This window comes from Bidens hawaiensis, unplaced genomic scaffold (genome assembly GCF_021521415.1).
Source record: "Bidens hawaiensis isolate Kalapana, Puna unplaced genomic scaffold, B.hawaiensis_p1.1 tig00000697_1, whole genome shotgun sequence".
NCBI lineage: Eukaryota > Viridiplantae > Streptophyta > Magnoliopsida > Asterales > Asteraceae > Bidens > Bidens hawaiensis.
In genome coordinates this window covers 3,135,097-3,207,185 of record NW_027491041.1, presented here as the reverse complement: position 1 = coordinate 3,207,185, position 72,089 = coordinate 3,135,097, and the positions used below count along the sequence as shown (strand labels likewise).

At 39.3% G+C, this 72,089-nt stretch overlaps 1 protein-coding gene across 1 annotated transcript; it reads left to right on the top strand.

The window, feature by feature from the left end:
• The first annotated feature begins 56,295 nt into the window (after window positions 1–56,295).
• On the top strand, window positions 56,296–57,159 carry LOC143531563 (uncharacterized). The gene has a single exon (XM_077026833.1). The coding sequence runs from the start codon at window positions 56,296–56,298 to the stop codon at window positions 57,157–57,159; it is 864 nt and encodes a 287-aa protein (XP_076882948.1).
• Window positions 57,160–72,089: the final 14,930 nt, after the last annotated feature.

Genomic DNA, 72,089 nt, shown 5'->3' with positions numbered 1-72,089 from the left:
CAATGCTGGCTGATTCAAAGCTACCTGTTCAATTCTGGAACGAAGCTGTGAATACTGCTTGCTACACATTGAATCGCGTGCTAACAGTAAAGAAGCTCAAGAAGAATAGTTACGAGCTTCCACATAATTGTAAACCGAACTTAATGTATTTGGAACCATTTGGGTGTCCATGTACTGTGTTGAAGAAAGCCGTTGGAAAGTTCGATGAGAAAGCTTTTGAGGGTTATTTCTTGGGTTATAATTCTCCGAAGAAACGGGTTTTCAATCTTTCTTCTGGTTGCGTAGAGGAATGGTATCACGTTGATTGTCAAAGTTATACTACTCCACCAACTGGTACAGGACCCGATTGGATGTTCGACTATGATCGATTATTTAATTCATTTACATCAACAGTTACTGATAAACCTGAAGATCTTGTTAGATCGTATTTGGAGGATCAATGTCTTCCAAATCCAAGGTTTTCCTCGGTTGATGCAAGTGACTCTCCTAATGTATCTGAAATGTTAAACGATGCTTATGAATTTTCCGATAATGCTGATTTTGTTGATTCATCGTCTGTACTGGTAGATGACGCTCAAGAACCTACCGAGCCTATTCTAATCAGTGATGATTCATCATCTGTCTCTTTAGACACCGCGGAGGAGAATTTTACTAATTTGGGTAATAATGTATCTGTTCCTGTGAATCCTATTTTACGGATTCATTCGCAACATCCACAGGATCAGATAATTGGTGATGTGAACGACGGGGTTCATACAAGGCACCAATTGGCTAACATATGTGATGATCAATCTGATCATAATGTATCTCCTACTAAGGATTCGATTGTTTGTGCTTATGCGGATTTGCACTCTTCGGGTATCCTTAGTATCGCACAATACACCTGCTTTTTATCACAGATAGAACCAACAAGTGTCGCAATGACACTCAAGGAACCATCATGGGTTGAAGCTATGCAGGAGGAGCTGCAACAGTTTGTTAGACTGGGTGTATGGGACTTAATCGACAAACCCGATCGCGTTAAAAAGGCGATTCCTACAAAATGGATTTTTAAGTGCAAGAAGGACGATCGTGGGGTTATCGTGCGAAATAAGGCGCGTTTGGTCGTTCTTGGTTACAATCAACAGGAAGGCATAGATTATACACAAGTGTATGCTCCGGTGGCACGACTGGAGGCTATACGAATATTTCTTGCCTATGCAGCTTACAAAAATTTCAAAATTTATCAAATGGATGTAAAATTGGCATTTTTGAACGGAGCAATTCATGAAGACGTGTACGTGAAACAGCCTCCTGGCTTTGAGGGTCCAAACTTTCCTGAGCGTGTTTACCGTTTAAACAAAGCTCTGTATGGTTTGCATCAGGCCCCGAGAGCCTGGTACAGCACGTTGGCTGACCATCTGATTGAAAGTGGATTCACGAGGGGAACTGTGGATTGTACGTTATTTTACAAGAATATGGGTGATGATCTGCTCCTCGTCCAAATTTACGTGGACGGTATTATTTTTGGTTCGACAAACGATAGTTTATGCAAAGACTTCGAGAAAACAATGCAGACAAAATTCGAGATGAGTTCGATGGTAGAAATGAGTTTCTTTCTGGGTTTGCAAGTTCACCAGTCTAACGCCGGGATCTTTATCCATCAGACAAAATATGTGAACGATGTCTTGACATGATTCAAGATATCCGATGGCAAAATTCCCTCTACTCCTCTTCCCGTGGGTCACAATTTATCACCGGATGAATTGGAGGATACTGTTGATCCGACCCTATATCTAGCTATGATTGTATCACTCATGTATTTGACTGCTTCTCGACCGGACATTATGTTTGTTGTCTGTTTGTGTGCTAGGTATCAATCGAGTCCCCGAGTGACTCACCTGGAAGCAGTAAGGCGTATCTTACATTATCTGCGGGTAACTCCAGACATCGGGTTATGGTATCCTAAAGACGACAACTTTGATCTCACCGCCTTTACTGACTCGGACTGTGGAGGTTGCAAGATCAATTTCAAATCGACAACGGCGAGATGTCAATTCTTAGGAAACCGGCTTGTTTCCTGGCAGTGTAAGAAGCAGACAACGGTCTCAACTTCAACAGCCGAAGCGGAGTATGTGGCGGCCTCGAGTTGCTGTTCACAGGTTCTCTGGATCCAACAACATTTGCGGGATTACGGTTTGAAGTTTCTTACTACTCCTATTTTTATTGATAATTCTGCTGCAATTTCTATCACCAAAAATCCGGTTCAACATTCAAAAACAAAACATATTGAAATCTGTTATCACTTTATTCGTGATTGTTATGAAAAGAAATTAATATCAATTGATAAAATTCATACGGATTTTCAAAAGGCTGACCTTTATACTAAAGCTTTTGACAAAACGCGTTTTCAATACTTGCTTGGTATAAACGGTTTAAAATCTTTCACAGAAATTCAAAAGCTTGGTTAGATCATTTTTTTTGTTTGTTTTGTTTGTTATTTCATTTTTTACTGTTTTTAGGGGGAGAAAATAGAAAAATACAAAAATAGTGTGGTTTCGTTTGTACAGAAAAATTCTATAAAATTCAAAAACATTCAAATATTGAAAAATCCAAAAACATTGAAAAATGCTCCTCAAAAAATGAGTTTTGAAGCAAAAAGGGAAAATGATAGTACATTGACTTAGCGGACCTAACACATGAATAAAGTAGACTAAAAAGTACCGTAATATCAATTGTATGATGTGTATGATAGGCTTAACAGATCGTATAAGTGCTGAAAAGATATAAACCTAAATGCTTGTCAAATCTAGTGGTGTTACATCTTGATGCATAGTTAATATCTGTATTAAGTATCAAAAAGTTTTAAAGATTGCTGTGTGTGCATGCGTTCATTTTTTGAAGAAAATTCTGCTTTGTTTTATTTTTAATTTTGCAAAGAAATTCAACTTCATTTTTTCTTTATTTTTATTCAAATCTTGGATCTTCTCCTGCGCGATTAGATTATCCGACCTGAGGGTTAAGATTTGGATATTCTGCTTTATTTTAATGGTGTTTCGTATAAAATCTTGGACTTTCTCCGCGCGATAATACGGGATTATCCGAATTGAGAGTTAAGATTTTATGCAACTTCTGCTTATTTTATCTTTTTATTTTTGTTAAAATGGAACCTTATCTGCGTGTAGTAATACCGATCTTAAGGGAAAATTTTAACTTTCTGCTTTATTTTCTTTTTATTATTTTTGTATGAGTCACAGCTAATCAATTCAAAGAAGAAAAACGTACATGTGAAATTCACTGTATAAGAGATATGAAACTGTGTCTGACAGGTGGGTTCCACATAAGATTTGTGCTTAATTGAACCTTAAAATGTATCGTAAAGTTACGGACGGATCTGTCTAAAGTTTAAAGTGGACAATTATATCTGCAATCATCTTTGGGTTATGTGCATAATAATGTCAAAAATAAAGTGTAGTCTAGGACGTTATTAGTCAATATGATTCCCTGCTCAACTCACAAACTATGTACTGCTTTTCATTTACTGCTATTTGAAAATTTTCTAAATATACAAAAAGATTTTATATTCTTTTTATATTTTTTTTTCTTCTTCTTTAGTTTTGATTTTCCAAGCTAGCGAATTAATCATTGAGAAAAGGAAAAAGAGTTACACCCCGGAACAAAATTTTAAGTTAAATCGTGCTTAACGTATTTTCAATTGGTAATAATTGATGTTTTAATGAAAAAATCCGTTTATGTTAAGTATTACCGATCCACGGTGATCGGGTATTTTAATGTATGCAATTAAAACCTAACTTGGATTTAATTGATTATTTAATTCATTGATTAAAACCCTAATTGGTTTTAATGATTATTTAATTCCTTAAAATGAGAATTTTGTCTCATTCGCTAAGGAACATGGTGATTCATTAAAAAGTTTAACGAATGTAATGCCATTCGTTATTTAAACATAACAAATGAGTTTCTCATTCGCTATAAAGACATTAGCTTCCATTGTGCATAACGAATGGAAGACATTCGTTTAAACACTTAACGAATAAGAATGGTTAATGTATTATTCGTTAAAGATTAACGAATGACTTAGTTATTCGTTAACAATTTAACGAATTAGAGAAGATTCGTTAAAAATTTTTAACGAATGAGATTCAAAAGTTAACGAATGAGGCCATTCGTTAGTTCAAACTTTGAACGAATGACCTTGATTCGCGTGAAATTATTGGATATAATCCCAAGGTTAGACGAATGACGGTTCATTCGCCTATTTCCTATTTCATCATCTTCTCTAAACGAAACTCTGCCAAAATTTCACCAGAATTCTTTGCTTGCACATTAGCCTTATTGATTGATATCTTTGGCTTCAGCAGGTAATGGCGATCCTAACCATATTATTTTCACGAAGATTCATCGGTGGTTTAAGGGTCAAACTGATTCATTAAATAATTGAATAAAGAAATCGATGATATTCATATATGAGATTACTTTTGCATTGATAATTGATGGATGATTACATGCATTTAGTTTTCTAACACAAACTCAATGGTTAATCGTATAGATTGTTTGAAATTTCAACAGGTTCTAACATGAACACGACGATTTTGACTAATATTAGTCAAAATTGTTTGTATTTTGACTCTCAGATTAGTCAAACAGACACTCTAAACTGATTCGTTAGTTTTATAACGAATGAAGCATGATTCGTTATCTTTATAACGAATGTAGCTTGATTCGTTAAGACAGTTAACGAATGACTGTATGATTCGTTAAAGTAACGAATGGATTGTTTAAAGTCATAACGAATGGTTAAGAGTGATTCGTTATATTTGATTCGTTACTTGTAAGGAATAGGTTAACGATTACGGATAATTCGTTAAAGATAACGAATAAACCTTTTCATGTTTAACGAATGTCCCATTCGTTTACAGTTTTTAACGAATGTGATTGTCATTTGTTAAACAGTTTGTTTATTTTGGAATATTTTATTTATATATTGTTTTCTACAGATATGGCACTGTCTTGGAATAAGAGCCATAACATATGTGCATTTGTAGAGCCGAACTTTGAAAATACTCCTATCTTTGGGGGTACGATTCGTTTTCTCATCCGCTCGAGAATCTACAAGGCCATCTCTACCCGGACAGTTGTATATCAAACGATTATTAGGGAATTCTGGAATACTGCCAGCTTTAATGAAGTAGAAAATCATATTGAAGCAGTTGTTCAGAATAAGCGGGTTGTGATAGATGTTGGAGTTATTCGAGACTCACTGGATTTTCATGATACTATTGATGATAGGTGTGAGTTTGATCTAGTGTTGATAAGAGGATTATTCGGCCGAGTAAAGTATAATGGAGATTTAGGTAAATCAATGTACAACAAAGAGAACTTGTGTGAACAATACAAGTATCTGCTTCATGTTCTTATACATTGCCTGGGTGGTCGGAAAGGAGGTTTCGACGAGTGTAGGGTGATGTTACAATCTGCTTTCGTGGCCCTAGTGCTGAATAAACCATTCAATTTCTCTGAATTGGTTTACTATCATCTGAAGGAGAATATCACCAGCAGTCACAAATTCTTAATGTATCCTCGTTTTCTGCAAATGATGATCAACGACTTGGTGCCAGACTTGAAGAAAGATCAAGCTGATGTTATGAAGCTTGAACATATGAATGAAGAAACTATGAGACGGTTGAGATCTTATAGAGGTCAGAGTTTGGAAGATCGACCAAGGTATAAACGTTTGATTGGTCATTTAGCAGATGTGGATTATATCACGCCATCTAATGATCGTTGGATTCATGACGATTCCGATTCGGAACGTGAAGATGGTGATGGTGAATACGGTGGAGATGATGGTGGTGATGGTGGTCCAGGATCACAAGCCGAGTTATCTCATGAACAAAAGCGTGAGCGTAAAGGTAAAGAACCGATGACGGACAAAGGGGAGAAAATCAAGAAACAACGAGTTAGAAGGGGTTCGGGTATTGAGATACCAAGCCAGCCTTTTGTACCTTCTACTGCTGTTTCTACTACTATTATTGCTTCTACTGCTTCTTCAGTTCAAGTTCCACAGATTCCACGATCTCCTACTCCTATTGTTATACCAGATTTTCCTCGTTCTCCAACACCTGTGCAAATGCCTACGTCTCCAATGCCTCCAACTCTTACTACTATGAGGCCTGATATTCAGTTTGGAGATATATTACATAACGTATTGGCACAGATGCCTACACCGCAGCCAACTACACCTGTTACTCCTGTTACACCTATACAGTTGCCGAGGCCTGAGCATTCCTTTATGACATTCAGTCGTCCTTAGGGTCCTATGCAACCAATACATCCTAATTTTTATCTTATGGCTCCTCACGCTCAATGGTTTCATATGATGAATCTGTTGCATTTACAACACACAAATGCAAGCAGATCGAGCTACAAATGACCTAGCGCAACGAAACTTACTGAGACATCTTCTTACAGCTCAGCGTGATAATAAAGAACTTCGAGCCCTTGTTACTGCTCATGGGGAGAGGTTAGACAAACAAGAGGAGATTATTCATCAACTGACATGCAAAGAAGATGAATTAAAGAAGTTGAAAAATAATGAAGATGACCAGGGTGGTGCAGGGGGTGGGGTAGATCAGCAACCAGGCGGAAGTTCTACACCGTCGTTGGGTAATAAGACTGATGCTGGTGTTGGTGGTGGATGGGATTGTTTACAATATGGTGAATGCTGATGAGATCGAAGAAGGTGAATTTGTTGATCATTCGTTAACAAAAGAACAAATTGCCTTACTTCTAGATCTAAATGATGATGAGATTGAGGAATTGGGTTAAAATGTGGATGTGGAGATGGAAGATAGTACTGATACAGGTATTCCTCATGGGAATGTACCTGATTTTGAAGAAGTGGAAGTGGAAGATGTTACTGCTGAAGAATATCCAGAGTTTTACACAGATAATAACAATGACTCGGGGTATTCCGTTCTTTACAACTGAGCATTTCAATGCAGCAGAGCATCGATTACAGGAAGAAAAAGTTAAGTTAAAAGCTGCTGAATCGAGCTATGTGTCCACTACAGAGAAGAAGAGGAAATGTGCTTTTGATGGTATGTTTGAGCATAACGTTGAAAAAATGAATAAGATGATCGAGACTTTCAGATATTATGACCGAGAAGATGTGAAAGTTGAGAAAGCTCGAGAATCTGCATACCAGATGAAGAAGTATAAGCCTGCTAAAGACGTTAAAGGTGATATGGTGGCATGGCTGTACGATTCAGATCTTAAGGTATATATCGTTAAGTGGGAGCATGGTATTTATTATTTCAAACGCCCACACAATATTTTATCTATGCCTCGATGGGATGTACAAACCTTAGCTAATCGTCCGTTTGTTAATCGTGGAGACGATAAATGAGCTAGCTGGTTCTACAGGCAATTATTGCATGAAACCCGCTTTGGTTTCAAATTCTTCCAGCCTCAGGTGCCGAAACACAAATATATTGACGAGATAGATGCACGCACAGGATGGAGGAAGTTAATTTTAATAGTGAAACCGCCGAAGACGATGAAGAGGGTTCCGATGAAGATATTCCCTCAGAGTCTTTTCACCTGATTTATTTATTGGTATTATGATAATCGTACAGGTGAAGCGGTTATTGTTTATGGCCAGGGGTAACACACAAAGACGTTACGTGTAATTGATCCAATGTGGCTGGTCAATCTATCTGAGTCTGACTACAACGCGTTATTTACAAGTCAGATCAGATTCGCTAATGTAAAGGATTATGATCTTGCTATGCAGTTTTAGAGAGTGGTTCGTGTCTGCTACGCTTACAAGATTCATAGCTGCGTTGATTGGAAGACAAATATGTTTCAACGCTAAAGTATGATAAAGAGCTAGAGACGAGGGGGAGTTTGTTGATACACGTTTTGTACATCTCAGTCTTTATCAGGGCATTAATGTAATTAGTTTAAAGTATAGGGATCTTAATGTAAATATGGCTAAATGAGCCATTCGCTCTAATGTAATGTTACATTCGTTACCCTGTAACGAATGTAACACATTCGTCTAATTGTAAGCTCATTCGTTAACCAAGATTAACGAATGAGATAACGAATGAGAGCTATTCATTATAGGTTAAAGTATTAACGAATGAGGAGTTTATTCGTATGGTTTAATGTAACGAATGACACATTCTTTAACTGTTAAGTTAACGAATGTGGTGATCCCCTATATATAGTCTGTAAATTATTCATTAATGTAAGTTTTCAGTTAAGTGATCATTCTCTCTCGTTACTCTGTCAAAATTGTCATCTCCATAACGTATTCCAGCTTAATCGTATATCAATCAACATGTGTATCGTTGTTATCAATATCTAGATCCGTATTCCAGGTTCTTTCATAACCCCAAACAACTGAACAAGCTACCAAGTTAACACCAACAGTATAACTAAAATAAGTCAAATAACATAAAGGCAAAAGAACTTAGGGTATGTTTGGTATGAGGTACTAAAATGGATAAGGAGATGGATGGATGATTAAATGGAATAGACCAGAGAATGAAATGAAAAATTACTATTCCACTATCCTGTTTGATCAACCTTTTGGAATGGAAGAATCAAATAGTTTATGCAGTTCGGTTTACACAAAAATACACATGAATGAAACACAAATGACAAAAGTACCATTGCCTCAAAATAATAAAACATAAAAAAATTAAAGAAAATGTTAATGGTGATAGCGATTAGACGGCGGTCGTGGCGGTGAACACGGCCATGGTGATGGTGGTGGCTGTTGCGGCGGTGATGGTGGCGATAGCGATGGTGGCAGCAGAGGCAGTGACTTGGTGGTGACGGCGACGATGGTGATGGTGGTCAAGTGGTGGCGGTGGGAGTGGCGGCAACGGCTGTTAGGTGGCTAGATAATCACTTGAAACGATAGTAATGTGAATCAATCATATTGTTATTTGTTAAACATTAAAATAAGTAACGTATATATCTTAAATAACGTTTTCTTATATAAAATAAGAGATAATTATGAATTTCAAATATTTGCAAGAAAAAAATAAAAAGTAAATATAAAATTTAGGAATAGTAAATATTATTATAATTTTTTTAAAAAATTTTGAGGATTAATATGGGATTGACAAATAGCGCACGAGCTTAGACAACGACAAACTGTGAAATAAAAAAAATTCATATTTCATCATCTATAAATATTTCTTTATATACAACAATTAATGTTTTATTCGTCATGTTACAATATCTATATAAGATCAGTAGTCTCTGCTTTTAACTCTAAATAGTGCAATATGCATCTAACCATGCGCAATAATCGTTTGTCAAAAAACAAATCAACCTTCGATAGTGACTGTCTTTGGGTTTTATTTCATAAAGATCAAGTTCTTCATTATATGCCAAGCCAACGATTAATACAATGAGATACAAATCGTGAATTAATAACTTGTCACACCCCGGCTTAGGGCCTAGGAGTGTGACACCCAGTTGGTATACATTTTGTAAATATATCAGAGTTGCGTGTTTATTTTAGCGGAAGACTTTATATTAATTTACATTGAAAATTTACTCAGAAATTAAAAACCCAAGCATTCGGTTACAAAATACTGTTTTTATATTACAATGATTATATTCAAAATTGGGTCATCTTGTATCGCATTCACCTATCTCCATGACTCTAATCCTTTTCTAAAGCTACCTGCACTTAATTACCTGCAATGTTTGGGAAAATACGTCAGCAATGAGCTGGTGAAATGTTGACTGAATCTTAAAAGAATTTATAAACACAAATATTGTTTTCTGCTTCACGATCTCAACAGGAATGCTAGTCATTCCCGGGATTTGTACCACTTCCCTACATACACAATTCAAGAGCTCCCCAAGTTACATAGCTCATGTTTGGAGACAGTATTCCCTGAGCTATGCGACCCTAATTGGAGATCCGGTTATGACTGACTTGGTTTAGTATGCCTGTTTAGTCAGTTATGTTTGGATCCAGACACGTGTAATCGGTCTGAGTTTCTTTTTATTTTCTGTTTTGTATTATAATGATTTTAGAGATCTGTAATCTCAGGTAAATATTTATCAGACTCTTTGTGATAAACAACCTGTCTACTACGAGAGTAAAAATGTCTGTCTGTAAAAGGTTTAACGTATTCACTTGTGATTGTTAGTTGGGTGATGTTTGACAACCTTTCATGTCTGTCTGATGTTAACCTATAGTAAAATTGGTTTGTATAAATACTTTGATTGTGTTTCTTGATTAAGCTGCATACCTTAAGTCTGGTTTAACCTTGATAGAGTTATAGTTGTGTATAGACAGAGGCCTCAATCCTCTTTAACACAGAGGCCTCAATCCTCTTTCCATTCACATCGTTCGAATATGTAGCTGAGGCCCAAAAGTCAGTAATATGATTCCTATAGATGGTTGGGTTCTCAGTCAAAGCTATCCTCAAGTTGGAATTAGTTAGGAAATTTAGCATAACCTCGAGTTCCTTGTTGTCATCATCAACCTCCAATTTGGCACACATGTTATGTCTCTTTTCGAATTTCAACGCCATCAGTCCTGTTCCGTAGTAATATGCGTACCTGCACAAACAAGTAAACGATTAGTAAGATAATCAAATAGAAACCCTAGTTTCGAAATTCGGTGAGACGATAATCGAGTATCGATATCTTACCAAAGACAAAACAGAGCTAATGGCTATTTTCAAAGTATAATCGAGCAGTAATCGAGTATTCGAGTAAGAAGGGTATGGACGAGCAAGAGGGTTTTTGCAATTAGGTTAAGAGTGGGAAATGAAATGTGTGAAAAATTTTCTAAGTCCCCCTTTTATACCTAACGTTCGGTTGGTACAGTACGATTTTGTCGTGTAGTGCACGACAGTTGTCATTTAATTCAAATTAATTGTACCTCCCTTGTTGGAGCATTCAGCCAAATAGACAGTTGTCTCCCACTGTACTCGAGTACACATTCTAGTTCATGCTCGACGTACAACGAATATTGGTCCAAATGTTCATTTATGGTTTACTCGATGTAAGTATACTAGTGTGACATTTAGGAAAAGTTTATCCTTTTGAGACAGTTCATCACTGTGTTCGAGTACACCCATGCTCTGATACCAATTGTAAGAACCAAACCCCGGTGCGGAAGCGTGAATAGTCGGTATTAACGGTGGAGCTCGGATCTGAGCTAGGATTGAATCATTTTCACTCTTGAAAGGTGTTGGACGGATGAGTGGTATTGGTAGAGAGAGCCTGAATCGATTACAATGAACAATAAACTGGATGAACAAATATATGTAATCGAAACACAAATATAAAGAAGTGGCCGTATGATTTCATTTATCAAAAGATTGTCATACAGAGCACTCATACATACACACATACATACAAGAAAGATCAGCCACCTCCGGGGGAGCTCATCCCGGAGGCGGCGGCTCTCTCCTAGGGATAAAACCCTAGATCTCACCTAATACACAATACACTCATACTAGACAAATTAACAAATACATCTATTTATACTAGTCTAGCATGTCTTGGTCTTCAAGCCATCCACCCTTGGTTGAGACCAAAAATATTAATTTTTCACCCATAATAATAATAATTCGTCGTCAGTCTAAAATATAAGTCCCAACAATCTCCCCCTTAGACCGATGTCATCTAATTTCTTCCATGATCACCTAAAAAACTCGTTGTCTTTCGTTGAAATTCTCCCCCTCACGTTAAGCTTCTCCCGTTGTTCATTTTAGATCATTTCTCCTATATCACATTCGGATACATTTGTATGGGCATATGAACGAGGCTTTGAACTTCAAAGATCAACTTCAAGTAACAAGGTCATCACAAAAAGAAATAAACTCAATGTGATCATCAAATAATCTTCCATTCTTCAAATCTTTTTCTTCCCTTGTAAATCATCTTCAAACCATTCCCTGAATCAAGATAGCATTCAAGTCAACCATAGCCCGTTCTTGATTGTCAAGTGACTGTTTTAATAGGAGGTTAAACTCTACTGATCATCCATTCACCATGTTACTAGTGATGACTCTATTTTCTCAACCATACTAGGAAATCTGAAAACTCACAAACAATGAAACATCTCTAAAGAATCTTGGATTATTGATCTTGATCAACTTTTCCTTAACTTGAGTCTTTTCACTTGATTTGAAGCAAGCAATTTGCAATGAAATTCAAGAAATTTTACTCCCCCAATTTCATTTCAATTGTCTTTGAAAATTTTTGTCTTCAAATCAAGTATGGGTGAAACAACCTTGACCATCCTTATCAAGATTGTTGATTTTGTAATAAACAAAGGTAAACAAAATCTTATGTTGGTTGACACTCATAACTGATTAAATCTGTAATCTTGGACAACACTTGTTCTTGTAAAACTCTTTGATGAAGTTGTGAAAAATTGATAATGCTTTGATTTCCTTTTGCTTGTTGATGATTGGATAAAATTTACCAAAGTAGCCCTGGTATATATCTTCCATAAAGATCAGCTTGGTCAAACGGTCAACGGCACCAAATATTTCAAAAGATTCTTCAAAACGTGTAATTCTTTCACGAGCATGGATTATCGGTTCACAAGCACATATAAGTCCTTTAAATCCCTTCACAAGCATACTCAATTTTTTTTTATTTTTTATTTTTTTTTACTCGAGCATTCTCGAGGGCTTGCTTGAAAACACTTAGTGTTTTTGTCTTTCATCAAGCATGCTCGAGGGCTTGCTCGAAAACACATTTTTTTTTGTCATTTCCTGAGCATGCTCAAGGGCTTGCTCGAAAACACTTGTGTTTTTCTTTTCTTTTCCTGAGTATGCTCAAAAGCAAAAGTGTGCTCGAAGACAAAGTGTGCTCGAAAACACTTATATTTTTCTTTTCTTTTCATGAGCATGCTCAGGAGCAAAAGTGTGCTCGAAGAAGGTTTGCTTGAGTAAAGCAAAGTGTGCTCGAGACCAAAAGATAGATTGTTTAGAGATAAACCAGGATGTGCTTGGGGTTCATGTGCTCGAATCCAAACTTGATGTGCTCGATATAAGATATGCTCGAGATAAGCTATGCTCGAAGCAACACTTAGTCATTTTACATACTCGAGACCATTCTTATCATTCTCGAGACATCCAGACTTCTTTTCTGCATCATCAATCAATGATTTTCCAATACAGAACCTGATTGAATGTTCCCTTTGTATTTTCCATCTGCTGCTACAAACAATGATTAGATTGCTCCTAGTACCTGTTCATTTTCCGCTTAAGTTAGTTAACAGGGATAAACACTTTAAGCGAGATAAAATTACATGGAACGGGCTTTGGAGCAAGAGATGGACTTATTGGCCCATTGGGTTTATAACTAATGAGATTAGTTAAACCTAATTAAGGGTTATATAAATATATAATATTTTATAACATTAATCTTAATCCTAATACAAATCCATACCTCCTTCCTCCTATACCCTAGTTGCCGGTCAACCGCATCATCATCGCCGTGAGAGTGTTCCTCCTGTGGAACGAACTTTTCAGCGCTATCGTGCCTAGATGGAGCTTGCCCACGGCCATTGCTACCATTCAGCGAATCTCATTTTAACAAGTCAAGAAATTTACAGAAAATGATATTATTAAGGATCTACACAGAATGTGAAATATCGTTTAAAGGACAACACTACCAAGTGGAAGCTGAAGGATGCAGAAAAGGCTGTGGAGTCCGAGCAAGTGAGGCAGGCGGCGGCCGCCAAAGATTGGGAAGAGGTGTGCCGCCAGCGAAAGGCTGTTTTAGAAGTTGCCCGCTCCCAGACTCGCGTCCAGGAGGACCAGTTGGCGACCGCCGGTTGGGTTGTAGAAATAATATCCCATATAATCTTTTAGATATCCAACAAAGATACACTTAGTGGATCGACTTTCAAGTTTGTTTTGGGTGTTGTTCTTGACATAAGCCTCACAACCCCATACCTTTAAATATGATAACGACAGAGCCCTTCCATTCCATATTTCAAAAGGTGTTTTGTCCACTTTCTTGGTTGGGGCCATATTTAGAATACAGGCCGTGAAGAGCAAAGCGAAACCCCAAAATGATAGAGGTAATGTACTTCTTGCAATCATAGATCGAACCATATCCAATAGAGTTTGATTCCTCCTTTCGGACACACCATTGTGTTGTGGCGTTCTGGGTGGAGTAAGTTGTGAGATGATCCCACAACTCCTCGAATCCCGGGAACCCCACAGTTGGTAATCATTCAAAACACTCGTAAAAATAATTAAACTTAAAAACAATTCTTTTCATTAAAATAAGCATCACAGAGTATAATTCGGCAGAAAACGTAAATAACAAAATAAGTTCCCAAAACCCAGGAATTTTGCCCAAAACCAACATAATTATCTTTAATAAAAATTTTTAAAAATAAATGTTTAATAATAAAATCTTCAATTCCCGTATGCCCTTCACCGTCCAAGTAGATTCGTACACGTCCAAGCGATAAGGCATCCTTTTCCTAACCTGAAACTCACACTAACATGCACACAAAGTCAGCTTAAGCTGAGTGAGTTCAAGTTTTAAATAAGTAACAAAAGTCTTAATAATCATTCCAACGGTTTTAAAACTGTAAACGGAAATACATCAGTTAGGTCATCACATTTAATAAATAATCATCCTTACGCATAAACATCTCTATACGTACATTCCTATATATATAAATATATATATATAACATTCAATAATAACATTCAGGGTTGAGCAAACGTACAACCCAAACACGTAACATTCAGCGCATGCAAACACAAAGTAGGCATACGCAACATTCAGTAGTCGAGACAACTACAACATTCGCCAAATATTGGCCATTCTATAATATATATATATATATATACATACACACATTCTTTAACATTCCAAGGCCTACCAATACTAGCAAGCCTATGTAAAATCGTTTAAAAACATTTCATCAAGCAAAATCGCTTAGGTGTGCATGCTAGCCCAAAACTTAAAAAGAGTTAAACGAGCATCAAGAACTCACCTGAAACAAGACGCGGATTCACCACGAGCTAGAGAATCCCTAAGAAATCCCAAAACTCAAACACCTGTCGGTTTACATTCAATCAATACTAATGACATCAAGATGACTCGTTTATCCTACGAGACGTTCTAACATGGTTCGAGTTACCTAAACCCACACCTCATCAAACTTAATCACAACAGCCCTTGAGGTCTCACATTCACCAAAACGACCCTTAGGTACTCCCGGGAATAAAGAATTCCCAATTTGCCCCCGGGAGCACTAGGTGACACTAACACGCGCGTTTAGGAGTCGTTTAGGCCGTTATCATCCAACTCAGCCCCGTGTGGACCCATTATGATAAAATCACAGCCAACAAGTCCACACGACGCCACACGAGTCAAATGGGTCGGTAACCCGCAAGTACAATGCACCAACTATTCAATAAACACAATTGTGCGTTGTACCGACCGGTTGGAGTAACCGACAACCAATTCAGCCCCAACCCGCACATCAAACCAAGTGTCCCCGAGCTGAATTGGTCGTTAATCACTTCAACCCTCGCGTTAAACGCGCCAAACTACAATTCTAGACAACCGAACATAACAATCAAACTACGACTAGTTGATCAACTTAACGAACACCTATGAACATGATCTTTAAGTATGATATACGGGACATACCTAGAAAGATTGTGGTGCAAAAACTCACTTCAAACAGCCCCGACAAGAACACAATTGAACATCCACCGGTTAAGCCTAAAACGAACTTATCGATCAATAACGAGTAAAACGTGTAGATTTTAGCATGCGAAGATGCATTTAATTACATAGGATAACCTTTGAAATAAATTATTAAATTTTTACCAGATTTTAATAAATGTCTTAGGTTTATAAAAACATTTTTATTATATTTTTCTTTTGGACACAAAAATTATAAAAATTCCTCCAACACAGCTAGGTACATGCAGCTATTTCAGTGCGCAACAAAATGGTTTATTTTTATGGAATTCATTACCGAACCAAATTAAACGATTCCAATTGGGTTTGGTTCCTAACTCAAAATACTAACTTCCAGAAGTGAAAACAACCAATTTGGACCTGTCGAAAAAAGGTTATGACGTCGGGAAGACAGACCAAAATCCGTCATCCCGCATCAGCTTTGACACTCGATTTTATAAATTCATAAAAACCATTCAAATCTCGTCCAAAAATTACGTATCATACCTTTCTGGAAACTAGATTCAAAGTAGAACATCATGGAATCAAGAATAGATCAAAAACAATGGATCATCATCGCATTACAGACCCTACAATAAACGTATACGAATATGTCAGCAAACTGTTATCATCAAAAACTCAACCTTAACGACCAATAAGCGTGTTAATATGATCAATTAAGGTGTAAAAGACATGGGGAATCATAAAACCGACCTTGAATTGAAGTTTTATGGCATAAAACTGGCTGGAAAGAAGAAAGAACGAAGGGGATGAGGCTGCCAAAGCTCCGAACGGCTGAGTAGAGAGGCTAGGGTTTAGGTTTTATTTTTCTTCTATGATATAATGTAACGCCCGTTAATTTCAGATAAGTGATTTAAAGCATGTAAAGTATGTACATCTCTCAGGATTTATCCGACTTTCCTCGGAGGCTTTCTCGTCATCCCGGTACGTTAAATTCATTAAACCTTTCTTTCATGTTGCTATATCCTTCAAATTGGAGGGGCTAGAATGTAACATTTATATTATCACATAAAAACTAAAACCCTAGCCCTCCTCTTGGCCGATCGGACCATTGCAGCTGCCATAGGGCTCCCATTTTCGTTTTTGGAAGCCAATTCCAAGTGCCAAACTTCAATTCAAGGTTAGGTCTATGTTTCCCTATGTCTTTTACATCTTAATTGATCATATTAACGCGCTTATTGGTCGTTAAGGTTGAGTTTTGATGATAACAGTTTGCTGAATATTCGGGAAGAAGATATTCCTAAGACTGCCTTCCGCACTCGTTATGGACATTACGAATTTCTGGTGATGTCTTTCGGTTTGACCAACGCACCGGCTGCATTCATGGATATTATGAACCGGGTGTGTAGAACGATGCTCGATCGTTCGGTTATTGTGTTCATCGACGACATTCTTGTGTACTCAAAAAGTAAATCCGATCACGCCGGTCATCTCAGGGAAGTGTTGGAGGCCTTGCGGAAGAACAAACTGTATGCGAAATTTTCCAAGTGTTCCTTCTGGTTGCGTGAGGTTCAATTCTTGGGTCATGTTATTAACACGATTGGTGTTCTGGTTGACCCTACAAAGGTGGAAGCTGTGAATGATTGGGAGTCTCCTAAGTCTCCAACCGAAATCCGTAGTTTTCTGGGTTTGGCGAGGTATTACCGCCGCTTTATTCCCGATTTTTCAAAAATTGCTGCTTCACTAACCAAGCTGACTAAGAAAAGTGTTAAGTTCGTTTGGGGTACGGAACAGGAAGAGGCTTTTCTCGAGTTGAAGAACAGGTTGACGCATGCCCCGATCTTAGCTTTACCTGATGGCACCGACGATTTGGTGGTGCATTCTGATGCCTCTTATCAGGGGCTTGGGTGTGTTTTGATGCAGCGAGGTCGAGTCATCGCTTATGCCTCACGACAGTTGAAGCCCCACGAGGCGAATTATCCTACCCACGATTTGGAGCTGGCGGTAGTGGTGTTTGCACTCAAGTTGTGGAGACATTATTTGTACGGTGTTCCTTGCGTTATCTATACCGATCATAAGAGCTTAAAATATTTCTTCGAGCAAAAGGAACTGAATATGCGACAGCGTCGATGGTGGGATTTGATTAAGGACTACGATCTGGAGATCATGTACCATCCGGGTAAGGCTAACGTGGTGGCCGACGCGTTAAGCCGGAAGGAGAGACCAAAACCTATCCGTGTGAAATCCTACCAGCTTATTCTCAAACCCGACATTTTGAAACTAATAGCCAACGTCCAGAATGAAGCGTTACAGGTGGAATGGATTATGTCTGAGCATATTTGGGGTCAGGAAAAGTTGTTGGAAAACGTAGGTGATGGGGTGAAGTATAAGGATGGATGTTTATGGGTACCGAGGTATGGAGATTTCAGAGGTAAAATTTTAGATGAGGCGCACAAGTCGCTCTTTTCCATTCATCCGGGCGCGACCAAGATGTACCAAGACTTGAAAAAGAATTATTGGTGGCCTGCGATGAAGTTTGAGGTGGCTCAATATGTGAGTAAGTGTTTGACGTGTCTACAGGTTAAGGCCGAGCATCAGAAGCCGTTTGGGAAACTTCAGCCATTGGAAATACCTGAGTGGAAATGGGAGCATCTTACTATAGATTTCGTGACTAAACTGCCTCGTACCACTAGGGGTAATTAGGACACCATTTGGGTAACCAGGGATAGACTGACCAAGAGCGCTCACTTCTTGCCGATTCGAGAGACTTTTAATTCTGAGCAGCTAGCTGATGAGTTTATTCGGGAGATCGTCTCTAGGCACGGGGTGCCGGTATCTATTGTTTCGGATAGGGATACGCGTTTCACCTCCAGGTTTTGGAAAAGGTTCACGAGGAGATGGGTACCAAACTCCTCAACAGTACTGCCTATCACCCGCAGACGGATGGTCAGTCCGAGAGGACCATTCAGAATCTCGAGGATATGTTGCGGGCTTGTGTTATCGACTTTGGTGGTAGTTGGGACCGTCACTTACCGTTGGTGGAGTTTTCGTATAATAACAGTTATCGCGCCACGATTGGGATGCCACCGTTGAAGATGTTGTATGGTAGGAGGTGTAGGACTCCAGTCCGCTAGGGTTCCATTGGTTAGAAATAGTTGGGTAGTTTGAAGGTGGTTGAGGCAACGACTGAGAAGCTCGATAAGATTAAGGCTTTTATGAAGGCCACACAGGATCATCAAAAGTCCTACACGGATAAAAGGCGGAGGCCTATTGTTTTTGGGGCTGGTGATAGAGTTATGCTAAAAGTTTCTCCTTGGAAGGGCATCATTCGTTTTCGTAAGAGGGGGAAGCTTTGTCCGAGGTTCATTGGTCCGTTCCGTATATTGTACCGTGTTGGTGAGGTATCGTATAGACTGGAATTGCTCGATGAACTCGCGGGGATTCATGCTACTATCCACGTGTCCCATTTAAGGAAATGTTTAGCAGATGAAGATGCCCATGTGCCACTTGATGACATTGAGCTTGATAGTAAACTGAACTACGTTGAATAACCTATCGCAATTCTTGACCGTCAGGAAAGGCGTTTGAGAAATAAAGTGGTTAGAAAGGTGAAGGTGCAATGGAGGCACCGTAGGGGTTCCGAGGCTACTTGGGAACCCGAATGTGAGATGATGAAACTCTACCCGCAATTGTTCCTGTCGCATCGGGATTCGGGGACGAATCCCATTATAAGGAGGGTGGACTTGTAACGCCCGTTAATTTCAGATAAGTGATTTAAAGCATGTAAAGTATGTACATCTCTCAGGATTTATCCGACTTTCCTCGGAGGCTTTCTCGTCATCCCGGTACGTTAAATTCATTAAACCTTTCTTTCAAGTTGCTATATCCTTCAAATTGGAAGGGCTAGAGTGTAACATTTTATATTATAACATAAAAACTAAAACCCTAGCCCTCCTCTTGGCCGATCGGACCATTGCAGCTGCCATAGGGCTCCCATTTTCATTTTTGGAAGCCAATTCCAAGTGCCAAACATCAATTTAAGGTTAGAACTATGTTTCCCTATATCATTAACATCTTAATTGATCATATTAACGCGCTTATTGGTCGTTAAGGTTTAGTTTTGATGATAACAGTTTGCTGACAGATTCGTATATGTTTATTGTAGGGTCAGTAACGCAATGATATCTATTGTTTTTGATCGATTCTTGATTCCACGATGATCTACTTCAAGTCTAGTTTCCAGAAAGGTATGATACGTAATTTTTGGACGAGATTTGAATGGTTTTTATGAATTTATAAAATCGAGTGTCAAAGCTGATGCGGGATGACGAATTCTGGTCTTCCCGACGTCATAACCTTTTTTCTAAATGTCCAAATTGGTTGGTTCCACTTCTGGAAGTTAGTATTTTGAGTTAAGAACCAAACCCAATTGAAATCATTTAATTTGGTTTGGTAATGAATTTTATAAAAATAAAACCATTTTGTTGCGCACTGAAATAGCTGCACGTGCCTTGCTGTGTTGGAGGAATTTTTATAATTTTTGTGTTCAATAGAAAAATATAATAAAAATATTTTTATAAACCTAAGACATTTATTAAAGTCTGGTAAAAATTTAATAATTTATTTCAAAGGTTATCCTATCTAATTAAATGCATCTTCGCATACTAAAAACTACACGTTTTACTCGTTATTGATCGATAAGTTCGTTTTAGGCTTAACCGGTGGATGTTCAATGGTGTTCTTGTCGGGGCTGTTTTAAGTGAGTTTTTGCACCACAATCTTCCTAGGTATGTCCCGTATATCATACTCAAAGATCATGTTCTTAGGTGTCCGTTAAGTTGATCAACTAGTCGTAGTTTGATTGTTATGTTCGGTTGTCTAGAATTGTTGAGTTTAATGCGTTAATCGGTTGGATGACCAACCGAATCAGTTTGCATGGCCCTAGGGGAGTCCAAGGGCTGTGGAAAAATTATTTTTTTGATGCTCGGGGCTGTTGTGGTTAGTGCTTCGTCAATCGAGTCGGCGGTGCGCGAAATTTCGTTTAAATGTTAAAGTAAGTGTTGTAAAAAGGAACCGTCAACCCTATCAACTCGGGTGACATAATTATGATGAATGAAAAGAGTTACGACGGAATTTGGTCCATTCGGGGCTGATTCGGTTAACAAATGGTTTTAAGGATTATTTCACGTTCATTCAACCCGATTTGACTATCTTTGGGCCTTGGGCCAAGTATTGGGCCGTGGGCCAAGTTGTTGGGCCTTGGGCCAGGTATTGGGCCTCGAGCCAAGTATTGGGCCAGGTATTGGGCCTTGGGCCAAGTATTGGGCCATGTATTGGGCCTTGGGCCAAGTTGTTGGGCCTTGGGCCAAGTTGTTGGGCCTTGGGCCAATTGTTGGGCCTTGGGCCAAGTATTGGGCCTTGGGCCAAGTTGTTGGGCCTTGGGCCAAAGTGTTGGACTTGTACGGCCCATTAGGCTAGAGTGTTCCTACAGTCTAGTTTAGTAACGCGTTATGTATAATTTACAGGCCCTTGCTTGTGATTTTGCCCTTAGGAACTTCCTAGCTCATTGCAAGTATTCGATCGATCTCAGGTGAGTACATGATGTCTCTTTTTACTCTTTTAAGTTTTGGGCTAGCATGCACACCTAAGTGTTTTTCTTACTTGATGAAATGATTTGAATGGTTTTACATAGGCTTGCTAGTATTGGTAGGCCTTGGAATGTTATAGAATGTGTATGTGTATATATATATATATATATATATTTAAAGCGGCCAATATTTGGCGAATGTTGTAGTCTTCTCGACTACTGAATGTTGCGTATGCCTACCTTGTGTTTGTATGCGCTGAATGTTACGTGTGTACGTTTGCTCGAACCTGAATGTTTGTAGTCGTTTCGACTACTGAATGTTGCGTATGCCTACTTTGTGTTTGCATGCGCTGAATGTTATGTGTTTGGGTTGTACGTTTTCTCAGCCCTGAATGTTATTTATTGAATGTTATATATATATATATATATATATATATATGAATGCACGTATAGAGATGCTTATACGTAAGAATGACTATTTATCGAATGTGGTGACCTAACCGATGTATTTCCATTTACCGTTTTAAAACCGTTGGAATGATTATTTAAGAATTTTGTTACTTATTTAAAACTTGAACTCATTCAGCTTAAGCTGACTTTGTGTGCATGTTAGTGTAAGTTTCAGGATTTGGAAGAGGATGCCTTATCGCTTGAACGTGCACAGAGCTACTTGGATGGTGAAGGGCATACTGGAAGGAAGAATTGTTATTAATATTTTATTTCAAGGAAACTTATAAAAGTTATATTTACTTTGGATTTTGGGCAAAATTCCCGGGTTTCGGGAACTTATTTCATTTTTCATGTTTTCCGCAAAATTTATACTCTGATATGTTTGTTTTAATGGAAGAAACGGTTTTTAAGTTTATTAAATTTTACGAGTGTTTGAATGATTACCAACTGTGGGGTTCCCGGGGTTAGGGGCCTTACATATAATAAAAATAGTTACATCCAAGTCCCTCCAATTGAAGTGTAAGGCAAAATGGAAGGAAGGTTAAATGGTTTAACGTACCGAGATGACGCAAAGGCTTCCGAGAAACGTCGGATAAATACCAAGAATTATACATACTCTACAAGCTTTAATTCTTGAAACTGGAATTAACGGGCGTTACACCCATTCCCGTCTCGGCCGTCTTGAGCATTGCGTGTAGCTCACCAATGCTCTTGTCCCACCCATTCATGTTATAATTCATAACAAATGTCTCAAATTTCTTGGTTAACCCATTTAGGATCGAATCCGTGGATAACTTTTTTGAGACGGGACAATTAAGGCGTTCGAGGCGATCAATGTGGCTTTTCATCTTAAGTACATAAGATGAGACCGATTGGATTTGTTCCATACGATATGCATGAAGCGCTCGAACAGTTTCGAAGCGTTCCACCCTAGCTTGTGTAAGGAACATTTCCAAAAGTTGGGTGATCATGTCGTATGCCCCATGAAGTTCAAAATCCTTTTGAATCTCGGGAATCATAGTTCCCAACATGAGGCAAGAAACTTGCACCGAATCCTCATTGTGCTTAACCCAATCGTTATGGTCTTGGACATCGTCAACGCTAGGTTCATCGGGAATAGGCTCCTATAGTACGTAGTATTTCCTTTCTTGCTTGAGAACGATTCTCAAGTTTCGATACCAATCCATAAAGTTGGTAGTTTAGACGATCCTTGTCGAGAATGGATCTTAGTGATAGGTTATTAATGGGTGGGATAATAATGTTAGGCGGATTGTTGATTGCAACCATCTACAAACATAACAAAGCTCAATTTTAGTATTTTCGATATCAATTAATTTTAATCGTTAATACCCTTTATGTCTCCAAGACAATTAATGATTAAAATCTAGAACCCAACGTTACATTCAAATAGTAGTTAGGTTACCTTTATCCTACTATTTAAATTAACAAGGTAGTCAACGTTTGACGATTGCAACCCTTTGCAACTTCTGGTTTTATGGGATCGCTTAAACATCTCATGTTTAGTCAGCACGTTTAATCCCATCAACACCATTGTACACCATGCTTCGGTGACCCTATTCACATGGTTTCCAATTTAAGTCGTCCTACTTATGCACACATGTGAGTTTACACATACAAGCGGTTAGGTGACCTTTATTCCACAAATATGGCAAACCCACCTCAAACTCACAAGTTTCCTCCAACATGGTTAGGTGACCTTTATCCCATATCGAGTTCCCAAGTGATTCGAGTGTTGTATAAAAGGATGGTGTTCGACTTATTTTATAAAAGGGATTGACAGAATTACAAATTTTGTCCTATAAAAAAAGCCAAATTACGGTTCGTGTCCTTTTCTAAGTTTCCTTGCAGGCGGTGTACTTTAAACTTTTTTTTTCTACACGTTATGTCCTTTACGCTAACTGGGTTAGAAAAACTCTGTTAAATGCCCTCACGTGAGGCGCATGTGAGGGCATTTTTGTCTTTTCGTCTACTGGTAGTTATTTATAATTAAAAAATAAATTAATATATTATAACAAAAATAAATAATAGATATTAAATAAATACTCTCTCTCTCTCTCTTCCCGTCTTCTTTCTCTCTCTACACTCTCCCTCCCTCTCACTACACCAACACCACCACTACCTAACCACCAAACCAACCACCGTTCTCAGCCGTGACCACCACAACTACCATCACCAAACCAACTCCCTTTCTTCTTAAGTCACCGCTGCCACTTACCATATTGCCGGAGATCTTGCCCTCTACTGGCTGCCGCACCTCATGCCATGACTCAAATCCACCACCACCGTGACTCCTACTCGATTTCACCGATGAAACCCCCCACGCATCATCGTCAACTTTCATCTTGTGCCCTAAGTCATCGCCGCCCCTACCCCAAATCGATGAGGTAGGGTACAATTAGCACTCCGATTTAAGTGATTTCTGCCCAATCGTCCATTGTATGGCCGGAAGTTGAGCGGAGTTAGTGTGGTGCGGGATGATGACACGGGTGGTAGGAGGTATGGTGAGTAGAGAGACGGTGAAGGTATGGTGATGAGAGAGACATATGATTATTGATTTGTTGGTGGGTTTTTATTTTTGGGGGTGGTGGCCGGTGATTATGATGGGTTGTGGTGGTGGTTCACATATGAAGAAATGAAGAAGATGAACAGGATCTGGGTGTGGTGTGATGCTTCAATATATTAGAATATTGATTTTATATTTATTTTAAGTTTCTATAAACTTACCACACACTTTGATACCTCAACGAAACCCTATCGAAACCCATTCGGAATCCAAACACACCGGAACCCTATCGAAACCCATTCACTGTCTTTCGGTCAAAAGAGAAAGGAAGATGGTAAATCTTGGCTCTTAGATTTAATGGCGGTGGAGGTTTGCTGGATGAAGAAAACCATACGGAGAAGGGAATGGGAGGTAGAAATGGTGGTGTTTTCGGAGATGGCGGTTGGAGATCGGATGGTTGTGGTTTTTTGGTGGTGGTGGTGGTGGTGTTCATGGCTGTTGGTGGTGGATGGAAAGGGAGATTAAAGAAACACAGGGAAAGAGGAAGAAGAAGTTGCAGGGTAGACGAAAAGACAAAAATGCCGTCACATGCGCCTCACGTGAGGGCATTTAACTGAGTTTTTCTAACCCAGTTAGCGTAAAGGACATAACGTGTAGAAAAAAAAAGTTTAAAGTACACCGCCTGCAAGGAAACTTAGAAAAGGACACGAACCGTAATTTGGCTTTTTTTAAAGGACAAAATTTGTAATTCTGTCAAAGGGATTTTAGTTTTCTAAATTCTAGATTGGAAAACCTTTTTATGTACCTTCCATTTGCATGCATTCAAATGTATGGTACTTAGTTGAAAAACCCATTTTCAAAGTTCCTATTAATAAAACCCATTTTATCATGAAATCATTAGACTTTAATAAAACCAATTTTTATTACCTGATGATTTATAAGGAACCAATTTTATGGTAGTTGTTGATTTTAAGTTGTTTGCAAATCACATTGCAATAACACAATAAAAAAGTAAATCAACCACACAAGCATAAAATACACAATCACAAGTTCATAGCCATAGCCTCCTAATGTTGACTACACTTGTTGACCGAAGATAAGTGTGTCAAAAACGTCTCTCCTAAGGGACCCAAAAGGAGATGTGCTTATGTCAGTGAACTCCCACTTGATCCCGCATCCAAATGCTCCAAGTGTTCACCCCCGTGTTGTGGTCTCCATCATTTTATTTGGGCTTCCTTCCTTGCATCTTCTTTTACAAAATATATCCTAATACATTTTTCTAGTAAAAGAAATGCACCTCATCTACTTATTATTACAAACCAATTGAAATGAATAAATAGATTACAACCCCAAATAAATATTACAACCATATCGAATGAACAAACAACCATTTGAATGAACAAACATAACAACACAAACATTCAACCAAACACAAGCCCATGGCTAGGTTATGAACATCCAATACATATCCATATTATGCAATAATACAAGACCCAAAAGGTTCCCCTTGACCCCTAAAACTTTCAGCCCAAACTTGACAAAACCGAAAGTTCCGGGTTTTGTCCAAACAACACAATCAATCATCCAAATGACTTAGTTTTCAAGATTACCACATGCATGTAAAGTATAACCTTGAAAAACCATAGGGTAACCAAAACCCCTAAAATTTTAGGCCATATGGTAAAACCCCACCATAAACCCGAAAATTTTTGGGTCTAATGAAGCATGCATCCGTATAAGCGGCTCTTGATTCCATTGTTGGGTTTTACAAAGATTATCAAAGTCATAAAATCCCAATTTTATGAAAAATGCAGCAGAAATAAGTTTTAAATCTTGTTAATTTGATATGTATAAAACCGATTATACACATGCAAAACCCAAACCCGGATCCAAATACGAAATACATACTATCAAACACATGCATGTCACTATAAGTCCATGCATGTTAAAGCTACCTTTCAAATCCAAGGAAGAGGAAGGAGATGATGATAAGGAAGGCAAGAACTTGAATATGAAGCTCCTCAAGCTAGCATACCACAAGTTTTCCAACAAACACCACTTCTAGCTAGGATTTTCACCCTTGTATCTTCTCCTTGTTTCACTTGCTCTTGGCCGTCCAAAGAGAGGAAGAGGGGAAGAGAGAGTAGAGGATTTTTCCTCTAGTATTGTGTTGTGTTATGTTGAGAGAAGAGAAAGAATGAATGAAATATAGTCTTTCAAAAATTGGCACCACCCATGGAACCAATAGAATCATTTTCATGTCTCCACTAACTAGTTAATAATAATATAATATGAAGAGTAAGAGAGAAAGGGGGGGGGCACCCTCTCACCTTTTCAAATTTTTCTTAAACAAAATATATTATTATTTGTTATGTTATAAACATTTTCTTGCTCAATAAAATGTTGCATAACATAAGACTAGTATACATGCAAATGATCAAGTCTTACACATTGTAATTTAACCAACTTAAATAACATTATGGAAGGCTATCTCTCAAAGTACAAATCATCCATATGATTTATTTATTTCAAAAGTACGTTGTATTTAGAAACCCCTTTCCAAATAACTCAAGTGTTAATATTTATTTGTTATGATCATATTATATATAAACAAATATTGTTGGTGTTTCTCTAGCTAGTTATTGGGTATGACCCGACTTGGATCATGACATACTAGCCACATCAATTATAATATGTGTCTTGGGCATACCGATTCCAACACTATTTCCATTGCATGGCATTCCTTAATTGCAGGGGATAGAACGTGGATAATAGGAATTTTTATATTCTCTGGGAATTTCAAGACTGAAGCTAGGTTTGCTAAGGCATCGGCCCCTGCATTTTCTTATATTGGTACCTGCGTAATGTTAAAATAATCAAAGGATCCTACAAGATCCTTTACTATATCTAAATAATTAATTAATTTCTCACCTTTGACTGCATATGAGCCATTAAAGTGATTAGCAATTAATAATGAATCTACAAAAATTTGAAGATACCTAATTTTCATACCTTTGGCTAATACCTGCGATGAGTGCCTCATATTCAGTCTTGTTGTTAATGGCCTGGAATTCACAAGATATCGAATGGGTTAGTATGTCCCCCTGTGGCGATTTCAATAGTATTCCCAATCCTGTTCCTTTGACATTTGAGGCTCCGTTAGTGAAGAGTGTCCAAGGATTCTTGGTCTCTTCAAGCTGTTGAACTTCAAGATTGGCTTGTTCTTCTATGTCACTATTGAAATCCGCCACAAAGTCTGCTAGTGCCTGTGACTTGATTGCATTCCTAGGCTCATATTGAATATCACACGCACTTAGTTTTACAGCCCATTTGGTCATTCTACCCGACATTTCCGATTTTCTAAGGACATTCTTTATAGGATAATTAGTTTTTACAACAATAGTTGAGTTTCAAAATAATGTCTTAACTTAGTTGAAGCCATGATTAGAGCAAGAATAAGTTTTTCTAAATGAGAGTACCTAGACTCGGCATCGAGGAGACTTTTACTTACATAGTAAATAGGATGTTGGTTAACTTCGTGATCCTTTACCAAGACTGCAATTAAAGTAGTGAGGGAAACGGCTTGATAAAGGATCAATGGTTCTCCATTCAAAGGCTTCATCAAAGCGGGGGTCGAGGATAAGTAGTCCTTTAGAGCAGTGAGGGCAGCCTCATGCTTCCCCGTCCACTCGAATTTCTTGTTTTTCCTCAGGATGTTGTAGAAATCTTTACACTTCTATGAGGATTTTGATATGAACCAGTTTAGAGCTGCCACCCTTTCTGTTAATCTTTGTACCTCTTTGATGTTCGTTGGGGACTTGAGATTCAAGATAGCCTGAATCTGTTCTGGACTTGCCTCTATCCCTCTTTTGGTTACCAGATACCCAAGGAGTTTTCTGGCCTTGACACCAAATACACATTTAGCAGGATTTAGCTTCATGTTGTACTTGTCAAGGATGTCAAATGCTACTTCCAAATCCTTGAGGTGATCTTCCGCCTTCTTTGACTTTACCACCATGTCATCGATGTAGACTTCCATGTATCTCCCAACTGTTCCTTGAACATCATATTGACTAGTCTTTGATATGCAGCACCTGCATTTCTAAGACCAAACGACATAGCAATATAACAATATATGCCCGTAGGGGTTATAAATGTTATGTCCTCTTGATCAGATGGTTCCGTCTGGATTTGTTGAAATCCTGATGAAGCATCCATAAAGGTCAACATTTCATGCCCTGCGGTAGCATCCACCATGGATTCAATGTGGGGAAGAGGGAAAGGATCCTTGAGACATGCCTTATTCAAATCAGTAAAATCGACACATTACCCCCGTTTTTTTTTGAACTACAACCACATTGGCTAACCATTTTGGATATTTTACTTCCCTAATCATACCTGCCTTTAGTAGTTTCTATACCACTCCTTGGATGATCGTGTTTTTTTCCGGAGAAAATTTCCTTCTCTTTTGGTGAATAGGCCTGATAGAAGGATCAATTCCAAGTTATGGGTTATTACATATTTAGAAATACCTGTCATATCCTCGTTCTTCCACGCGAAGGTTGACTTTCTTCGTTGTAAGAAGGATACTAGATCCTTCTCAATCGACTCTTGTATTTCAACACCTATTAGGACTTTGCTGTCAGGATCCTCTAGGTGCAAGACTACTTCCTTAGAGTCTTGTTCCCTAGTCTCCACGACATTTCTTCTCGCTTTCTGTAATTGCTATGCTTCCCTCAGCTTTTTTTGTGGGCTTCATTGAAGAAGTATTGTAATCCTTAGCGTCTTGCTGATCACTTTCGATCGTCGCTATTCCCAATGGGGTAGGCAGCTTTACACATTGGTGGTAAGTAGAGGGGACTGCCTTCATTTCGTGTATCTACGGCCTGCCAAGAATAACATTGCAACAAGACAAGGAATCGATAAAATAAAATTTTTAATAGAATTTACTCCTTCTATATATATGGGTAGTTTGATGCCCCCCAATGTATTCTTCGTTTCCCCACTGAAAGCTACAAAAATTGAGGATCTTGAGACAATTTCCGACTCTGGGATATTCATCCTTCTGAGTACTTCCAATTGGATGATGTTAACTGAACTTCCTCCATCAATGAGTATCCTGTGAACATAATGGTTAGAAATAAATAAAGTAATGACTAAACCGTCATGGTGAGGATCCTGGACATTGACTCGATCATCCTCATCGAAGGAGATAACTCTTTTCTCGACTGTTTTAGAAGTCCTGATCGGCCTTTCACCATTCTCAAGTTTGCATTCTTTGGCATACTTCTTCACAGCTGAATATGAAGTTCCGCATATATCAGATCCTCCGAAGATCATGTTGATAACTAGAGCATCTGGGGGAGGTGGAGCAGCCTTTTCTAGGACTGGTTCAGGATCCTGGGTCCTGGACTTTTTTCTTCCGAACAGCTTTTTAAGGTAACCCTTGCTGAGTAGGTAGCTTATCTGCTTTCTCAAGGCTATGCAATCCTCTGTCATATGGCCGAAGTCTTTGTGAAAGGCACACCATTTCGATTTGTCTTTGGGGGTGGTGCCTTTTCATTTTTCCTTGGCCATCTTGCTTTGTCACCCAAGTTGCTAACAGCAAGCATTACTCCTCCCATATCTACAGAGAAGCAGCAATCGGATATTCTTGGAAAATCTTCATCGTCTTCTTCCTCCTCCACAGCATTGATCTTCTGCCCATTCAGTTTATTGTATGGTTTGGAATTGTTGTTTCTGAAGTAGGATCCCTGCTTCTTGTCTTGAGATTCATTTTTCACCGGAGTGTTCAGTTGATCTTGTATTCTTTGATCCTCCTCCAACCTGATGAATCTTAAAGCTCTGTTTCAAACTTCATCTAAATTCCTGCAAGGGGTCATCACAAGATCTTGATAAAATGGAGTTTTTGTAACCCCATCTTGAATGCCTCAACAGCTGTCAGGACATCCAAATTTGGAATTTCCAAGGCCTCTCTTCCAAACCTAGTAAGAAACTACCTAAGAGGTTCCCCACAAGGTTGGACGAATTTGTACAAATCCCGAGTTAATTTTTCAAAGGATCTACTGCACGAAAACTGACTATTAAACAGATTGACCAAATTAGAAAAAGAAGTAATAGAATAAAGAGGAAGACTTAGCAGCCATTTAAGGGCGGATCTAGTGAGGGTTGAGCCAAAACCCTTACACAGGCAAGCTTCTTTCAATCTTTCTGGGATTGGGTTAATTTCCATTCTCTCACGGTATAAGGCTACATATTCCTCAGGATCCGTGGATCCATCATATAACTTCATACTAGGGGCAGTGAAGCGCTTTGGTATCTCAACATCACAAATTGGTGGAGCGAACCTAGATATGTTATGGCTTCATGCTGGTACTTCGGGAATGGGTTTGATGACTCCTGGTACAATTGATATCATATCCTTGAGCTTTTGTAGCTCACGGTCTATGGTTTGGTTGACCCCGGTATCCTGCATACTACCATGATTAGTGCCAAGAGATAGATTATCATAAATGTTACCACTTGCGTGATCAAAAGATCTTGCTCCATGGCTGCGTCCGGGGTACACTGTTTCAGCATCAAGAGTTGGTCCAGCAGGAGTAGTGGTTTGCATAGGTATGAAGTCGCCTTCATGGACCTCCAGTGGCCTGGATCGTGGTTCCTTCAGAGGTTCCTTCCCATAAGGATAGTAGGATTCTGGATGCTGATGGATGATGGATTCTGTTTGGAAACCCAAGGATCCTGGTTGAAAGACGGAGGATCCTTGAAGTTGGTGGGTGGAGGATCCTTGACGGAATCCTGAGGGTCTGGATTGGAAGGCCGGGGATCCTTGCGAATGGTGATTGATGGATCCTAAGGGTAGACCGAGTGATCCTTGTTGAAAGATAGATGATCCTTGCGAGTACTGTTCAGAGCATCTATTTTGGAAGAGGTCCGAGGATCCTTGCTGACGATAAGTGGATGCTGAACACCTTTGACCCGGGAAATCCGGAGTGCTGAAGTCAAGGGGCATGATAGGACTTGTGTCTTCAGCAGTCTTCTTAGTTATCTTGATTTCCTCGACCTCACGGAGGATCCTCTAGTTGGTCTTGTTATGCTGCTCCATATAGTCCTTCATCTGTGAACATAAAACAAAAACATCATTATTAGCAGTTACCGTTTGGGAGACAATAGTGAATTTTGGTCTAGAGAAAACAGCAGTCTCCTTCTTCTGAGCAACAGTTGTGGGCTTTTGTGGCTTTGTAGAGCTAGGTAGTGGTGGTAAAGCCATTTGAGCCGAGACACTTGAAGCAGCGGTTGTGGGAACAGCTTTTCCTTGAGAGGCCATTGAGTGAGTGATAGTAGGGATTGAATAAAGGTAAGGATTTTTTGTGATTAAAGCACCAAATGCCCCACGGTGGGCGCCAAATTGTTTTGGTCAAAAATCGGTCTAAGGATCAAGTAACCAAATTAGTTTGTGAGGAATGGTGCTAATATGAACAATATGAACGAAAAGGAAAATTCTAGAAAATGAACACGAAGATTTATACGAGGAAAAGCCTTTGGTAACTAGTATCCCGCCGGCATAAAAACCTCGGGTAGTGAAAACTATCACTACCGACTATATTGAACTTGAAAAGATTACAAATGGTGGAATTCTAGCCGATCGTGAGTACAAAGTGTTTGCTATATGTTCTTAGTGCTAAAGTGTTGTGTGTTGATCAGCTATAGTTCGATGTATATATACAAGTAAAAATAACAGCTAGTAACTAACTAAGCTATTAACTCGGCCACGTTCACTTTACTTCTTCAACTTGACCGTTTAAGATCTTGGACGAGAAAGGAAGACCAGGTAAAATACTTCATCCGTAATAATAGGAATTCCAGTAAGCACGTGTTATACCTGCAAAAATAGATCGTAATATATTTGAAATCAATCGTTGAGGATCATTAAACCATTGAGGATCCTCAGTCCTAGAAACAGCTACCACAGATAACTGATTTACAAGGATCAAGAATCCTGGTCCTAACAGGATGAATTCGGAAATGTTGGTGCAAAGGAGATTGTTTGTGTATGTATGGGTATGTGTGACAATGATTGGAAGAATGATGATGGAATGATGAGAATAAGGATGGATTTAGGGTTTAGGGGTTTAAATAGGCAAAGCCCAAAGGCTTTTAGGCCCATAACCACCCTTAAGTCCAATAACCTCTACTTATATTATCCATACTCTACACATTATTTAATTAATCTAAATGACGTCTCTCGACACAAAAACTAAGATAAAACTCAAAATATTTTATTTATTTATTTATTGAAACTAGGGCATGACAATCATAGATCCTTTCGATTGAAAGTATCTCGTTTTATTTTGTTACATGATGTTTTATACAAGAAATCATTAGTAGGTCCCTATCTTAGATGTCTTGAGGATCCTGAGATCCAAGAGGTATTAAAAGATATTCATGAAGGAGATTGTGGAAACCATACCAGGGGCAGACCACTCTTCTCCAAAGTACTAAGAGCAGGATACTATTGGCCAACCATGAGAAGAGATTCTATGAATTATGCTCAGAAGTGTGATGATTGATAAAGACATAGTAGCATGCTTCACCAACCAATAGAGCCAATGCACCTGATCGTTTCCCCTTGGCCATTCATGAAATGGGGAATGGATATAGTCGGAAAGCTACCAAAATCACTAGGAGGAAAAGTATTTATGCTTACTATGACAGATTATTTCTCTAAATGGATCGAAGCTGAAGCATTTGCAAAAATTAGACAGAAAGAAATTATATCCTTCAGAAAGTGCAATATCCTTACAAGATTAGGGATCCCCGCAGAAATAACGTGTGACAATGGATCTCAATTCATCGGGAAAAGAACAAGAGATTTTTGTGACAGTTGGGGGATTAAAATGGTAATTTCCACCCCTGTCCATCCTCAAGCTAATGTACAAGCCGAATCCAGCAATAAGATCATCATCAACAACTTAAAGAAGAAGTTAAGTGACAAGAAAGGTTTGTGGTGTTCTTGCAAACCGATTAGGGTTATTGCTGCATGATCTTGATCTAATCCTTGGTTCTGATTGCTTAGTAGGTTTGTTATTGATCACGGCTATTTGATATAGTTTAGTTAGATCGATACAATCCTATTAACTGATTGAGGATCTTGTGGTTAATCAAGATTAGGATTAGTAGGTTCTTGGCCGTTCAAGAGAGAAAGGAGAAAACCGATTAGGGTTTGTGGGGTTCTTGGCTGTTTCTTGGAGTATTGCTGCATGATCTTGGCCGTTTCTTGGATTATTGCTGCATGATCTTGATCTAATTCTTGGTGCAGCCGTGTTCTTTCTTGATTAGGGTTTCTTACAGCCGTTCTTGGTTATTGTTCAAGATTAGGGTTTTCAAACAGCCGTTCTTGGGTCTTGTTCTTGGGTGTTATTTTCATTCAAGGGTTTTGCATGGAGCAGAAGGGTGGTAATGGATTTGTAGATCGTATCAAGCAAGGGTTTTCAGGCAATCGACTCACAAACATTGATGGGGTTCTTCCTCGTAGGGGGGCTCTTAAAACTGTTTCGTTTGCTGCAAACACAACATTCAATTTTCCTTTAAATGATGTAATCAACAAACATGGTGGTTGTTCAGCCGTGGCTTCTAATGATAACAAGGTTCTTGGATCTGATTCGTTAACTATTCAACAAGATGGAGGTTTTTCAGCTTTTGTTTCGGATGATAACAAGGTTTTTGGATCTGAGTCTTTAAATATTCAAAGGGATGAAGGAATGGAGAAACATATGGAAAATTCTAAGCCTTCGTATGTGAGTGTTGTCCAACTTGAAAACAAGACAACTAAGGTAACATTAAGAAAATTAAATGTGGAGTCAACAATGGAAGGAGTTGATGTGGTTATCCCGGTAGAATCTGTCAAGAAAGTTAACGATAGGTTTAATAATACTTTGTTTGGTTATTTTTTGGGTAACAGACTTCCTTTTCCGGTTGTTGAGTATTTTGCTAAGAAAAATTGGAACAAATATGGGCTTACGAGACTTATGATGAATGCGAAAGGGTTTTTCTTTTTCAAGTTTCATACGGAAGTTGGGATGATGCAGCTGATTGAAGATGGTCCTTGGATGATTAGGAATGTCCCCATTATTCTTAATATTTGGACTATGGAGTCAGATTTGGAAAAGGAGGATATACGGTCTGTTCCGGTTTGGGTCAGATTACAGAATATTCCTCTGGGTGCCTTTACTGAGGAGGGTCTAAGTATGCTCGCTTCAAGAATTGGGGATCCGATAAGTGTGGATTCTTACACTGCCAATATGTGTAAGGAATCATAGGGAAGAAGTAGTTTGGCTAGAGTTCAGGTTGAACTTCATGCAAATCAGGACATTAAAAGGAAGCTGGTTGTTGCTGTTCCGGATACGTGGGGGGAGACAAATAAGATCTCGGAGATTAAGATCGAATATGATTGGGAGCTCCCCAGATGTTCCTTATGTGAAGTGTTTGGCCATTCGAACACTCAATGCCCGAAACAAGTTCATGATAAAAAGTTAAATGAACAACCAATGAAAGTCACTAATGATGATGGTTTCCAGAGGGTGAAGGGAAAGAAAAAAGTTACTACGCAAGTCAAGAAACATAATCTTGTCTATCGACCGGTAGCTAAACCTGCTGTGACACAAGCTGTAAATAAACCATCCTCTCAAAGACAAGACACTAATCATCCCGTGGGTAAACCTACAACTTCTATGGTTGTGGGGGTTGAGTCAAAGGAAAAGCATTATGTCCAAACTAGTAACCGGTTTGGTAATTTGGTGGATGAACCAGAATGTGATGAAGATGAGGATGATGTGGAGGAGCTTTTTACGGATGTGGCTAACAATATGAAAGCGGATATTGGTTCTGAGGGTGCAAGCACACCCAGTGAATTGGGTATTTAATGGGTACTATTGCTACATGGAATATAAGAGGGCTGAACCGCCCTCTTAAACAAAAAGAGTTTCGTAAGGTAATCCAAGATAATAATATTCAGGTGTGTGCTATTCTTGAGTCTCACGTACAATTAAATTCGGTTTTTGATGTTTGTAAGAAGATTTGTAACACTTGGGATTGGACTAGCAATGGTAGTGTTTGTGATAAAGGTACTCGGATTATTGTGGGGTGGAATACGGATTTGGTTGATCTAATGGTTATTGATTATTCGAACCAGGTTCTTCACGTTCAGTTAAAGTTTAAGTTGGATAATAAGGCGATGTATTGTTCTTTCGTGTATGCTGAAAATTGTTATTTGAAAAGAAGGGAGTTATGGCATAATCTTGCAGTTCATAAACAATTCACTCGTGGTAAACCTTGGGCTTTACTAGGAGATTTTAATTGTGCTCTTAATTTGGAAGACAGCTTACATGGTTCTTCCAAAATATCCACTGGGATGCTTGATTTTCGTGCTTGTGTTAAGAACATTGAAGTTGAGGATATAAATGGGGTCGGGCTCCAATTCACTTGGAACAATAAACCGAGAACGGGTATAGGTCTTTTCAAAAAGCTTGATAGGGTGATGGGGAACTCTAAATTCATGGATATTTTTAATGATTCAACGGCGGTGTTCCTTCCATACCGGATTTCAGACCACACTCCATGTTTATTGAAAGTCCCCTCTCTTATTAAAGGTAAGCCTAAACCGTTTAAATTCCCTAATTTCTTAATTGGTAAACCGGGTTATAATGATATTATTGCTAACGGCTGGAAAATTGAGGTGGATGGTTATTACATGTTTCGCGTGGTAAAGAAACTCCAAAACTTAAAACATCCAATCCGTTCTTTGTTGCATCGACAAGGCAATCTCCACAAGAAAGTTAATGATCTAAGAACCCTTCTTGATGCTTGTCAAACCCGTCTTGACATTGACCCTGCGAATTTGGAGTTGATTCGGGAGCAGTGTAGTTATCTTAAGGCTTATCATGAGGCAACTAAAGATGAGGAAGAATTCCTAAAACAAAAAGCTAAAGTCGATTGGTTAAAGCTTGGTGATTCTAACACTGCGTATTTTCACAATTCTTTGAAAATGCGAAACCATAGATGTCGTATTGATACTATAAGTGATGTTCAGGGCCAATTATATGAGGGATCGGATGTTCCTTCGGTGTTTGTTAATCACTTTATGAACCGTTTTGGTTCGGATATGCAACCATTGACAAAACCAGATAATCAGATTTTTACTACCAAGCTCTCGGCCTCTCAGGCGGAGCTGATGGTTAGACCTATATCCGATTTGGAAATCAAGGAAGCTTTTTTCTCTATAAGGAATACCAAAGCGCCGGGGCCTGATGGTTTTTCCTCGGCCTTCTTTAAAAGTTCTTGGGATATTGTTGGGAAAGATGTTTGTTTGGCGGTTCATGAATTTTTCAGAAAAGGAAGTCTCCTTAAACAGGTTAACCACACTATTATTGCCCTTATTCCCAAAGTGACCACTACTTTTACTCCTAATGATTTTCGTCCCATATCGTGCTGCAACACTTTATATAAATGCATTACCAAGATTATCTCGGTTCGTATGATGAAGGGTTTGGAGTCGTTAATTGATATCAATCAGTCTGCGTTTGTTCCTGGGCGTAGAATTTTTGATAACATCCTTTTGACCCAAGAATTAATGCATAATTATCACACTAATAACGGTCCGCCTAGATGTGCTTTTAAAGTTGATATTCAGAAAGCTTACGATACGGTCAGTTGGGACTTCATTCGTGATATTCTATATGGGTATGGTTTCCACGATAGGATGATTCATTGGATAATGGAATGCATAACCACTTCTTCTTTTTCGATATCCATAAATGGGAACTTACACGGGTTCTTTAGTGGTAATAGAGGTCTAAGACAGGGTGATCCGATGTCTCCTTATATTTTCACGCTGGTTATGCAAGTTCTCACGTTAGTTCTGCATCGAAAGGTTCGTATTGAACGCTCGTTTCGTTTTCATCGTCATTGTGAAAAATTAAATATTATCAATATTTGCATTGCGGATGATTTGTTCCTGTTTGCTCGAGGCGATGTGGATTCTGCTAAAACTATTATGGGGGCTCTGAATGATTTCAAAGATATGTCCGGGCTTACTCCTAGTGTACCGAAAAGTACCGCGTTTTTCTGTAATGTTTCGGATCGCGTTTAAAGTGGGATTTTGAATATTATGCCCATCGTTGAAGGTAGGCTCCCAGTTAAATACTTGGGAGTTCCTCTTATTTCTACGAGGCTAAATTACCGTGATTGTAAGAGGTTGCTGGATCGTATGGATAATCGGATTGGAGATTGGAAGAATAAAACTTTATCTTTTGCGGGTAAACTTCAGCTGGTCAGGTCTGTTTTGTCGTCCTTATATATTTACTGGTCTACTATATTCTCACTTCCTTCTAGACTTATTGCTGATCTTGAAAAACGGATTAAAAATTTCCTTAAAATTTCCTTGGGGACTTTGGACACAAAAAGGGAAAGCATAAAGTTTCTTGGGATATTGTTTGTCAGCCAAAAAGTGAAGGTGGTTTGGGTATCCGGCGTATCCGGGATGTCAATAATTCTCTTCTGGTTTATCATATTTGGAGTTTAATCAATGATCGTAATTCGTTGTGGGTTAAATGGATGCATGAGTATAAAATAAAGGGGTGAAATTTTTGGAGCTTGCAGATTCCTAACTCTTGTACTTGGGGGTGGAGGAAAATTCTTCAGTTTCGTCCCCGTATTAGACATTTTATATGGCATGAAATCGGTAATGGGAGATCTACTTCAGTTTGGTATGATAAATGGGATGATTTATGTCCTTTAAGTGATTATATTAACCCGAGAGTAATTCACGGGGCTGGTTTGACTTTAAAAACCTGTGTCAATGATGTTGTTCATCATAATAACTGGGGATGGCCGCTTGATTGGATTTCGAGATTCCCAATTCTTTCAAACTTAAAGGGGGTGAGTATTTATCCAGAAAGGAGGGACAAGATCGTGGTAATGGATGAGAATGGGACTTCAATTAATTTCTCGGCTTTAGGAATGTGGCAACTTCTTCGAATACCGACAGATAAGGTTTCTTGGATGCATGTTGTTTGGTTCTCTCAATGTGTTCCAAAACACTCCTTTATGTTGTGGATTGTGCTTCATGATAGATTGAGCACGCAGAATCGTATAATGAGGTGGAATATTGGTGGGTATCCAAATCATAACCTGTATTGCTGCTTTTTATGTAATGAAGAGCCGGATTCTCGTAATCATCTCTTCTTTGAGTGTAAGTTCTCTTCTGAGGTTTGGAGTATTGTCAAAATGAAATGTAAGTTTCAGGGGTGCATGAATGGTTGGGCGAATATTCTTCAATATGTGTCTCAATTTGGAATGTCCAACTCTATTGATAATGTTATTAATCGGCTGTTACTTGGGGCTTCGGTTTACGTAATTTGGAAGGAACGAAATATTCGGCTTTTCAGGAACTCTTTGAAAACTCCAAAGATTGTTGCTGATGAAATCATTAAGGGTACTCGCCTAAAGCTAATGACTCTTAAGTTCAAGAATTCTGAACGGGTCAATCGGGTTCTCGAAGATTGGCACTTTCCGAGAGGAATTTCACACCAAATTGATGATAATGGTTGATTTGTTTTTGTTATGTTTGTTTCTTTGGTTCTTGTGTAGGCTTTAGCAGTGTTCACCATTGTTTGGTGGTTTTGGTTTTGTTTACTCTTGTATAGCATGTCATACAAGAGAACTAATATGGCACTTTATCATATTACTTGTTCTTTGTTGGTTGTGTGGAATGAATTTAACCGGGTAAAACCCTTTACCCAAAAAAAAAACTACGAAAAAAAATGAAACAGGGTAAACACCTTTCTCACTGATGTTTGAAGCCAAAGCAGCACTTCTTACAGAAATGGTGATCCCAACAGTAAGGATCTAGTTCCAGGATCCTGAGGATAACAATGAGCAGCTGATTCATGACCCTGATACCATTGATGAAGATAGATACAAACAAAATCAAGATGGCAGCTTATCAACAAAGGATCACTAAGGCGTACAACAAAAGTATAAGGATCAGAAGATTTCAAGTGAGTAATCTCGTGCTTAGGAAGACATTCAAGAATACTATCTGTTGATACATGTTTTGTACGTCTCGATCTTTATCAGGGTTATTAATGTAATAGATTAAAGTATAGGGGTTATAATGTATTTATGGTAAAAAGGCCATTCGCTCTTATGTAAGTTACATACGTTACTCCGTAACGAATGTAACACATTCGTCTAAATGTAAGCTCATTCGTAAACCTTGTTTAACGAATGAGGGCCATTCGCTATCATTTAATGTACTAACGAATAAGCATGTTTATTCGTTTATGTAATTGTAACGAATGACCTATTCGTTAAGCTTATCTTAACGAATAGGGTCATCTCCTATATATACCCCCTGTAATGTATTACTTGGTAACAGTTCTGATTTATCCATCTATCCTCTCGTTACTCTGTCCGATTGCCATCTCAATACACAAACTACACCTACTAACGTAACCATAGCCTAATTGTATAACAAATCAACATGAACATCGATGTAATCACAAGATCTATATCCTTATATGTTCTCACAGTGCTGTAGGTTGATGTTTAATTTGAGGATTGAAGACAAGATAGTTGGACCATTAGGTTATTAGAAACATATCATAATGAAATTCAAAGTTATTGTATTGTTATTTTATTAATGCCAAATTGTGAACTTGTGATTTAATGAAATGAAGTAATTATATTTGTCACATTAATAGTGTCATGAGCTTGTGAGCAATCTGTACGTACCGCCCCGACATATTCCGCCCAAGGTCGGCGTGTTACAGCTTGACCGTTCTGTTATTTTTTTAATCAACGACATTCTTGTGTATTCAAAAAACTAAATCGATCACGTTGTCATCTCACAGAAGTTTTGGATGCTCTACGAAAGAATAAGTTATGCGCGAAATTTTCTAAATGCTCTTTCTGGTTACGTGAGGTTCATTTCTTGGGTCATGTTATTAACCCAAATGGCATCTTGGTAGATCCTGTGATAGTGGAAGCCATAAATAAATGGAAATCTCCTAAGTCACCGTCTGAAATTCGTAGCTTTCTGGGCTTGGCGGGGTATTACCGTCGATTTATTCCTGACTTCTCGAAAATCGCTTCGGCATTGACCAAGTTAACTAAGAAGAGTGTTAAGTTTGTTTGGGGTGCTGATCAGGAGGAGGTTTTCTTGAGTTAAAGAACAGGTTAACGCATGCTCCGATTATGGCCTTGCCTAATGGCACCAATGACCTGGTTGTCAATTCTGATGCTTCTTATCAAGGGCTTGGGTGTGCTTTTATGCAGCGGGGCGAGTCATAGATTATGCCTCGTGATAGTTAAAGAATCATGAGGCGAATTACCCTACTCACGATCTGGAACTGGTAGCGGTCGTGTTTGCGCTTAAGTTGTGGAGACATTATCTGTATGGTATTCCTAGTGTTATTTACACCGATCATAAGGGTTTAAAGTATTTCTTCAAGCAAAAGGAACTAAATATGCGGCAACGTTGGTGGTTGGGGTTAATTAAGGATTATGATCTTGAGATTATGTACCATCCCATTAAGGCTAACGTGGTAGCCGGTGCGTTGATCCGGAAGGAGAGGCCGACACCCATTCGTGTGAAATCTTATTGGCTTATTCTCAAACTCGATATTTTGAAACAAATAGCCTATGTTCAGAATGAGGCCTTACAGGTGGAATGGATTATGTTAGAGCGTATTTGGGGTCAAGAAAAGTTGTTGGAAGATGTCGGTGACTGGGTGAAGTATAAGGATGGTCGTTTATGGGTACCCAGGTACGGGCGATTCAGGAGTAAGATTCTAGATGAATCACACAAGTCGCGCTATTCCATTCATTCGAGCGTGAATAAGATGTACCAAGACCTCAAGAAGAATTACTGGTGGCCTGCAATGAAGTATGAGGTGGCTCAATATGTGAGTAAATGTTTGACTTGTTTGCAGGTTAAGGCTGAGCACCAAAAGCCTTTCGGAAAACTTCAACCATTGGAAATACCCGAGTGGAAATGGGACCATCTTACGATGGATTTTGTGACTAAACTGCCTCGCACACCTAGGGGTAATTATGACACCATTGGGTTAATCGTGGATAGGTTGACTAAGAGCGCTCATTTCTTGACGATTCGAGAGACTTATAATTCCGAGTCGCTGGCCGATCTATTTATTCTTAAGATTGTTTCTAGGCACGGGGTGCCTGTATCTATTGTTTCGGATAGGGACACGTGTTTTACCTCCAGGTTTTGGAAAAATTTTCATAAGGAGATGGGTACTAAACTCCTCATTAGTATTGATTATCACCCGCAGACGGATGGTCAATCTGAGAGGACCATATAGACTCTCGAGGATATGTTGTGGGGTTGTGTTATTGATTTTGGTGGTAGTTGGGATCGTCATTTACCGTTGGTCAAGTTTTCTTATAACAACAGTTATCACGCCGCCATTGGGATGCCGCCGTTTGAGATGTTATACAGGTGTAGGTGTAGGACTCCCATTTGTTGGGGATCCATCGGTCAGAAACAATTGTGTAGTTTGGAGGTGGTTGAGGCTACGACTAATAAACTTGATAAGATTAAGGCTTTTATGAAGACCGCTCAGGGCCGGAAAAAGTCCTATGCGGATAAAAGGCGAAGGACAATTGTGTTCGAGGCCGGCGATCGGGTTATGTTAAAAGTTTCTCCTTGGAAGGGTATCATTCGTTTTTGTAAGCGGGGAAGCTTAGTCCGAGATTCATATATTCGTTCCGTATCTTGTCCCGTGTAAGGGAAGTAGCTTATAGACTGGATTTACCTGATGAGCTTGCTGGGATCCATCCTACTTTCCATGTGTCGCATCTGAGTAAATGTTTGGCAGATGAGGAGGCCCATGTGCCTCTTGGTGAAATGGAGCTCGATAGTAAGTTGAATTATGTTAAGGAACCTATCGCCATTCTTGACAATCAGGAAAAGCGTTTGAGGAATAAGGTGGTTAGGCAGGTGAAGGTGCAGTGGAGGCACCGCATGGGTTACGAGGCTACGTGGGAGTCCGAGGAAGAGATGATGAAGCTCTACCCACAGCTATTCCTGTCGCAACGGGATTCGGGGACAAATCCCATTTTAAGGGGGATGGACTTGTAAAAACCCGCTAATTTCCGTTTATAGATTGAAGCTTTGTAGAGTTTATATATTTATCGGGATTGATCTGACATTCTTCAGGGACCTCCTTGTCATTCTCGTAAGTCAAATTATTTAACCTTTCATCCAAGTTATTACATCTTACCCTCCTCAGACCCTACCATAGCTTTGCTATTGGTGGGATTTACTGATGATGATGATGATGATGATGATGATGATGATCCAAGTTATTATATTTTACAAGTTTGAGGGGCTAGAGTGTTAATTATTTTATTAAACAAGCTTACTTTTAGGCTCCGGCTCATTTAGGCTCGGCTCGATCCAGCTTTTTCACGAGTCATCTCAAGCAGCTCACTAGTAGGTCGGCCCGTTTGCAACCCTAATGACAATGGACTTAACACTCTAATGTATTGGTGAAAGTGGCATATTTAATTGCTAGAGTAAACAACTGAAGGTAACCAATTAAATCAACTGATATCTAAACTGCTGATCATATACAAGAGTGTCACACCCTGTCAAAATAGAAGCGCGGGCGTGTGACATCATGTATGTCGGAAGCATATGATTATCGCAAACATAATAGCATTATGATACCATAAGTTTATAAAAAAGTGTTCACAAAATACAATTTGTCTTTAAACAAAATAGTTCAAAATAACAAGAAATTTCTCGTGCATAACCCAAGCATCATTCGGGTTATATATATGACTGCCGGTGAACATTTTATTTTTCTTTTTGTAGTAAGGTTGTAGCACCCGTTAATTTCGGTTTAAAGATTGAAGCTTTGTAAAGTTCGTATATTTATCGGGATTGATTCGACATTCTTCGGGGACCTCCTTGTCATTCTCGTAAGTCAAATTATTTAACCTTTCATCCAAGTTATTACATTTTACAATTTTGAGGGGCTAGAGTGTTAATTATTTTATTATAACATCAAAACCCTAACTCTCCCCCCTATGTCCGATCAGCAGCAACAGCAGCCTCCCTCCTTGATTTTTGTGCAGCTCCAGCCTAGTTCCATCCATCCCTCGTCTAATTCAAGGTCGGTCCTACCCTAATACAACTCTTTTTCATCTTAATTCATCTTTATTGCTCGCTTATTGGTCGAAAAATGGTTGTTTTAGGCTTAACCGGTGGTTGTCCAACTGAGGTTCTTTCTGGGCTGAATCAATTGAAGTTTTTTGCTCCGTCATCTTCCTAGGTATGTCATATGTATCATACTTTTGTATCGTGAGCAATGGAATTCGATTGACTGGTCAATTGTTGATAGATTGAAAACTAGGATTTCGGTTGTCTAGATTGTTAATTGTTGCGTTTAGTGCGTTGTTTGAAGAGATTAACAACTAATTCAGATTGTGTAGCCTTGGTATGATATACTGGCTGTTAAAAACTTAATTTTTATGTTAATGGGGCTGAATTGGTTGTCGGTTTCTCAAACGGGTCGGTACAACGCAAATTCGCGTTTAATTGGTAGTTTGTGCGTTGTGCATGCGAATTACCGACCCATTCAACTCGTGAGGTGTCGTGTGGACTTGTTGGCTGTAATTATATTAAATTTGGTCCACACGGGGCTGAGTTGGTTGCTAAGTACTTAAACAACTCGTTAACACGCATATTCGATACAATTAACAACTATCGGGTGTAAATTGGAAATCCTTTGTCCACAGAATTAACTAAGGGAAGTTTTGGAAAATGCAAGGCCCCAAGGCTGATGTAATTGGAATTGGTAAGTTTGAGGCTTAAGGTCAATCAAATCATGTTAGAACGCCTCGTAGGATAAGCGAGTCGGTACAGTTCCGTTAGTAATCATTGTGTGTAATCCGATAGGCGTTTGATTTATGGGAGTACTTAGGGGTTCTCTATCTCGTTGCTATTTGTGTGCCTCATGTCAGGTGAGTTCATGATGCCCCTTTTACCTTTTTACGTTTTGGGCTAGCATACACACCTACTTTGGTTTTTACTCATTAAACTGTTTAAGTGATTTTGCGTAGACTTACTTAAAGTAGTTTACATTTTGAGATGAGTTATACATTTTACTCTATAGCCTACGTTTGTTGATGTTGTTTAGTTCTTTATGACTAAGGTATAAGTGAGTAGGCCTATTGATGTGTGTGTGCATGGTGATTATGACCGGGTCAAATATATTACTCGGGTTCTTAAATCCCGTGGTGGGAGGCCCGTGTTGCATAATTATCAATAAGACGGGTCAAATATATTACTCGGCTCCTTGACTTCATGTCTCGTGATTTGTGGTGGGGAGGCCCGTCGTTTGCTAAACCGTGATTGGGTCAAATATATTACTCGAGTTTTTAAATCCCATGGTGGGGAGGCCCGTATCACGTGTATAGATTTGTAAGCCGTGACCGAGTCAAATATATTACTCGGGATCTTAAATCCCATGGTGGGGAGGCTAGTGTCACGTGCTTATGTCTTACCGCGTTCAGGTCAAATATATTACTCGGGTTCTGATTTGTGTCTAATAACCCTATAATAATGACCCTCACAACTAAGCTTTAATATTAAAACGAAAATCCTAAAACCACACACAACCGGCAAGTGTACCGATTAATAGTAGTATAGACCTAGGAAGTCCGAGTATCGAACACGTGGACACGTAAGACGCTAACGATTACAAACCCTAGACAAGACCTACCTTAGAATAATATTTAATTGATTTTTGATTTCTTTTAACTTAACTGAACTAACCTAACTAACTGACAAAACTTACCAAAAATAGAAAACTTAACGGAAAACTGAATGTGTTAACTTAGGATGGAGAAAAACGTCTACCTAGGTCTGAATCAAATTGTAGGCCTAACAAGCTAATGGATTGAATGACTTCAAGACCCCGGTTCCTAAAGATGACACGACTAAGGATCGCTCGGGCTCACTAGATTACCTCTCGGTCTCACTCAACAAGCCTAAACTACTCAAAATCGGCTAAAACGACCAAACCGTGAAATAATTGCTAACGTGTTCTAATGCTAGATCACCTCTCGGTCTCACCAACACTCGACCCTAATGGCAATGAATACTACACAACCAAGGATAGAGGAACAATTCAACTTAAACTAAACTAGAACAACTAGTCGCTCAAACACCTAAACCTGACAAGAAACGAACTCGCTCTCGCGCAATCCTTATTCTAGCATGCAAAGGCAATGAGACAACCCTAACTTCTTATCACCTCTCGGTCTCAAAGAAGGTGTCTAACCTTTGTACTTAATCCAATAAAACATGAAACAAAACCCTACGGTGGTACCTACCGCAAACAAACCCTAAACATAAAGTCTAGAATCAAACAATGCACCGATCAATCAATACAAAATTAATCAACCAACACACGGGGTTTATGCAATGAATTAACCAATATTTCTAGCCCTTAAACACAACCTATTTCATGTCTAAATCAAACTTTACAATAGCAATTAAGGTCTATCAATCAAACAATCCATAAAACCTATCAAACACTAACAATAATCATCATTCCCAGGTAAAACTAACAAGATTAGCCGAGAATCATAATTGGACAGCAGCTAACACTCAATAAAATCATCATAAAACTCATACCAATCATCTTAACAATTGTCCAACAATCAATTCTAATCATAAACAATTCAATCTCTCAAGTAATTGCAAAACAATTCAACAATTAAGCAAGAAACTAAAAGTGTATGAACAATGAAAAAGAGGCGAAAGGATATGGCAGTTCCGGGGCTGCTCTTGCTGCCAAAAACGATAGGGATTCAATCCCGAGGCTTGGTTCTTGTATCTTCTTCCTTCCCTAGCCGCCACAACCTTCAAACCCTAGCCGAAAAAAGATTTCTCCCTTGCTTCCTTCCTGCTGCCTGCTGCGATCGGCTGCTCTCCAGCCCTTCTAGGGTTTTTTATTTTATATATATTATAATATAATGTAAGATTTGGGCCTCCATGATGCATATGGGCCGGGCCTTGAGTTTTTACTTGAAAACATATGCGTAAAAGGCTCGTAAACTACTCCAAAAGCTCGGTTTCTTTCTTTCTTTCACCCAAAACCTACAATATGAATAAAATTATGTAAAACCTATCTAAAACAAGTTAAAACACATAAAATGTAATACAAAAACGTAGATAAAAGGTGCGGAAAATACGTGTGTTTTACAATACATCAGGTTCTTAAATTCCGTGGTGGGGAGGCCCGTACGTGTGTGCGACTGTGAATATATTATTTGGTGATTATTTATTTAATTGTTTGCCTATTATTTCCTACACTGTTTTATACATATAATCTTTTGAAATGATTTATGAATGTTGTTTACTAAAACTTGAACTCACTCAGCTCAAGCTGACTTTGTGTGTATGTTAGTTTGACTTTCAAGTTAAGGACTAGAGATTATCGCTTGGACGTACTGGAGACTACTCGGACGGTTGAAGATATTAATAGTCGAGAACTTTTAAATAAACGAATATTTTATTTATACTGGATTTTTGGGCATATGTCCCCGGTTTTGGGGTTTTTAATACTTATCATTTTCCGCTACTTATTACTCTAAACTGGTTTTAATATAATGCACTTGTTTTGGTTTTAACTTTTTGAGAATTTTGGGTATGATGACCAACTGTAGGATTCCTGGGTTTTGGGGTCTTACAAAGGTTATCCTTAGCTTTTATAACCAGGAGGTAGATAACCATCAATTTTGTTGATAGCAACAAACTAAAGAGCCCTGAGATAGTGTGGATTTCTTGCAAGATTAATAGGTAAACCTCTGGCATAAAACATCCTTGCTATTTCTTTATCCAGTTAATCCTTAGTTTCAACACCAAAAGCTCTTTCAAGAGGTGATATAATACATTTTCTTTTCTTATATCCAACACCAACTTCACATGGCAACCCGGCTGTTTTCGCTTTTAACTGGGCTTGCTTCTCTTCATGCGCATCTTATAACTGTTTCATCTCAAGTTTGTCACCTGTTGTTGATCTCTTGCAAATACCAATCCCAATACCTATATAAACAAGTGCCCTAACGGGTTACAAACTTACACATAAAACACTACAAAGATTTATATACACATGACAATAAACAACTAAAATACAAATAAATCTAATTCTCGTTTGATATATGCTTCTATCAACATCAAATCATCAATACTTATATCATTAACCAATATATTCAATTTTAATTCTTGTTTGATATGTATCATCAGTCTTTCAAATATTCAGAAAAGTGTTTCATAATGTTAACTTCATCCACATAATTCTAGAGGACAATAAGCATAAACCACTAAGGTGTTGTTTGTTTTTGAAAAAAAAATTATCTGTAATCTTATTTCATATGATTGCATGCCTGCAACTGAAGATGTGGTCTAAAGGTCTGCAACCTGAAAATATAATACTGTTTATTTTATAAACTGGATATCGTCTGCATAAGTTGAAAATTAGTTACCTACAAATTAGATATCGTCTGTATAAGTTGAACGGTGGGGTGGTGATGTGGACGGTGGGTGGTGGTGGTGGTGGGTCGTGGTGGTGGTGGGTGGTGGTAGTGGATGATGGTTGTGGCCCACGGTGGGTGGTGGTGGTGATGGACAGTGGTGGTGGCGGGGTGGTGGTGGTGGTGGACGGTGGTGGTGGGTGGTGGTAGTGGACGGTGGTTGAGGCCAACGGTTGGGTGGTGGTGGTGATGGACGGTTGTGGTGGTGGTGGTGGCGAACAGTGGTGGTGGTCGTGGGTGGTGGACGGTGGTAGTGGCGGACAGTGGTGGTGGTGGGTGGTGGACGGTGGTGGTGGCGGAGGCGGGTGGTGGTGGCGGACGGTGGTGGTGGATGTTGGTGGCGGCGGACGGTGGGTGGTGGTGGTGGAGTGTTGGACATTGGGTGTTGATAGGATGTTAAGAAGTGTGAAGAAGTGTGAAGAAATTGAACAATAACTTATTTTTTAAGACCAAAAAGCAGTTTTCAGATCTTTTTTCCTAAAAAATACCAAACAGTCTGCAGAAGCTTATGTCTGCGCGGCAGACGTAAGCTCCTTGCAGACCTTTTAAGCAAAAACAAACAGAACCTAAGATTACACATAAAACACTACAAAGATTACCTTTTATACCAAGCATATGTGCTCTAACCCTTGAATATGACCCTTGTCTGGTTTCACTACAAAGGTTGCACTTAAATTTCCAAGTTGCTCTTACTGCACCTTACTTTTCGATTTTAGTCACATAGTCCCACAATGGATGTTCTTCTACTGATGATCCTTATGTTTCTTGAGAGAAGCCATAATCGATGATGATAGATGAATATAGATGATGATTGATGAATTGAGAAGTGAAGAGTGAAGGCTGTTGATCGATAAAGGCCGAATATGTATAGACGAATTTCGTATGGTTATTTTTGAAACTTGAGAGGGTTAAAACCCTAAAAATAAATAGAAACATCCCCGAAATATCTAGGATCCGGCCCCATCAACCAGGTAACGCTTTGGATCCGTCCCATTAACCGGAAACGTTTAGGAAACGTCCCCATGGCATTTCCTTCCCTGAAGCATTCTCGGGACGAGTACTCCCTCTAAGTTTTTGTAACACCTCGGATTTAAGCGGAATACGAGGGGCGTTATATACAGATTACTCATAAGCTCGTAACACTATTAAGTGCCAATATAATGTTATTTCATTTCAAGAAAATCGCAAGTACACTAAAGTTTAAAAGCAAATTGCATTACATCGATAATCAACTAAAGTCTTATTAAATAAATCCTAAGGTTGACTATTTTCCTTCGTCCTTAGCACATCATCGATTCAACCTGTAAACGTTTAAAATATTGTATTTTTGTCAACACGTATGTTTGTGAAAAGATATGTCGATTCACATGTCACGAATTCAATACATTCAATCATAAGTAAATGGAACGCAACCAACAATAGCCCCCCAACCTAGAGGAATGATCATGAAAAAAACTAACAACAAAACATGATCTTGGACTCAAGTTCGAGTTTGGAGGTTTTGGTTTACAATTTTTGAAATAAGCAAATTTAGGTAATGCCAAGGGCTTAGACATATGCCAAAGGTATAATTTATATAATATATTTTTAATACTAATTAGATAAGAATTACGTCGAAATATATAAACTTTGGTTTAAAGAGTCGGAATACGTGAGTACGTAAATCCGGGAATAAAACCTTATCCTTTAATTACTTATTATTATTATTATTATTATTATTATTATTATTATTATTATTATTATTATTATTATTATTGTTATTATTATTATTATTATAAATTCCAATGTCGGTCTCTTTTCACAAAAAATACTTGTTAATTTCCTTATGCTTAAATTCGTTATACGCTATGCAAGAAAGGTTGTATTGTGTCCCCCGTTCTCTTCTTTCACCTTTCCTTGCCACGTACTCTACATGTAACATATCGGACTTTTCGTAATTGTAATCGTTTATATTAAACCGATTGGAGGATATAATTCGGATCTTTATTATTAATAAAATCATGTATTTGTAAGTATTCTTAATGTATTCTCATTTCATACCCTTTATGATACTCAAAGTTGCCATTTCTTGTTTAAAAACTCTTAAAATACCAAAAATTAGCATTATTAAAGCACAAGGACTAAATCTGCCAAAAAACAAAGTTTCCAACCCCTTGACTACGCCACGCCGGCCAAGGGAGGTGTGGTGGCCACGGGGAGCGGCCACAGGTCTGCACAGCTCGTTTTTGTTATTTTAACTCCTTGTTCGTATTTTAGTGCAAAATCGGTTATTTTTGGACCAAATAACATGTTTTAAGCCTCAAGAAAACTAACCTAGACTTGGTAAATATCCACATTCAATAACCACTTCAACAAGAATGAATTATGATGAGTTTATAGCTGATTTAATCATTAAAACGATATTTGGTTACTTAATCGAGCTTATTAAGTAAAATTAACTTATGCTACCTATTCTATATAATCAAGACATAAATCATCTGCCAAATACTTCCCTAAACCCTAATAATACCTCTCTCATCCATCACCCACATTAAACACCTGATTTCACCTTTGTTTTTACTATATTACTCAAAGTTACAAGTGTTTGTGTTTGACTTTTCTATATTACTGACCTTTGACTTCGTTTTCCCATCGATTCAAGTATTATCCGGGTAAGTCGTTCACTAGCAGTTGTTCATTATTAATCATTAGTAAAAATCCCTCAATCAATTTCTGTGATTGAGGGTAATTGACGGTTCAATTTGATTCCAACCTATTTAAGGGTATATTGGTCAACAAATTTGACCAATCGTTTTCTATCACTTCTGGTCTCGACTTTCGGTCCAGAAGACTTCTATTTTTTTTTTTTTTGAGATTTTAAGGCTACTAACCAAAACAGGACTTCCGAATCAATGTATGGATTATGGTCAGTACAAGCTCGTTTAAACGTTAATTATCTCATAATCGGAGTTCTAGACATTCGTTCGGACGAATCCAGCGGCTATAGTTTCAGGTCTGTTCAATTTATCTCAGACGAAGCGTTAAAGAACAATTCGCTTATTTTATTATCTTTTATTCTTATATCTTGCACACTCGCCTAAGTAATAAGGTGAGATATCATTCCCCATTTATCTTACTATTTTAAACGTTTTGGATACATATGCGTATCTAATTCATATTTTTATATCATATATATACACAAACTCACAAATGCAAACATTATGTGTATTTCAATTACATGCTAATTGTTACTTGTTTAAGTGTTTACTTTATCGCATTCAGAGAGTCCATCATAATCACATTAAAGTATGACAATACGCCGTCTTAGTAGTCAAAACCCAATTCGGTGATGGTTAACCGACACTCATATTTGTATACTAGTCATAATAGCCAATCTCCAATTCACATGGCAACGGCCAACTGACACAACAATTGCTTATGGTCTGATTGAATTATTACTCACATTACTTTGCTTGCTCATTTATCATTTATTATATATTACTATTATTAGTGTCAAAACTGGTGATTATCTCACTCAACATGTGTTATTGACAAATCTCTATTTATTTTGGATGTAACACAAAGTGTACATCTTATTGCATTGAATTATCCTCATATTTATGTCGAACTCCATACAAATTCATTGTTTTTGGTACTTATTTGAGTTATTTGTGAATTTGCAGGTCCGGGCGCCCGCCCGACAAAGAAAACATGAAAAGAGGGCGTTTCATGGACAAAAATCAGCATTCTGCCAAGCCAGCACGGCCATGCCAGCCCGTGCTTCCCGAAAATTTCACCAGTGCAGGACCTATTGCCGAGAAAAATTCAAAATGGCACGGCCATGCCAGCCCGTGCAATCCCATGCCAGCCCGTGCCAGAACAGAGAAATCTGACTTTTTGGTCAGATTAAAGTAAGGAGTTGACTTTCCACATTGAGGTACGGCCGTGCAAGCCCGTGCAAGTGCCCGTGCCAGACGTCCAGACAGTTTATATACACCTCCATTATCTTCATTTTGATTGTGGAGCCTTAGGAGAATTCTCTATAATTGCTGGAAAATTGTTGTTTGTGTTCTAGAGAGAATTCAAGGCTTCCATCTTTATGTGATCATCCTTTCAAGTGTGCAATCATCATTCATCCTAGTTTGCATTTCTTTTGTTCTTGAACATGAATTGTAAGATTATTTTGATTTTGATTGTTGTATCAAGCCTTATGGGCTAAATACTCTTGTTACTTAGATTATGTTGAAGCTTTTGCTTATGTGATAATTATCTATGCATGATTTTGGCAAGTTTGGTGTTCTTCAAGTTTATGACATGTTCTTGAATAGAGTTTAATGGTTGAATGATTGTTATAATTCCTAGCCTTGTTAGTTTGATAGATGCTTAGCCATAAATGTTGGAAAACTATGTGCTGAGTATTTGTTTATGAACTTAGTTTGTGCATGCATACTTGGTTTATATTACTAAGTTAGGAATGACTAGTGGAAACTAACTTGGTTATGAATTTTAACAAGCATGATACCTGTCACTTGATACTGGAAAATTGTATGGTGATAACATAATTCTTTGAGTTGGTTGATGTTTGCTAGAGATTAAGGCCATAATCCTTAGTTCATATTTTGCTAATTAAAAGATTCATGTGTTTAACTAGTGTTCTTGAACTTGTCTATTTTACATGATTTTATGTGGTTAGGGTGTTGTTTTCATGCTAGCTTTCCTTTAATTGTGAGATTAGGTAGTTTTGACAAACTTACTAATCTATGGTTATTAATTTGATGAACACCCATCATGATGTTTTGTTGTTAGTATTAGGTTGCCTTGATTGGAATTTGATATTGATACTTGATACGTGATGTTTGCCATTATCATTGTCATTTTGTCACTAAGTTTAAGCGGATGCATAGTCTAAGTAGCTTTGTTTGGATTGATTGTTAGTTATATTTTGTTTGCTTTGTTATTGTTATATGTTAGTTTAATAATTTGAAAACCCATTTAGATTTCTTGTTCGGTTTAATTAATTACAAAGATTTAGTATCAACAGTTAGCCGTGTCCATGGATTGACACTCGGTTCTTACCGATACTTTGCTACAAACGATAGGTACACTTGACTTTCGTGTGTGGTTTGGTTGTTGGTGAAAACCATTTTAAAACCCCGATTTGTGTGAATAATTGATTCAAAAATTTATATATATATTCACACACGTTTTGGCGCCGTTATCGGAGACCCGGTGTTTTACTTTTGGAAACGATACGAGTAATTGATTTACCATGTTGATATATTTTGCTCTATGTTATTTTGGTCTATTTCATTTTTATTCATCTTTTTTCTATTTGTATTTTTATTTTTATTTTAGTTAGATTTTTAGGTAGTGTTCTGTGTCTTGTTTGTTTCCATTCCGCGTTTCTTCCGGGTGATGCATGTCCACCACACCCGGTCCTGAGCTTGTTTCCCCCCTTTCTGAACCCGAGCGACATCCTAGAGAAGGGCTGAGGAGGAGAGCACGCGAAATTGCCGGGATCATTGAAAACGAAGTTGTGGAGGACGACGCGAATGCCGAGGTAGAAGCCAAAGAAATGGCGGATCCAAACAATCAAGGTCGCATGGATGACTTCACCACACCATCCCTCGATGGTAATGGCAACAGCGTTAGGCAACCCGAGATTGCCGCGAGTTTCGAGATCAAGTCGAGTATTATTCATACGGTCGAAAATTCCATTTCTTTCCATGGCCTCTCGAACAAGGACCCACATGCTCATGTTGCGCACTTCCTTTGATTATGTGATACATTCAGGATTCAGGGGTGTACGGACAATGCCGTGAGACTCCAACTTTTTCTGTTCTCACTTCGTGGGGCTGCCTTGGAGTGGTTAGAGGCACTCCCTTCCGGTTCCATCACCAATTGGAACCAACTGGTTGTGCTGTTTCTTCTTCAGTATTTCCCACCCGATAAAACTGCAAAATACCGTGCAAACATTACTGGTTTTCGTGTTGATGATGACGAGTCACTTCATGCCACATGGGAGAGGTTCAAAGGCTTGTTGAGAAAATGCCCTAATCACGGTTTGAGTCGTGGACTTCAGTGTCGTACGTTCTAAAAGTCCAGGATGGGTCTTCAGATTGACGTGTAAGAACATCCACGACTTGATCTACCCTACGACGCTACGAGCGGAAATCATAACGATGTGAAAAACTCGAAAACGTCTCTTTAATCATCTCTCTTATTCATTGATAGCAGCGGTACTACAAGATATATGACAGTGTAAGCCTAAAGTACAAACTGGATCACTCCACCAACTGGTCAGGAGCATCAAATAATACAAGTGACCCAATAGCCTATTTATAGGCACACATGAAGACTTATGCGGCACATATGTTATGCGCCGCATAAGATGCTTCTTGTGATTTGATATTAACGTAAAATTTCACTAATATCTCATGCTATCAAGACCTAACCAACACAAGACCTAAGTACTAGACATTACATGCTCTTACAGACTCCCCCTTGGATAGTACTTGTCTTGTGGCATCTAAGCACATATACACTTTAAGCTTTCAACAAACTCCCCCTTTTGTAATGCTTAGATTTAGGTCAACCCAACAACTCAATCATCAAGATATAAGACCCCTTGACATTATGCTTTCCCGAGCTTCTTTAATGATTTGAATTTGTAGGCTAATTCATCAAATGATTTAACTTTTAAGTCAATTTACCCTCGGCTTGAAAAACAAGTCTTGTATCTCTCATGAGTCCCCAATATTTCTTTAATCCACTGCTATCTCATTCCATTTCCCAAATCAACTCATGATGAATCCTCAAATACTTCTTGATGAATCCTCAAATACATCGTCTAGAATGATCAAAAATGTGCATAAAAGATACGTTTTTGAGCTTTTCTAGGTAGATCACGAGCCACTAGGCTTTGATACCAATTAAAAGTCCAGGATGGGTCTTCAGAGTGACGTATAAGAACATCCACGACCAGATCTACCCTACGACGCTACGAGCGGAAATCATAACGAAGTGAAAAACTCGAAAACGTCTCTTTAATCATCTCTCTTACTCATTGATAGCAGCGGTACTACAAGATATATGACAGTGTAAGCCTAAAGTACAAACTGGATCACTCCACCAACTGGTCAGGAGCATCAAGTAATATAATTGACCCAATAGCCTATTTATAGGCACACATGAAGACTTATGCGGCGCATATGTTATGCGGCGCATAACTTATGCGCCGCATAAGATGCTTCTTGTGATTTGACATTAACGTACAATTTCACTAATATCTCATGCTATCAAGACCTAACCAACACAAGACCTAAGTACTAGACATTACATGCTCTTACACGTTCTTTGATGCTTTATCCAGAGCATAGAAGCAGGCCGTTGATCAGGTTGCGGGAGGAGATTTCGGTCGGTGTACCCCAAATGAGGTGTTGGACATCTTAGAGAGAGCTGCTAAGAAGAGTTTCGCATGTAATCCGCCTCGTAGTATTCCTTCCACTAAGGGTGTTCACCATGTCTATTCGAACACCATTGTTTCCACCCAGTTAGAAGCCTTGCCCAAAATATTTGACCAAATGCAATCCGATCTTGCCAAATTTAGCTCTCGTTGTGGGGTGTGTGACGGGAAACACCAGACCAATCAGTGCTAGCAGGCCATGGTGGTGGAGGATGTTGACTTTGTAGGTCGCCAAAACAATGCCTACAGCAACTCCTATAACCCGAGATGGAGAAATCATCCCAATTTCAGCTGGAAAGATGGTGGTGGGAGTCAAAATCAGAACCAAAAGCCACCAGGGTTTGACCGAAATCCAAATTACCAAAGTTAACCCTAGAACCAATCTTACCAGCAAAAGCCTCAGTTTCAGGGTTCCAGCAGTGGTGGTCAGTCTAGTGGGGGGTCTAGTGTTGAAAATCTTTTGACTCAGCTTTTGGCTAAGACCGAGACCTCAAACAAACTGGCTGAACAGAGGAACCTGAAGATTAATGAGACTCTCTAGAGACACACAGGGTAGCCTTCCGAGTAACACTGAGATTAATCCGAATGCCGAGGCTAAGGCTATCACCCTGATGAGTGGTAGATCCACCATTCCTATTGATGCATCGGTTTCCATACCAAAACTGATTGCCGATGAGATCGAGACTGAGACTCCTGGTGAGGTGCACCAGAGGTTAACCCTAGAAAGTACCGCACAAACCAGTGAACCAGTCAAAACTTATGTTCCTCCCATTCCATACCCAGGCCATTTGAAGAAGCAGAAGATGGAAGAGCAGTAAGGGAAATTCTGATAGCTTTTTTAAGCAGTTTCACATCAAGCTTTTTAAGTATGCTAAGTTTCTGAAAGAGGTCCTCTTAAATAAGAAGAAATTAGAGGAGCTTTCTTGTGTGACTTTTAATGAGGAGTGTTCAACGGTCCTTCAGAATAAATTGCCCAAAAAAATGACCGATCCGAGCGGTTTTACCATTCCATGTATGATCGGTAGTTTGTCGGTTAGTAACGCTTTAGCCGACCTAGGTGCTAGAATAAACTTGATGCCTTATTCTGTTTTTGCAAAGCTAGACCTAGGTGAGCCTAAGTCTACTGGCATGAGCATCCAGCTTGTCGACCGCTCGGTGAAATACCCGAGAGGTATAGTTGAGAATATGCTTGTGAAAATCGACAAATTTGTGTTTCCTGTTGGCTTTGTGATCTTGGACATGGATGTGTATAAAAACGTACCACTCATCTTGGGTCGTCCCTTTCTAGCCACTGCTAGAGCTCTCATTGATGTCTACACCGGCAGACCCACTCTTCGAGTTGGAGATGATGAGGCGACCTTTGATATTGGGAGATCCATGCGCCATCCACATGATCATTATGACGTGCTCTACATTAACACCATCGATTCATATGTTTGTGAGCACATACAGGACACATGTGAGGAGTACTCTTTAGATACTCAGTGGTGTGTTAGAGAGGTTTCTGACTTGGTCAGAGAGCCTCTGTTTGAGGAGTTGGTCTGTGGTGTGCACCACGAGCCTCCTGAGTGTTTAGAGAGGATTGAGGATGTTGATCGCGATGTCGAGCCTAAGGCAAAACCTTTTGTTGTGAACCCACCATCTATCGAGCTTAAGGAACTCTCATCCCATTTAGAGTATGCCTTTTTGGAGGATGGGTCCCCCCCCCCCTTCCTATTATCATTTCTACGAGTTTGTCGAGTGAGTAGAAGGTTAAATTGCTACGGTTCTGAAGAGGAACAAGCACGCGATCGCCTGGAAGATCATGGATATAAAAGGGATCAGTCCATCCTTTTGTACCAATAAAATCTTGATGGAGGAGGAGTATAAACCAGTGGGGCAGCACCAACAGCGTCTCAACCCTAACATGCCAGACGTTGTGAAGAAAGAGGTCATCAAGCTACTAGATGTTGGATTGATTTATCCGATCTCTGATTCCCCATGGGTGAGCCCGGTGCAGGTTGTCTCGAAAAAGGGCAGTTTGACAGTTTTTGTGAATGAGAAAAACGAGTTGATTCCTACGCATACCGTTACGGGATGGAGAGTTTGCATTGACTATCGCAAGCTCAACGATGCCACGAGGAAAGATCATTTCCCACTCTGCTTTATCAACCAGATGTTGGAGCGACTATCGGGAAAGATGTTCTATTGCTTTCTTGACGGTTTCTCGGGATACTTTCAGATCCCCATCTCTCCTGAGGATCAGGAGAAGATGACATTCACATGTCCCTATGGCACATTCTCCTACCAGCGGATGCCCTTTGAACTGTGCAATGCCCCAGCCACGTTTCAAAGGTGTATGGTGGCGATTTTTCATTATATGATCCAGGACTCCATGGAGGTTTTCATGTACGATTTTTCTGTTTTCGGGAGTTCCTTTGATCATTGTTTGAGAAATTTGGAGAGAATGTTGGCCCGATGTGAGGAGGCCAACCTTGTTCTTAACTAGGAGAAATGCCACTTCATGGTGAAGGAGGGCATTTTGTTAGGGCATAAGATTTCACAAGCGGGGCTTGAGGTTGATCGAGCCAAAATTGATACCATTTGCCAAACTCGATGAAGTTTATTAGGAGTTTTCTCGGTCACGCGGGATTTTATCGCCGATTCATAAAGGACTATTCCCAAATCGCTCGCCCGATGACGAAACTCCTCGAGAAAGATGCCCCATTTGTTTTCTCTTCCGAATGTCTTCGGGCGTTCGAGTTGTTGAAGGAGAAATTGGTGAATGCCCCTATCATGGTTGCCCCCGACTGGTCCTTACCTTTTGAGTTGATGTGTGATGCGAGTGACTTTGTAGTCGGGGCGGTCTTAGGTCAAAGGCGGGATAAGCATTTTCATTCGATTTATTATGAGAGCAGGACACTGAATGATGCGCAGGAGCACTACACGACCACTGAAAAACAGACGCTTGCTGCTGTCTTCGCATACGAAAAATTTCGGTCTTATCTAGTCCTTTCTAAGACCATTGTGTTCACAGATCATGCAGCCCTTCGCTATCTTTTCATTAAACAAGATGCGAAGCCAAGACTCATTCGATGGATTTTGTTGCTGCAGGAGTTTGACATTGACATCCATGATAATAAGGGTGCTGAGAATGCCGCGACCAATCATCTTTCCCGTCTTAAGTACTCAGCTTCATCGGAACAAGTGGGGGTCCACATAAATGAGAACTTCCCCACGAGTTCCTCATTCATATCGAGATGCGGGATGAGGATCATCCTTGGTTCGCTGACATTGCGAATTTTGTTGCTAGTAGGATCGTGCTTAAGAGTCTTACTCACCAGAAAAAGAAGAAATAATTTTCTGATGTTAAGCATTATTTTTGGGAGGATCCTTACTTGTTTCGTGTTGGTGCCAATCAGCTCGTGCGTAGGTGTGTGTATGGTGATGAGGCTCGAAAGATCTTGAAACACTGCCACGAGGGCCCGACCGGAGGACACCATGGAGCCACATCCACGGCGAAGAAGGTCTTTGATGCCGGTTTCTTCTGGCCAACCATCTTCCGTGAGGCTCATGATATGGTGCAATCTTGTGATGCTTGCCAGAGGGAGAGCAACATCTCATTACGAGACGAGATGCTCCAGCGACCGATTCAGGTCTGCGAGGTTTTCGATGAGTGGGGCATCGACTTCATGGGACCCTTCCCGACTTCTTTCAGCCATTTTTACATCCTAGTAGCCATTTATTATGTTTCGAAATGGGAAGAGGCGCAAGCCTTGCCCACAAATGATGCTAGATCAGTGGTGAAGTTTTTGAAGAAGTTGTTCTCCCGCTTTGGTGACCCCAAAGCACTTATTAGTAACCGAGGGACGCATTTCTGTAATGCCCAGTTGGAAAAGGCATTGTCCAAGTATGGTGTCCATCATCGCTTATCTACACCATATCACTCGCAGACGAGCGGGCAAGTTGAGGTCACGAATCGGGGCATCAAGAGGATATTGGAGAAAACGGTTAGCCAGAACCGTAAGGATTAGTCTGAGAAATTGGATGACGCACTGTAGGCTTTCCGTACCGCCTATAAAACACTGATTGGGACGACACCCTTTAAATTGGTGTACGGGAAAGCGTGTCATCTCCCTGTTGAACTCGAGCAAAAGGCATATTGGGCATTGAAAAGTGCGAATCTTGATCTTGCATGCACGGGTAAACATAGGTTTGGTCAGTTGCATGAGCTTGAGGAGTTAAGAGGCCAAGCTTATGAGAATTCGATAATTTACAAGGAGAGGACCAAAAAGCTTCATGACGCCCGGTTGAAGGACCACAAACAATTCCAAGTGGGCGATCGTGTTTTGCTTTATAATTTACGCCTTCGTTTATTCCCCGGGAAATTGAAATCCCGATGGTCCGGCCCCTTTAGTGTGAGACAGGGGTTTGACTACAGTACCGTTGAGATTGGCCATGAGGATGGACGCATCTTCAAGGTGAACGGTCACAGTTTGAAACACTATTTGGGTGAGCCGGTTGAGACAGTGCTGGAGGTTGTTGACCTCCACCCCATGACCTAAGTATGGGGAGTGTGAGTCTAGCTATCAACTCCGTCAAACTTTAGCATGTTTAGGAACTTTGTAGATTTTTTGTGTGTTTGATTTATTCTTAGTTGTTTTTGAAGTTACGCTTGCCTTTGTTCCTTTCCGGTTTCATTCTTTGAGCGAGAGATTTTGGGTTAGGGCTCATAATGGTCAAAATCGGGAACCCTTTTGGTGTTTGGAGTTGAGTGGGGGACTGCCAAGTCGGCAGAATGGAAATTGGTGGCTCAAACGACACTGCACAGTCGCCGGCACGGTCCTGCACGGCTGTGCAAAACACCCCGGAAACCGTGTAGCGGTTTTTAAACAGATTATATGCCTACCTAACCCTCATTATCATCCATTTCACTCCTACCAACCTTCGGTTTCACCCCCTTTCCCCCGGAATCTCTTGTTCTCAACCGGATTTTTACATCAAAGGTATGTTCATTCTTCCTTTCCATCTTCATTCTCTTTGTTTTTGTAAAACCTAGGGTTTATTCTTGAGAGATTTGGGGCTTTTCCAATCTTATCACTTTTGGGTCGGATTTGTCCTAATTTCTTTTTGTAGTGGTTAGTTTTAGGGTTGTATTTGACTATTTTGGGCTTGATTGTATTGGATTTGGTCGATTGGTTGTTTTCCAGCGACAAACTACCGCCGATACTGTTTCTGCAGAACTGACACGGGCCCGCACGTCCGTGCACGATCGTTTTTCTGGCCAGATACTCTCCGATAACCAGATTGTTTTCTGAAGCCCCCTGCATGGTCCTGTCGGTCCGCACTGCCTTGCACTGTTTCTAGCATGACCATGCCAAATAGTCGATCGACGCGCTTTTCGTTCCCTTTTGTTTACTTGTGCTGATTCTTCCCTTGTTTGTCAGATGTCAGGACGAAGGCATCCATTTTGCCAGTTTGCGGGAAGTAGTGGCAAGAGCCACGACGCCCACCGCCGGTTTTCTGAATTATGGGCAAGGAGGGATAAATTCGTTATGGGATGTGCTCCATGTTATGAGACGTTCGAGCACATTAATCAGCGTGAGTGTTTTGATTCCTTGCTCACTGAGCCATGGAGGTGCCTCATCTCCATTCAGCAGCCGGTCTTTCTTAAGCTTACTTTGGAGTTCCTATCCTCCTATTTCATGTACCTCCTGATCGTGGACCCTCATTACTAATGGAGGGGTCCGATTCAGACTTGAGGGTACGTGGTACACTTGGTCGCTTGCCACCCTGGCTAGCACCTTGGGTTTATACACCGACGAGGAGATAGAGACTAACCTGTTCGATGGGTTGCGAGACTTTCCGAGTGATAAAGTGAAGGACGCCTTTTAGATTCAGGTTACTGGAGAGCCGCACGATGGCCATTCCTCGATGGCCACATTACTCCTAGACCACCTACACTACCTCTTGCATCACGTTGTCTTTTATTGCATTGGGGCCCGCGGTGTTCGCGTGGGGAACGTCGCGTCCCGAGATCTATTCCACTTATACTGCATTATCAATGGGCACGACTATAATCTAGGATTCAGTTTGGCTAAGTGATTCAATCAGGCTGGTGGCTCGACTTCTGGCAGCTCCATCTGTGCGGGTGATGTGCTTGAAGTAGTTTAATATTTATTAACTAAATTAACTAAAAATAAACACTAAGTAATACTCTAGACTCTCTAAAACTCGACTAAACTACTAACCGGCAAGTGAACCGATCGACTCTAGTAAAGCTAAGTAAGTTCGGATATCAAACCCACGAGACTCTCTAAATTACGTTTATTAGCTAATTAGACTCGACTACAAAACATGACTTATTAATTATATTTGTTTGTGGGTTTTTATTTAAAATACTAATTTAATACTATAATTAAAAATTAATTAAGAAAACAAGTAATTTAAACGAAAGAAAAGTTTGTTGTGAAAATAAGATGATGATGAGAAAACTACCTAGGCCAGAATCCCCTAAATTTCAGTAATGAATTGACTCGGGAAAATATTTAGTTACGGACTGGGATCGTAAAATAGAAACTTAAAAGAAAACTCAAACAGGACCTCTGACCCTTCTCAAGAGAAAACCTATGGATTTCTAACAAGTTTTAACGCACACCAGTATTAAAAATCAAGTTCGCTTACGGTCACCCAATTGTTTATAATTTAGTTCCTTTGTACGAAATCCTACCTTACAGCGCGGAAATCAAAGGCAATTTACTATACTTAATTGATATGATAAACAATAATAAATAATCAACCCTAGACGGACTCCTTATGAAGAACTAAATCTAGCAAGATTAAATAGTAAATATTTATCAATAACCTAGCACTTTACAGATTTTAGGTTAGCAGCACACTTAGGTTTATTTAATTAATAACTATTATTCCTGTGATCTTAGTGCACATCAATCATAAAATAATCAAAAACACAAAGTAATTGACCTAATAGCAACCTATCATAATGACAAACAATAATCAAGGCAACTATGGAGTAATAATAATTAATCAAACAATCCTAAATATCCATACGCATCAATTTAACATAAGTAACCTTTTACTAAATTATAAAAACCATAACGATAAATAAATCCCAAATCAAAACAAAACGTCAAAGTAGGTTCATCATAAGCCTAGGCAGTCTATAATGTTTAGCCTAACATCTTGAAATCAAACAAAACAATAATAAATGAAATCATGGCAAAAATAAATAAGAACAGAAGAATAAAGGCGAAAACTCGGAGTCTTCGTCCTTGATAATTAAGCACTTCGCCAGCTGATTCCTCGACTCTGAAGCTGCTAGAAACTGACCTCGAACGCCTCGAAACTCACCAAATTCGTCTCGAACTTCAGGGTATCATTAAGGGTGAGTTTAGGGGTCTTTATATATGCAACAGGGGTCAAAAAAGAGGTTAAGTCGGCCAATAAACGAAGATTCTGGAAGCTCGGCACCGTCACCACCACCGCCGGGCCGCGCGGCGGGCCTAGCCCTCCCCGTCGCGCGGCGCTCCGGCCAAAAGGGAGGGGTCCAGCCTGGTCCGATCTGGTTCACTTCTGTTTCAGTCCGATTCGTTTCCTGACGCGTCGGTTCTCCGGTTCGGCTTGTTTTTTGATCGTTTTTCGCCCTCTTTTCACCGGATATAAAACCCGAGACCTACATTTAATCACCTAAGTTAGTAGTATACAAATCTTACTTAAAACCAAACAAAACTAATAAAATAATAAATAAAATGTACACGGGGAAATAAGTATATTAAACGTTATATCAAATATCCAGACACTTAACCTTTTTTCGTCCCTGAAAAAGTCTCATTGCAATGGGATCAGAATCGGAGAAACACAGTCTAACAAACATATAGGTTATTTTAAATTTTGAACAACGCAAAAACTGTGATAACCGATATTGTTGTCCACTTAAACCCATGCCTTTGTCTTTACCGGGACAAGGAAGATCCGACTATTATTATTATTATTATTATTATTATTATTATTATTATTATATAATCTAGTGGAACCCACAGTCAAGACCCGTTTTATTTTGGATTTCACTGGATCAAACCACCCCAACTTGACTTTAAACCTCATAATAGCAGATTAAGACATTGTTGCCCATTTTTTCATGAACAGCTAAGACGATCAAGGATATTGTTTATCCACCTAAATTTAAACATCAGAGTATCCCAAGCAGCCATTAGATACGATTAAGGTTCAATTATTCAACTAACTAGCAAGTGTTCCCCACTACATGACATACCGCCGTTATCAAGTAACACCCCGAAGCCCATCTCCATAGGTGAGTATGCACGAATTCATCTGAAGGCTTACATATGACGTGTCCCGTGTGGTCCGTTTCTTAATGGTAATGAGACGCGAGCATGGGGACCCCATATCACTAACAGCGTGTATGATCAAGTCAGTAGTGAATTTGTAGTTTTAAAGCACTTTGGGATCATGTTTATTGACTTATAATTTGGCAAATAACTGCGGGTTTGCTCTTTTTGGCTTTCTTGAAATATCCATAAATCCATTTAGGAAATATGAATACCAAATGAATAACTGCATACAGACCCATGGTGTCCGAGCCCCGGAGTATCCCATCAATACAGGATTTAAGGCCATAAAACCATACGCTTATGAAGTGTTAACCACTAAAACTAGAAGTGTAAGATTTAAGTTTATATCACCGGCTACACGGTATACTTTAACGTTTAAACCTACCCAAGCATCGTATGAAAGCGTATTCAGATTTCTATAAAATTTTAAATTTTCAACAATCAATACTAAAATTGTGGCTTAAGTATGGCAGATCTTTCATCTCGTATTTTATACAGACTTAACATGTTTCCCACTAAAAATCATTTTTTTTCGTTTAAAAACCAACTATCAAACTGCCCTTTCATTCTTAAGGCTGAGCCTACCGACACATCCTAAGTTAAGTGTGTGTTCTTTAATTATATCTTATTATTAGTAGTTTGAAAAACCAATTCCCGATAAGTATCCTCATCTCCCATTTTAAACGCAAAAAGAACAAAATCAAGGACATTTTTCAAAACTTTTTCAATTTTTTTTTTTAATCATAAATTTTAACTACAACTCAAATGTCCTATCCCCACACTTAAATTTAGCATTATCCTCAATGCCAAGATAAGGACTAAAAATAAAGAAAAATTCGAAATACAAAAACTAAAAACCTAAAAAAATAAAAACAATAAATAAAAATACGCAAGATAGATAATGGAAAAGACTTAGCTGGTAATATGCGCATGACGATATGATGCCAAAGTCTTCTTCCATGTATGCCCTCCAACTCCAAACGTGCTCAATCAACCAGCATCTTCTTTCTCTCGTACACGAACGGAAATAGCAACAATACAAATAATATCTAAAACATATCTTATCAACCTCGATAGATATTAATCATTCAAAGTATGAACCAGACCAACCAACCAAACAATATATAAATATGAATAACAGCAACAAATATATAAATAAAAAGTATACGGCTCCTGCTACTCCATCCCCACACTTGAATTTTGCAATAAACTTCATAGGGGTCATTTTTCTAGCTCAAAACCTGCAAAACTTAAAAACAAAAACAAAGACGAACTAACAAAATCTACGTTAGTGACTCGACAAGACTCAAAAATGGAATAATTATACAAACTATACACTTGAGTATTCACTCAAGACACTCTCCTATGTGATCTAATCAGCGGCCCAAGTGGACATTCCTCCACCACGGTCAAACTCCATGGTCCACCAAGAAACTACATCTTGATATGACCATTCATCTTCAATCTTGTTCTTCTTATCACCAACTCCTCCAAACTCCACAAACTTCCGCTTTCCACCGCTTCTTTCTCTATCAAACTCCAGCGACTCTCGAGAACTCGCGACCTCTCTCTCCTCCTCCAAACAAACTCTGACGGAACGGGGGTGCTCAGGATGTGGATCCATGCTCGGAATAAAAGACTCAATTGCATAGATGGGATGACATGGATCAATGAGACCGTCTTGACCACTCGGGTGTCTCATGGATTTAGCAACATAAGTGACACTATCGTCGCCGGCTCTAAGAGTGATCTTACCATCAAAAACATCTACAAGTGCCTTAGCAGTACGCAAAAATGGACGACCTAAAATAATAGGAACTCTCTCATCGGCCTCCATATCTAAAACCACAAAATCTACGAGGAAAACTAAATTATCGACTTTGACAATCAAGTTTTCTATGATTCCCCTAGGGTACTTCACTGAACGGTCGGCTAAAGACAAGGTCATAAGGGTGGGTGTGAGCTCTCCTAAGCCTAGCTTCTCAGACAACGAATATGGCATTAAGTTTATGCTAGCTCCTAGGTCTGCTAAAGCCTGACACGAGGTATCCCTACCAAACAAACATGGAACAGTAAAAACACCAGGATCGGGTAACTTTTCGGGAACCTTATTGAGAACTACTGCCGAACACTCTCCATTCAGTGGAACGGTTGAAAGCTCCTCCAGACTTTCCTTTCACTTAAGAATATCTTTCAAGAACTTGGCATATTTCAGCATATGCTGGAGAGCCTCAATAAACGGAAGGTTAATCCTAAGCTGCCTAAACATATCTAGGAAGTTCCCGTACTCTCTACGGAATTTCTAATTCTTAGCACGGGCTGGATACAGCATACGAGAATGATCTATAAGCGATGAAGGCCTAACATCTCTAGGTATCTTTTCCTCACTTCCTCTAACTATGGACTCACTGGTAGGTGCGGTACTTGCTGGGCCTAGCCTAGGTTGCACCCTCCCAGGAGTCTCCATTACTATCTCCTCATCCACTAACTCATCATTCTCCTCTACCTCAATCTCTCTCTCTGGTCCTACAATCCTACCACTACGAGTAGCAATGGTATTTATTTGAGCGAACGGATTCTGCTGAGTAGAGGCTGAAAACTGACCTGGGGGTCTTTCATTCAATTGTCGAGCAAGATCACCAACGCTTCACTGCATGTCGAGCATAGCTGATTTTTGATTCTTCAAAAGCAGATCATGATCGGCGAGGGTCTTTTGAGTGGCTTGATCTCTAGTAACCATATGATGCATTATCTCACCTAACTTCTTGCCCAGATCTGGCCCATTATTCGAACTCTGACCATTTGAAACTTCACTGTTATACTGCCCCTGATTTCGGATATAGGGAGCTTGGAAACCAGGTGGTCCACCGGCCGGACGCCAACTCGAGTTACTCTGACCTTGATTCTGATTCGTGTAGTTGTTCCAGTTCTTATTGTTGTTGTTGTAAGCATTAGGGAACCTGTTCTGACCAGCCACAAAGTCAACATCTTGATTATTCATCAACGGACACTCCAACGTACCATGACCACCTCTACACATCTCACACTTATCCACCCTAGCCTTTAACTCTTTTATCTCTCGGGTGAGATTCTCCAAAGCAGCAGCCATACCAGTATCCAGATTAACCTGGTGCACACCTCAAGCAGATGAGGGTGTACTGGTGACGGGATTGGAATTCCTGCCTCGTGGCTTCTTCGCGTACTCAGACTGCGTGAAACTTTCAAACAGCTCGTTACACTCGGTCACGTTCTTCTTGTCCATTAAATTACCCCCAGCAGCTGTGTCAAACCGCTTGATCCTCATAAGTAAGCCCATTGTAAAACTTCTCAACAAGGGCCTAAGGTATGAGACCATGTTGCGAACAACGGGACAGCAGATTCTGAAAATGCTCCCAAGCTTGGTAATACGGTTCATCCGGCTCCATGTGGAAGGAGTGGATCTAATCATGGAGGCAGGAGGCCTTAGCAGATGGAAAGTACTTCTTGAGGAATGCATTGCGAAGTGCCTCCCATGTGGTGAATGTTCCAGCAGGTTGCGACTCGAGCCAAGTGGCGGCACGATCTGAGAGTGTAAACGGGAACAAGTGAAGGAAGATCGCATCCACATTAGCACCTTGCAAATTGAACGTTTTGAAAACACGGGTCAGATGGTTGATGTGTGCCGGTGCATCCTCATCGTCACGGCCATGGAATAGATTACTCTGGATGAGATTGGTTATGACATAAGAGGGAATCTGCCAGGAATTGGGGTTATCGATTACAGGGGTGATGATGGGCGAGTGATCTCCGGCGAAACCTTCGAAAGCTTGTTGGTAAACAGTTCACTTGTCGGCCATTTGAATATCGGGAATGGTTCTGGGGCTCGACGGCAGTGAACTGTGTGGTGATAACTTCGGTGGAGAATCTATGGTGATCGGTGAACTGACTTCTGACTTTAACGGAAGTGGTCCTTGCGAACGAAGATGTGGCATAAACCTGAAAAGCACACAAGACCAACTGAGTAGACTCTAAGTAAATACGAAAATAAAACTAATAATAAATAAACAAAACTAAACTTAAAATTAAACTAGAATTAATTAGTCTCCTACGACTCAAAGACAAAACAAAACAAAACAAGTAACACGTATGTAGAAAGTAAGTCTAATCAAAGCTAATAACGCAATCGCCAAGAGTCCCCAGCAACGGCGCCAAAAACATGATGTGCTTGAAGTAGTTTAATATTTATTAACTAAATTAACTAAAAATAAACACTAAGTAATACTCTAGACTCTCTAAAACTTAACTAAGCTACTAATCGGCAAGTGAACCGATCGACTCTAGTAAAGCTAAGTAAGTCCGGATATCGAACCCACAAGACTCTCTAAATTACGTTTATTAGCTAATTAGACTCGACTACAAAACATGACTTATTAAGTATATTTGTTTGGGGGGGGGTTTATTTAAAATACTAATTTAATACTATAATTAAAAATTAATTAAGAAAACAAGTAAATTAAACGAAAGCAAAGTTTGTCGTGAAAATAAGATGACGATGAGAAAACTACCAAGGCCAGAATCCCCTAAATTTCAGTAATGAATTGACTCGGGAAAATATTTAGTTACGGATTGGGATCGTAAAATATACACTTAAAAGAAAACTCAAACAGGACCCCTGACCCTTCTCAAGAGAAAACCTATGGATTTCTAACAAGTTTTAACGCACACCAGTATTAAAAATCAAGTTCGCTTACGGTCAACCAATTGTTTATAATTTAGTTCCTTTATACGAAATCCTACCTTACAGCACGGAAATCAAAGGCAATTTACTATACTTAATTGATATGATAAACAATAATAAATAATCAACCCTAGACGGACTCCTTACGAAGAACTAAATCTAGCAAGATTAAATAATAAAGATTTATCAATAACCTAGCACTTTACAGATTTTAGGTTAGCAGCACACTTAGGTTTATTTAATTAATAACTATTATTCCTATGATCTTAGTGCACATCAATCATAAAATAATCAAAAACACAAAGTAATTGACCTAATAGCAACCTATCATAATGACAAACAATAATCAAAGCAACTATGGAGTAATAATAATTAATCAAACAATCCTAAATATCCATACGCATCAATTTAATATAAGTAAACCTTTTACTAAATCATAAAAACCATAATGATAAATAAATCCCAAATCAAAACACAACGTCAAAGTAGGTTCATCATAAGCCTAGGCAATCTATAATGTTTAGCCTAACATCTTGAATCAAACCAAAAAATAATAGATGAAATCATGGCGAAAATATATAAGAACAGAAGAATAAAGGCGATAAAACCCGGAGTCTTCGTCCTTGAATATTAAGCACTTCGCCGGCTGATTCCTCGACTCCAAAGCTGCTGGAAACTAACCTCGGACACCTCGGAACCAACCAAATTCGTCTCGAACTTCAGGGTATCATTAAGGGTGAGTTTAGGGGTCTTTATATAGGCAACAGGGGTCCAAAAATAGGTTAAGTCGGCCAATAAACGAAGATTCTGGAAGCTCGGCACCGTCACCACCACCGCCGCGCCGCGCGGCGGACCTAGCCTTCCCCGTCGCGCGGCGCTCCGGCCAAAAGGGGGCGGTCTGGCCTGGTCCAATCTGGTTCACTCCTGGTTCGGTCCGGTTCGTTTCCTGACGCGTCGGTTCTCCGGTTCGGCTTGTTTTTTGATCATTTTTCGCCCTCTTTTCACCGGAATTAAAACCCGAGACCTACATTTAATCAACTAAGTTAGTAGTATACAAATCTTACTTAAAACCAAACAAAACTAATAAAATAATAAATAAAATGTACACGGGAAATGAGTATATTAAACGTTATATCAGCGGGCATGCTCATCTCTGAGCTTGCCTATCAGTTAGGAGTAATGGATTGGCCGGCCGCTCAGTGTTTGACACGGATGGGTGAGGGAATCCCCATGGGTATTACTCAACTTCAGGCGATGAGGATAGTGAGGACGGTTGGGAACCAGACTCGGTTAGTTGATCGACGGGGCCGTATGTGGGACCCACTACCACCACCAAAGGACGAGAACATGCCCGACCAGCAGCAGCAGCTCGAGGACCCGAAACAGCTTGATTACGAGTGGTTGTGGCAGCGATTTGACCAGTTTAGCCTCGCCCAGCAGCCGTTCCGGGTTGAACAGGCTGAGCAGCAGGGTCTAGTTGACTACACCACTGATTACACCCGCCGGAGCTTCGAGTTGGTTTATGCTTTCGGTCAGGCCCATGCGACATAGCGGTTTCACGCTCCCTGCTGCGCCTTCTTGGTCCTAAGGCTCATCATCATCGAGTCACCCTTCGGGCGAGCAGCCTATGCCCTTCGATGCGCAGTACTCCCAGCATGGCCCCTCCTCTGGCCCGTTTGTTGACCTCCCCTTCCGAGCCCTCTCGTGCCGCCTGGCTAGTTTACTGTCCGCAATCTTTACACCATGGCGGATCTGTACGGCTCTGACTTGTTTGCAAACCAGGATGCGGGTCCATCTGGTTCGGTGTTTGATGACATTGAGGATTAGCGCTTTGTTTCTGTTATTTTTATTCTAGGACTTGTGTGACTTTATTTTTATTTTATATTTGTAGACCGTTTATTTTCTTGTGGAATTGGGTTGATGATATATGTTATTGGATTGATGGTATGGATTGTGTGTATTGTGTATTTTGTTGTTTGGTGTGGTTTGTTTTGTCTTGCTTTATCCTTGAAGGTGTATCTTTATTTGCACAGTTGGCGTTGTTGGGTCTTCACTGTTTGACCCTCCCAGGTCTCTAGTCTGGCAGCATTGCGGTTTTCAGGGGAGTTTTCTGTTCTCTCTCTTACACATTTCACTTTTATAGTTTTTTGTTGTGCAACGAGGGCATTGCACAATTCAAGTGTGGAGAGGGAATTTTATGAATTTTGTTTGTCCAAACTTAAAATTTTTTTGCAAAACTCTTAAGAAAATTTTTGTAGCAAATAATAACCACTATGCAATTTTAATTCAACTTTAATTGTTTGTCAAAGCACAAATCTTTAAGACATTCAAGCCGAAAATCTTTAAAAAGACATAACTTTAAGCATTACAAACAAGATTCACATTCTTTCCTTGCAAAAGTTACCCATTCCACCCGTTTCCGTTAGTTGGCCTCATCATTATTTTTTCCCATGTTTTTGCGAGCAATTGAGTGAGCCGGGTGATCATTGTAAGGTAGAACTTGTTTTTGGGATTGCATTTTAAAACAATATACATATACATGGCATAAACCATTGAGGAATTTAGGATAAACCCCATGTCTAGCCATTTTTCACTTATATTTTCCTTACCCACATTATTCCCTTAGTAGCCCATGTTTAGCCTTTTCCTGTGTTTTTCTATTTCGCCCTATTTTTATCACCACTTAGTCATATAGCCTTTTATTTTTCACCCATTTTTTGTTAGAAATCCGGTTCGGCTAAGTTAGTTAGTTTATCTTTTATTTCATTTGTGTTGTATTTTATCACTTGGGAACTTTAGAAGCACAAAGCTATCTCTCAAAGTGAAAAATTTTTATGTAACGTTTATAAGTTTAGTTGGCAAAAAAAAATCCTTATAAGAAAAGAAGAGAAAAATAAGATGTTAGTTCATCATATATTAGGTGAAACGTGATTTCAAAGAGCAATTTTTGGTTCGTTAGCTCTCGGCCCGTTTAAACCATTTGGTTTAGTTAGTTAGATTTTGTTTTATAGCTAACTTAGTTCCGGATTTTCTAGCTATTTAGCCACTTTTCCCAAAAATCCCTCACCCTAACCCTAAGCCAAATTACAACCCTCAAGTAGCTATGTATGTGTCTGTTTGATTTGACCCTTAAACAAGCCTATGCCTTGCTTAGTCATCGTCTTGGCATCAAGTGTTCTCAGCATGCACTATTACACGCATGATCACTAAATATAGTCGAGTGTATGAGTGAACATTGTGAGGTTTGCAAGGTGGGAATGTGATGACAAGTTTTAATGTTCTCTAGATTATGTCCTCATTCTTATTAGGCTTGTTTGGACATATATACAATGCTTGCTTGATCTATTAAAGAAGTGAATGCTTATTGCTTGCGGGTTATTATTGCTATTTTGGAGTTTGTTTCATTTGCTTGAGGACAAGCAAAGTTCAAGTGTGGGGATGTTTAATGTAACACAAAGTGTACATCTTATTGCATTGAATTATCCTCATATTTTTATCGAAATCCATGCAAATTCATTGTTTTTGGTACTTATTTGAGTTATTTGTGAATTTGCAGGTCCGGGCGCCCGCCCGACAAAGAAAACATGAAAAGAGGGCGTTTCGTGGACAAAAATCAGCATTCTGCCAAGCCTGCACGGCCATGCCAGCCCGTGCAAGGCCGTGCTTCCCGTAAATTTCACCAGTGCAGGACCTATTGCCGAGAAAAA

What these genes read in the sequence shown, in the direction of transcription:
- LOC143531563 (XM_077026833.1), top strand. Translation starts at nt 56,296, where the DNA reads ATGACCGATCCGAGCGGTTTTACCATTCCATGTATGATCGGTAGTTTG.